The following is a 72,089-nucleotide window of genomic DNA, read 5'->3' as shown; positions in this document are numbered from 1 at the left end:
AAGTTCATTGGGGCAATCCTAAATAATGAAGCAGCAACAACAAATGGAAGTACTGAATGTTTAAAAAAAACAAGAATAGGACCGAATAGAACCAAATACTTTGTGACAGTGGATCCAAGTGAATTGCAATAATTATTTAAGGGCAATATGAGTGGTCTTACCAGCAGTTCTTTGATATGCTTTGATTTAAATGTGGGACTGAAGCATATCTCATAATGGAAGGTGGCTCATTTCAAGGTTTGTGGTCCCTGCATTTTGAGATCTTTATGTGTGCTCTGTTATTTCTGTAAGGCAACCTAATTCCTTTTTCAGAACTATCATTATTTTTTATCTTGAAAAAAATAAATTACTCTTGCTACCCATCCATGCATCAGTCATCCTTTAAGGTAAGATCAATACCAGTGTCATCTCTTCTTCCCACTGTCTTGTCCCTTTCCAATCTGTCTCACATTTTCACAACTTCACCTGCCACACTGCCAATCTCCTCAGGCTATTTCTACATGATGTCCCAGAATCTATCTTTTTAATTCATGTTCTAATGTCATCAAATCTTTCATTATATATACTGAGCCCTCCCCTTCAGTGTACGTCTGTTGCCTTCAATGCTGAAAACATTGTCTCCAGGCTTAAGAAGATTTTTCTGTAATTAATTTTGGAGTCATAATCAACTTATGATTGTTCTTGTTTTCTTATGCTGCTTTTGCTACATTCTTGTTTGCTTTGTGATGACAACCATTGTGAAAGGTAGCGTATAAAATACAGATTGATTCATCAAAATATTACTGCAAATAAATCAAGACTACACATCATAACAATTGCTACATTGTGTTCTGTAATGCCTCCAGGCTGTTCTAAATTTCATAATACAGTGACTGTTAGTGCAATATGAATCACTTATGCAATGTTATTCTACCACTATCAAATACTTTAAAATGTATACACAAACTATAAAAAAAGGAATCCAGCTTTGTTCGTACCAAAAATTTAGGTGGTGTCAATACAGTAAAGACATAACAAGGAGAACAAAATGTGAAAAGTGAACAAGTGCTACTGCAAAACTGACTAAATCAGTGACTAATGCAGACATTTAAGAACATAATAAGTTTGACAGACAAGAACCAACTTTTCAGTTCATGAAGCTCATTTGGTTAGGTGAGTAAAATTGTCTCAATGTCACATATAAATCATATGTAAAAGTTGCCATTGTTTCAACTTCAGCAACACACAACAAATTTCCCCATCACTCTGTAAGAAGTGCTGTGCTTCCAGGTTTCTGTCTTAAATCCACATCCTTGAATATATCATTTATCATTTAACTTTGTGAAATTTAAAAGCTAAAGAGTTGAAAAAGGTTTGCGTCCCAAAACGTCCAGAAGAGTGTGGAAGAGAAGTGAAGGAGAGAGTGCAGGCAGGGTGGAGTGGTTGGAGAAGGGTATCAGGAGTAATTTGTGACCAACAAATACAGTGGAACCTCGGTTCACGAACGTCTCGGTACACGTACAAATCGGTTTACGACCAAAAAGTTCGCCAAACTTTTGCCTCGGTTCACGACCACACACTCGGTATGCGAACAAGCCAGTTTCCCTTTCGGTTTGTACATGTTCAGTCTCTCCCTGTGCATTTCCTGTGCAGCGAGCAAGAGAGAGAGCGAGAGAGCGTGACACACACACACCCACACACACACACAGGCAGTGCGAGAGAGAGACAGACACACACAGGCAGCACGAGAGAGAGAGCCATGCACACACACAGGCAGCACGAGAGAGAGAGCTGGAAGCATAAGGTAGTAAGGCAGTTAAAGAATGCACTGGGCTTGTTTTTATTTACACTTCTGTTTACTGTACAGCGATCGGTTCATAGCGTGCATTGTTGCAATGTTACTTTTCTTGGTGGTTTATTAAATTACGGATTTTTTCAAATGTTTATTGTTTTTCCTATGCTTAAAACTCATTAAAAAAAAGTGTTTTTAGCCAGCAGTTGGTAGCACTATAGTGCGAACTATTGCAGTGTTAGTTTTCTCTGTTGTTCAAGGTTTTCTCAGTGTTATTCAATGTTTTTACATTTAGTTTACTATTACACTGTACATTCTATGGTTTAATTAACTATATCTGTGCTTAAAAACTTAAAAAAATATATATTTACATACAGTTCGTATGGTCTGGAACGGATTAATTGTATTTACATACAATCCTATGGAGGAAATTGCTTCGGTTCACGACCAAATCGGTTTACGAGCAAAGTTTTGGAACGAATTATGGTCATGAACCGAGGTTCCACCGTATCAGCAAGCGTGAAAGGGAACATCTACAGGATGGTATGGTAGTGAGACCAGCTATGTTATATGGGTTGGAGACGGTCGCAATGACTTAAAAACAGGAGACAGAGCTGGAGGTGGCAGAGTTAAAGATGCTAAGATTTGCATTGGGTGTGACGAGGATGGACAGGATTAGAAAGACATTAGAGGGTGGAGTAGAGGATGGATGGTTTGGAGACAAAGTCAGAGAGGTGAGATGCTGAGTAAATTGGGAGAAGGATGCTAAGGATGGAGCTACCACGTAAGAGGAAAAGATGAAGGCCTAAGAGGAGGTTTATGGATGTGGTGAGAGATGACATGAAGGTGGTGGGTGTAAAGGAGCAAGATGCAGAGGACAGGAAGATATGGAAAAAGATGATCTGCTGTGGCAACACTTAATGGTGGAAACTGAAAGAAGAAGAAGAAGATTAAGAATGTAAGTTAAAGAGTTGGTGGATACAGTAGCACCAGGGCCAGCGATTTAAATAATGCTGTCGACTCGGGATGTTGTGGGTCGGTGGGGGGAGTACTTCGAAGACCTCCTCAATCCCATTAACATGCCTTCCAATGAGGAAGCAGAGCCTGGGGACTCGGAGGTGGACTCCCCCATCTCTGGGACTGAGGTCACCGAGGTGGTCAAAAAACTCCTTGGTGGCAGGGCCCCGGGGGTGGATGAGATACGCCCGGAGTTCCTCAAGGCTCTGGATGTTGTAGGACTGTCTTGGTTGACACGCCTCTGCAACATCGCATGGACATCAGGGACAGTGTCTCTGGATTGGCAGACCGGGGTGGTAGTCCCCCTCTTTAAGAAGGGGGATCGGAGGGTGTGTTCCAACTACAGAGGGATCACACTCCTCAGCCTCCCTGGAAAAGTCTATTCAGGGGTCCTGGAGAGGAGGGTCCGTCAGATAGTCGAGCCTCGGATTCAGGAGGAACAGTGTGGCTTTCGTCCTGGTCGCGGAACAGTGGACCAGCTCTATACCCTTAGCAGGGTCCTGGAGGGTGCATGGGAGTTTGCCCAACCAGTCTACATGTGTTTTGTGGACTTGGAAAAGGCATTCAACCGTGTCCCTCGGGGAATCCTGTGGGGGGTACTCCGAGAGTATGGGGTACCGGCCCCCCTGATAAGGGCTGTTCGGTCCCTGTACGATCGGTGCCAGAGCTTGGTCCGCATTGCCGGCAGTAAGTCGAACCCGTTTCCAGTGAGAGTTGGACTCCGCCAGGGCTGCCCTTTGTCACCGATTCTGTTCATAACTTTTATGGACAGAATTTCTAGGCGCAGCCAGGGCGTTGAGGGGGTCCGGTTTGGTGGGCTCAGGATTGGGTCACTGCTTTTTGCAGATGATGTTGTCCTGTTTGCTTCATCAGGCCGTGATCTTCAGCTCTCTCTGGATCAGTTCGCAGCCGAGTGTGAAGCGGCTGGGATGAGAATCAGCACCTCCAAATCCGAGACCATGGTCCTCAGCCAGAAAAGGATGGAGTGCCCTCTCAGGGTTGGTAGCGAGATCCTGCCCCAAGTGGAGGAGTTCAAGTATCTCGGGTTCTTGTTCACGAGTGAGGGAAGAATGGAGTGTGAGATCGACAGGCGGATCGGTGCGGCATCCGCAGTAATGCGGGCGCTGCATCGGTCTGTCGTGGTGAAAAAGGAGCTGAGCCACAAGGCGAAGCTCTCAATTTACCAGTCGATCTATGTTCCTACCCTCGCCTATGGTCATGAGCTATGGGTAGTGACCGAAAGAACGAGATTGCGAATACAAGCGGCTGAAATGAGTTTCCTCCGCAGGGTGTCTGGGCTTTCCCTTAAAGATAGGGTGAGAAGCTCAGTCATCCGGGCGGGGCTCAGAGTAGAGCCACTGCTCCTCCGCATCGAGAGGAGTCAGATGAGGTGGCTCGGGCACCTGATCAGGATGCCTCCTGGACGCCTCCCTGGTGAGGTGTTCCGGGCACGTCTAACCGGGAGGAGGCCCCGGGGAAGACCCAGGACACGTTGGAGGGACTATGTCTCTCGACTGGCCTGGGAACGCCTTGGGAATCTCCCGGAAGAGCTAGAAGAAGTGGCCGGGGAGAGGGAAGTCTGGGCATCTCTGCTCAAGCTGCTGCCCCTGCGACCCGACCTCGGATAAGCGGGAGACAATGGATGGATTGATGGATGCCTGAGGCAAGGAGCATTTTCCTGCTCACCCCTGAAACATATATCATTATCAGGCATGAGTCGATACACTTAATCCACACATTATGTATTGCAGTACAGGGCTCATAATAAAATTATTATACAGTACATCCTAAATAGTATTATTTTTGGAAAAAATATGAAGGATTAGTTTAATATCAACATGCATTACAACAGTACAAATGCATAATTTCTTCATTGCTGTTGTTTGATGCAAATATAAACTCCTCAAAAAAATTAAAGGAACATTTTGAAACACATCAGATCTCAATGGGAAAAAATCCTGTTGGATATCTATACTGATATGGACTGGGTAATGTGTTAGGAAAGAAAGGATGCCACATTGCTTGATGGAAATGAAAATGATCAACCTACAGAGGGCAGAATTCAAAGACGATGAAAAAAAATGATGCGTCAGGCTAGTCCATTTTGCCGAAATTTCATTGGAGCAGTTCAAAATGAACGATGGTTTCAGGCAGCATAGCTAAATGCAAAACTAGTGAAAAAAACAGTCAGAAAAGGTGAGAAGGGAAAAATGTCAGTTACCTCCACCTGTTAAACCATTCATTCCTGTTTTGGGGGTCATCTCATTGTTGCCCCTCTAGTGCACCTGTTGTTAATTTAATTAGCACCAAAGCAGCTGAAACTGATTAACAACCCCCTCTGCTACTTAACTGACCAGATCAATATACCAGAAGTTTCACTGACTTGATGCTATATACTCTGATAAAAAAAAGTGTTCCTTTAATTTTTTTGAGTAGTATATATTTTAATTGAGAGTTTGCAATGGCGAAATTGAATGTAAAAAGTAATGTTCTGCTCATCCTGCACTCTTCCCTAAATACCCTGACAATTTCAAAACTCTGTCCTGCAAGCTAAAAGGCATGTAGCTTTGAAATGTGCAAGTGTAGGTTTAATGTTTGGACAGTCAGAGTACAGCAAAGCGGTGTAAACAGCACTTATAAGATATCAGAAACCTTTAAAATTAAAATATTCCTTACAGTTTTTAATGGCAGTATAGTGAGAAGTCACAGAACAAAAATCAAGAGGACAGAAAAAAACTGATATCAAAATCAAGAGTGAAAAAAATACAGGAAAATCAGTGAAAAATCTTAAGTACATACACAGGAATGCTATCGAAGGACTGCTGCTTAGTGTGGTCAGCCAGCTTCTACTCTCTAATGCCAGATGGCCAAAAGATGACCCTACCAGTTTTATATGCCAGGCTAATTTACTTGGCCAATCTTTAACACCGGCCTGATATAACTCAATCAGAGACACCGCTTGTGACCTTCCGTCCCTGCACTCTCGATCTAGGAAGAGGACTTCTGTTAGTTGGGTGTCATTACTCACTGGCCTGTGTGTGGCTGCTGGCACACACACACATGCTCACACCCACACAAACACACACATACTGTACGTGCTTGCACCTCCAACTTCAGGCAGCTTCCTGAAGTTGCTTGCACTTTCTCCCCAGGACTTTAAACTCTCTTACAGTACGGCTCCTTTGAACAGCCGGCTTACGTGCCTCTCTTCATGCCAGAACCCTGGTACAACACATGTGGACTTCTTCAGGCATCCTTCCTGGGCATGGCACAAATAACATTGAAACGTTGGCATGCCAGTATGTGAACATTCAATACAGGTCCATGTTACTGCCAGAATTGTTCTTCCAGAGCCTCTTATAACTAATTATAAAGAAAAGGAAAAGCTATAGTTAGTTATATTTTCCTTATATGGCCTATCACATGCCATCCAGACCAAAGCACTGCCTGAGACAATCACCTCATCACATCACCTCAAACGCCTGCCTTCAATAAAACAATGCCAGCGATGACTTACATGCTTACTTATATACTTACTGTACATGACTTACAGCACTACACTTAGTACTATGGTAAATCATCAAAATGGTCTTCAGATAGCTAGAAGGTATATACAGTATATATCAGTGTTCCAACAGATGTGGGTGAGAATAGAGATAAGGGCAGGTCAGAGTAGGTTTAATTGTCATCTTTGAAGTCAGTGACATGTGGAGGAAGTAGACAGGCTTGTGACATCTTCTCCAGTGTACCCTTTACCATAGCCCCTGTAGGCATAGCCAAATTAACTTACAGTATCACTGACTACTGAAAGAAGACTGGTGGGCCAATTTTATCTATGGCGTTGACAATTTGAACATCTAGATAAGGTCCCCATGAAGATTCTTAAGTTCATACAAGCTGTTTCTGCATTGTTCTTGAATTACTATGGGTAATATAAAAGGGACCCTTTGTGCTTTGCGCTATACAACTTCAGGTCTCAAGACATGAAGTGTAAGCCGGCATCAAGGCTGAAAGCTGCAAAGGTAATTTACTCTGTGGGACTACACTTAACGTTTATGTGCTAAAGACGAAAATCAAAAGTACCTGAGGGTTAAATTGCAAGTACTACATACTTTCCTCAAGGACAGAATGATAAATGAGGCCAACAAATGAACTTTAATATTAGAGCAAGCAGCCAAGAAAGCAAAGGATCAAGTCTGTAGTGGGTGGATTAAAACATCTTTTTTGCAGACTGGGTTATGTCAGTGATTTTAGCACACAGAGTACCACCTAACTGAAATGAGTATACATCGCACGCAGCACTTAGAAAAGAGTCTTTATTTTTCCTGGCTTTTCCAGCAAGCTGTATCCTATTGTATATTAGCTTCATGTAAGAGTCCCTAGCAGCTGCAATTGAATCTGAACAGCCCTGTTACTAATGTTGGGACAGGCCCAAAATTCTGACATCAAAAGTTCAACGAGATTGAGAAACACAACGTGTTACAAAACTCTTGGAGCTTCCCAGCCGCTGGAAATAGTTGCTGATTTACTTATAATGGTTTAGGCAAGACATTTTAGCTTTAAGACTGCTCACTTCATATTTTTTTATTATTATCAGTCTATGTTTCAATGGGAAACATATTGAGTGTGCAATAGTGCCTAGAATGCTTTAGTGCTCTGTCTTTCTGCAAATTTATGAAAATGGAGGAAACTGTAATTTATGATCAACTGAAAAGATTAGTCTCTGGATTCTCAAATAAGACAGTTGGAGGCAGTTAAAGTGCGGGGGAATCTCCGGTCTCCCCCTTTATTATGCAGCTGCATGAATGAAGAATAAAGCAAGAAGAGAAACTTCACTGATTGGATTAACTAAAACACTCCCAAAACCCAGGATCATAAAATCCCATCTGACCACAAGCTCAACAAAAGCAACAGAAATAAAAATAATGAAATGCCCTAAAATCCACCTTCTCATTGGTCACAATATTGTTTGATGTATCTCTCTTTTAGAACTAATTTATCTTTCAAAATTAAAAAGCTGCCAACTCCTCTGAAATGTTTATTTTGTTCTCCTGTTTGATTTATTTGCATTAACTATACTTGTCTGTTTTTTAATGTATTAACAGGCATACAAAATGTTGCAGTATGTGGTTTCCCCTAATAGACTCAAATGTTCAGATAATGCAATTGAAAGCAAGCAGGCAGATACCAATTAATTAAATATGAGCAATTTTGGTGGTAATGTGCAAGATTACTGTTTGAAATGGCTCTGCAGGTGAAACATTAGTGGGCACTGCTCTGCCACATTTAGCAAAAAGGGCAAATAGATAGCTTACTAGGAGCAGGAGATGACAGTAGACTAGTCTGGAAGATGCATGGGTCAAAAGAGAAAGAGAAAATGTCCCATGAATCAAATTAATGACTCCTACTGCACCAACCAAAAGTCAAGGTCAAAACGATACAGAAAAATCCAAACTCCCTAAATCAGTCTTTATAGAGCTAAACACACGACAAGAATTCACAAAGTATCCAGAAACCTGAACAAAACTAGTGTGCTACCACCTTTTTATAGGTGAAGGATGTCTCAGACTGTGTTGTGCATAGCAATAGTTATGAATATGGCTATGACCATGCAGAGACCGCCTATAGGATTAGCCTCAGCTTAAGTGTGTTTTTGTCTGTTTTAAGGTTTGGCATGTTTGAAATCAGTTTCTGCAGTGTTTTTTGAGGTTTGGGTTAAAGTTAAAAACATCATTTTTTTTTTGCCTTGAAAGTTGGTCCCATGACCGCAATCATCACTCTCATGACATTATGGAGGGTGACGGTATAAATACAGCTGTGAGTTCAGATGACCTTTATCTCATTAGAATCAAATATTGTTATTCTTCATATCAGTAGTTTGGTTTATTCCAAGTAATGGAATTATTTTTATTCTGGTAACGACCTCTTTGTGCATTTGACTTTTGATTTCATTTTGGCAATTTTGGTTTCATGGTTTTGTATGACTCTCCCAGTATTTAAATCATGCTAGTCTTGACCTTGGCATTTTGCCTCCTAATCATCTCCTGGTTTCCTTATTCTCATAATAATCATCCACAAAATGGCAGCATACCTAGACAATTTAGAAGATTGAGTCATATCGTAACTTTATCAAAATCATGTTATGCATAAAAACTAGGGGCAGAATTAACTTCTCCAAATCATGATAGATGCCAAGGTGCAATAACAAGGAAAAACAGCCAGTAATGTCAGTAATGTATAGCAAATGGGCTACCATTTCAAAACTCATCCAACCAGAAGTGGTCCTATAACTAACTAGACTAACATAACATAACTAGACTCTTGATGGAAAGAGCTGAAGGCCAACATGACTTGGGAAGGGCAATACATGTGACAATATTATTACTACCACCATTTCTACCTTAATAATGGTATGGAAACAAATATATGCATAGGTTATTGTATCTTATCATGACTGAAGTATGGCTGAAGATCACCTAGTTGAGGTATTCTGGGGCGTGGTTACAGTCTGCTAAGGAGAGCAAACAATGGAATTTGGAGGGCTGGAAAAACATGGTGAATCTACGTTACATTCATTTACTCAGATTAATAGATTAGGATATGTATTCTCATGAATTTGTCCTGTTGAGTAACATGAAGTGCAGGTGAAGCTAATGAAATGTCATTGGGTTTGTTTTTGTGACTCACAATGGCTCACCTATTATGAGTAAAGCAAAATCTGTAGATCACAGAATATCATACACTCACCGGCCACTTTTTAGGTACACCTTTTGCCTTCAGAACTGCCATATTTCTTCATGGCATAGATTCAACAAGGCACTAGAAACATTCCTCAGGGATTTTAGTCTATATTGACATAATGCCATCATGCAGTTGCTGCAGATTTGTTGGCTGTGCACCCATAATGTGAATCCCCTGTTCCACCAAACCCCAAAGGCGCTTTATTGGACTGAGATCTGGTGACTTTGGAGGCCATTTGAGTACAGTGAACTCATTGTCAGGTTAAAGAAACCACTTTAAGATGATCTGATGTTGTGCGTTATCTTGCTGGAAGTAGCCATCAGAAGATGGTTACACTGTGGTCAAAAAGGGATGGACATAGTCAGCAACAATACTCTATTAGGCTGTGGCATTAAATTTATGCTTAATTGGTAGTAAGAGGCCCAAAGTATGCCAAGAAAATATCCCTACACCATTACACCACCACCACCACCACCATCCTGAACCATTGATGTAACTCAGGGTGGATCCATGCTTTCATGTTGTAGACACTAAATTCTGACCCTACCAACCGAATGTTGCAGCAAAACTTGAGACTCATCAGAGTGGGTGATGTTTTTCCAATCTATCCAATTTTAGTGAGCCCAAGCTTGCTACTCAGTGGATATTTTCCCTTTTTTGGACCATTCCCTGTAAACCCCAGAGAAGTTTAGAAGTTTCTAAAATATTCAGACCACCCTGTCTGGCACCAAAAAACTATGCTACATTCAAAATCACTTAAATCATCTTTCTTCCCTATTCTGATGTTCAGTTTGAACTTCAGCAGTTTGTCTTGACAATGAATCCATGTCTAAATACACTGAGTTGCTGCCATGTGATTGGTTGAGTAAATATTTACCTGTTAGCAGGTGTACCTAACAAAGTGGCCGGTGAGTGTATATATATCCTTGTAATGCTAACAAAACAAATGTGAATTGGAATTTTTAGGAAGAACATGCTCCTTACCATTAGAGGCTGAAGCCCTGGAATGGTTCCAGGTACATGGCAGTGAATTTAGTTTAATGCAGCAGGTTCTCCAATCATCAGATTGTAATCCATTTGAGCACATATGATGGAAAAAGGATCAAGCTAATTTTATTCCCATTTCAAAATTATTTGTAACAAGTATGGGACACATTTGGAGTGAGAATAAGCCAGCATCTGTGTGCCACTCCACTGATATAAGACTGCACTGTGGAAAATGGGGGAAAAACGTGCAATTAGGCATTACAAAAGTTATTTAGTGTGTAAGTTCATTGTAATAAGCAAAATATCACTTTACATACGCTTAAGTTTGTTGAGCTTTATTGTTACAATACAGAATTTAATTAGAAAGAATAAAGAAAATCAAGAAGCTAAAACAGTTCCAAAGGATCTGAAGAAAAGATCAAGTGTAGAATTACAATGACCAAAAAGAAGGTAGGCATCATGTGAACAGAAATCCTAAGGAGATCACTAAAACCACAGAGTTCAGCGCTCACAGTTAAAGACACTGGGAAATGAAGTAAAAAAGCAAGTTAAAGGTACCTACAATCAAGAAACAGAATACAAACCAAGGCTATAAGTAGTCTAGCTGAAGCCAGACACATAATATACACACCTGGAGACAACCATGAGTAAAATGTGCTTAAATCTGGGTGGGAATTAGACGGCTCACCAAGTGTCACATTTCTAAACCTGCAAAGATTTTGAACTGCAAAGAGGAGTGGTGCTCTCGTTAACTTGGTCCGACAGACAGCAAGGTTCTGATTACGATGAACCATCTACAGTCAAAAAGACTCCTAAAAAAACCCTATTACACATATAAATGTGTGTCACGTGTGCAGAGAGAACATTGCACGTTTTAAAAATTAAACATAACCTTTTGCAAGAGAGAAACCTTAATGTAGCATCGATTATATATTAGAATTCCAAGACATTAATAGACGAGTGGTAAGAGTGAACAATATGTTGATGTAGGTTCTGTGTGTGCTCTCTATTGTTCAGTATTATGCTGATAGTGTAGGAGTCGATGTAAACTTAAAAGAATTGGCATCTATATTCATGAAAATATGAAAAGCAAAATATGAATTTGAAGTAAATGATGTGTCACACTCTGTCAGAAGAACTGCCAATAAGAGTGGTGATAACAAAGAGCCACAAAAGATGCAGAATTCAGCACTCAAAACACCCGAATCAACAAATCAGGCTAACGACACCAGTAAAGTACAGACAAGGCTACACAACACCCATCTTCTGACTGCATGTCTAAATGAGTACCTAAAGTAAGGGAACATTACTGTCTAAATAGAAATGCAACCATGCCATACCATAATATAGCAGCAGCATTTTAACACGTAGTATAGACATCAACTGTAATGCCTGTCTAAAGTGTATTTGTTGTTGATATGCCATATAGTGATGCAACAGTCAAAATGACAAAAAGATATTTCAGCAGATGAAGGTACTTCTCAAGTGTGGCAAGTCCCATAGCTGCGGTGGTCTGTGTGTGTGTGTGTGTGTGTGCAGCACTTATAAAAATTTACAAATTAATTATTAAGCTTCGGTTGCCTTGTGCTATGGAGCTCCTGCATTGATAAAAGTAATCTTTTTTTTTTTCAGGGTTTGCCTGACTCTGCGTCCTATTTTATTTTGTATATTTTGGACAGAATTACTCTTATGGTAATAATACAAGTAAAATTACAGAAATAAAGTTAAAATTATACTTTATTCAAACAGAGCTTTACATACGCTAATCATTTCATTACAATATATATATGGTAGATGCATAAGGCATGTATAGCATTGATTGAAGGAACTTAGCAGGTTTTCCCAGCATTACCATTACAGGATGTTTGTTACTCAGTCTGACAATTTTATTTTGCCGTATGTAAGAAGCCTCAGAGGCAGGTGTATTGAAGGACTAAGGGAAATAAGCAGGTTTGGGAAAGTGTCTCAATTCCCTGTGATTCACCCTGTCATTAATAATACACCAACCCCATTTCCCTAGACACCAGCCAAGTAAAGGGTTAGTCAGAGACATTGACTGGACGAGGGAAAAGAAAAAAGCAGCAGATCAAACACCAGGCAGACAATGGCGTGGGAGGCAGTGCTTGAATTGTAACAGGCAGTTCTGACTCGAATTCCACTAGGGAAGCATACAGGAAGCATAGCAGAGCCAGGAAGGACACTGCCTTGACTCTTCCTGTGCCACTTCAAAAATATCAGCTCTGTAAACTGGGCTCTTTCAAATTACACACCACAGATCCTGTTTTTAAGTTTTTTTTACCATTGTGAAAAAAGAAAGAAAGCAAGTGAGAATGAGAAAGAGGAAAACAGTAAGGAAGAACCTGCTCCAAAGATTTATGCTGGCATACCAAGTGGTCCACGCACAGCAAACTTTAAAGCAGGTACATTTTAATAATTTAACGGGTACTGCTAATGAAAAATATTAATATGTTCATCCTCCCATCCTGGATCCAAGGCCACCTGCAGTAAATCTGAACTTAATAATGATAGAGTCTCACTTTTCAGGAAATAGATTATGCAATTGAAAGACTCCAGTTAGTGTTATTGATTTTAAACAGCAATTCTAAGTTAATATCTTTAATAGTATACAGTACACAGGTTGACAATGCTGTCGTCTGTCATTACAGTGCTAATTTCCTATTCCTGTCTATATATCACATTTTTTTCACTAGAACATAAAACCCATAACTAGGTTACACTTTTTATTATCACCTTTCAACAACATGTTAATTAAATTAATAAATAAAACAAACTATTAATATTTATTGTAATTCTACCTTACTCTTGCACACATTTCCTTTTGCTGTTATTAAATTAGCAAGATTAAAAGGCATTCTAAAATTTAGGTTCTTTACCAGGATTCTGAAAACGCAAGCGGAATACAATATAAAAAAAAATAAAATAAGATTAAAAACGGATTCATGGTGTTATGCTCAGGGAGTTGATTTTGTTCTGTTGACTTCCCAGCTAGAAGGACATGCTGGCTTTTGCCCCCTCTACTGTAAAATTATAAAACTGCAGTGGCATCACGTAAAAGACAAAGCACCTTGTTCAATCCAGTTAAACTATATTTTTTCAAGATGTATTTGTTAATACATTTTTGTTAATTTTTATGCTTAGGGACTTAACATGCTTTTATTGGAATTAATTGTGCTGAAGGTAAACTCTTACAATATTTGATTCAAAGTACTATTAGAACAAATGCAGGTTTTTGTTCTGAAGAAAATACATTGCTTGCCATGATTATACAGAATTATTCAGAAATGTTATATAACCTTGAATGGGCATGCTTTTGTTTAAATTAATTTTAGGATCATTCCTTTCAAGTGGTATAATCACCTAAGTAAATTATTTGTCTACTGTAGAGTATTATATACAGTTTTTTGCTCTTCAGCAATTAGATGAAACATGACTTAAAAGACTAAAATGATGCATGAATACTGAATACTTAAAGGGTAAAAAATTACAGAAAGAACCTAACCTATTTAATGTAGAAGTCACAACCATACCACATTTTGTTAGAATATGCAAAATAACAATTTACATGTTGGTTTTTAAACACAATCCCTCTTAGTTTAGCTTGCACAATATATAGTTTGATAAGAATTAAAGATGAACCAAATTCTTAAAAAAAGACAGGATTCACAAGATAGAAATGACATAAATAAAATAATTAGTTATTATAACAGAATATGGTTCCCTGATCACTTGAATAGGTGTCACGTGTACACATTTTGGAGATCCTCTTGAGGATTCGACTCTTTTCAAAATATTTTGGGCAACCTGATCTTCTGCCCTTATGAAACTCATCCAGCGGCTTTTAATAGTCTGCTAGTGTTCAATGAGCATTGTGGCTATATATTATGATTTTGTTTAATAATAATAATAATAATAATACATTTTAATTAGCATATCCATTTTAATTATGTTTTGTGATATGAGGATTTGCTGGTTTACATGTACATTTTGGCAAAATGGGAAGACCACAACAAACAATACCCAATGATAAATAATATTTACCCATTATCTTTATTAATCCTATGAAATAGTTTTACTGTGAAAAGTAAAAAAATGTAAAAATACGATTTTCGAAACTTGACAAACCTACCAACGTTTAAAAAAAGCATTCTAAAAGAAGCAGACCTGTCATTTTAGGTATTTGATTAAATATGAGTTTATCATTATTGGGGCACATTCTAGGGGGCAGGCAGGTACGGTGATTTACTCCTGGTCATACAGTGAGTCGCTACATCACACTATGATATGATAGGATGTGACATACAGTGTAAAGAAATGGTGTTTTAGTTTCTAAATATTTCAGATTTGGTCAGTGTATATGTCACAAAGCCATCACAATTTAGAAATCTTCAGGACAACCAGGTCTTTATGTAACTGCTGTTATACAAAAATTAAATTAATTAGAAATTTACAGCATAAATTCAGCTGTCAAAAAAAAGCTGAACCCATTGGAATTTTCTGGATTCCTACATGAATGGAAAATGTCCTGTGAATTAATCTAATTCTTAATAACAATAATTGAATTAAACAGTTGGCACATGCAAACAACAACAACAACAACATTTATTTATATAGCACATTTTCATACAAAAAGTAGCTCAAAGTGCTTTACATAATGAAGAGAAGAAAAATAAAAGACAAAATAAGAAATTAAAATAAGACAACATTAGTTAACATAGAAAGGAGTAAGGTCCGATGGCCAGGGTGGACAGAAAAAACAAAAAAAACTCCAGAAGGCTGGAGAAAAAAATAAAATCTGCAGGGGTTCCAGGCCACGAGACCGCCCAGTCCCCTCTGGGCATTCTACCTAACATAAATGAAATAGTCCTCTTTGTAGTTAGGGTTCTCACGGAGTCACTTGATGCTGATGGTCATACAGACTTCTGGCTTTTAATCCATCCATCATTGTTGGAACATCATGGTGCTTTGGGTAGATGGTGGTGGCGCACGCCACCACCAACAGGACACCGGAAAAGGAAACAGAAGAGAGAGTAGGGGTTAGTACAGATTTTGAATGAATAGTTATTATAATGAATTGGATATACAGAGTATCAGGATTAAATTACAGTGAAGTTATGAGAAGGCCATGTTAAAATAATGTGTTTTCAGTAGTTTTTTAAAGTGCTCCACTGTATTAGCCTGGCGAATTCCTACTGGCAGGCTATTCAAGATTTTAGGTGCATAAAAGCAGAAGGCCGCCTCACCACTTCTTTTAAGTTTTGCTCTTGGAATTCTAAGGAGACACTCATTTGAGGATCTGAGGTTACGATTTTGACTATAAGGTGTCAGACATTCCGATATATAAGCCGGGGCGAGATTATTTAAAGCTTTATAAACCATTACATCTTGCCTGAAGAAGGGGCCTGAGTTGCCTCGAAAGCTTGCATATTGTAATCTTTCTAGTTAGCCAATAAAAGGTGTCATTTTGCTTGGCTTTTCTCTACATTCATAATGGCTAACACGGTACAACACCCTAGTACTATAAACCATAAGCAGAATTTTAAAGTCAATTCTGAATGACACAGGTAACCAGTGTAGTGACATCAAAACTGGAGAAATGTGTTCAGATTTTCTTTTCCTGGTAAGGATTCTAGCAGCTGCATTCTGCACTAATTGCAAACGATTGATGTCTTTTTTGGGTAGTCCTGAGAGGAGTGCGTTACAGTAATCTAGCCGACTGAAAACAAACGCATGAACTAATTTCTCTGCATGTTTCGATGATATAAGAGGTCTAACTTTTGCTATGTTTCTTAGGTGAAAAAATGCTGTCCTAGTGATCTGATTAATATGCGATTTAAAATTCAGATTACAATCAACGGTTACCCCTAAGCTTTTTACCTCCGATTTGACTTTTAATCCTAATGCATCCAGTTTATTTCTAATAGCCTCATTGTATCCATTATTGCCAATCACTAAGATTTCGTTTTTTTCTTTATTTAATTTGAGAAAGTTACTATTCATCCATTCTGAGATACAGGTTAGACATTGTGTTAGTGAATCAAGAGATTTGGGGTCATCAGGTGCTATTGATAAATACAGCTGTGTGTCATCAGCATAGCTGTGGTAGCTCACGTTGTGCCCTGAGATAATCTGACCTAATGGAAGCATGTAGATTGAGAAGAGCAGCGGACCCAGGATAGAGCCTTGTGGAACACCATATAGGATATCATGTGTCTTTGAGTATAATTACCACAACTAACAAAGAATTTTCTCCCTGCCAGGTAGGATTCAAACCAATTTAAGACACTGCCAGAGAGGCCCACCCATTGACTAAGGCGATTTTTAAGAATATTATGATCAATGGTGTCAAATGCGGCACTCAGATCTAAGAGGATGAGAACAGATAAATGGCCTCTGTCTGCATTTACCCGCAAATCATTTACTACTTTAACGAGTGCAGTTTCTGTGCTGTGATTTGTTCTAAAACCTGACTGAAATTTATCAAGAATAGCATGTTTATTGAGGTGCTCATTTAACTGTATAATGACTGCCTTCTCTAGAATTTTACTTAAGAAAGGCAGGTTAGAGATGGGTCTATAATTTTCAAGAGCAGAGGGATCGAGATTATTTTTCTTAAGTAGGGGTTTAACTACCGCAGTCTTAAGATAGTCTGGGAAGACCCCCATATCTAATGACGAATTTACTATGTCAAGAACATTATCAATAAGCACGCCCGATACTTCTTTGAAAAAATTAGTTGGTATTGGGTCAAGGGCACAGGTGGAGGGTTTCATTTGAGAAATTATTTTATGTAAATCAGGTAAATCTATCCTAGTGAAAGACTTTAATTTGTTTATTATGGAGTACTGGGGTTTAGGAGGATCCTTAGTGTTGGGGAGATATACTATGTTATTTCTAATATCATTAATTTTTTGATTGAAAAATACAGCGATAGCCTCACAGGTTTTACTGGAAGTACTTAGGAGGCATTCCTTTGAGTTACCTGGGTTTAACAGATGATCAATTGTTGAAAATAAGACTCTGGGATTACTAGCATTGTTATTTATAATCTTAGAGAAATAGCAGCGCCTCTCAAGACGGACTGTGTTGTTGTATTCTGTTATTTTAACTTTTAATATTTCATAGTCAATAGTTAGTTTAGTTTTCCTCCATTTCCTCCAAAGATCTACAATGTCATTATTTACTAAAATACTGTTGCCCACATTCATGGTCAAGGATGTATACAGTATGTGAACCACAAGGAAAATGGACAAATGGTGTCAGATGTCAATGACATTACAGTATATTTGGGTTGGAAGAGAGCTGCTGCAGCCTATTAAAAATGGTTTCCTGATCAAAAGAGATATTAAATGAAGAAAAATGTTTTTAAGTTCTCAAATATGAAAATCACTACAAAAGTGCATCTAAATTAGCAAAGCTTGCATCACTGCAGCATCAAGAAGATAGCATAACACTGGAAGAAATTTGGTACCATTCTTGCCTTAGAAATGGGGGCCCTGAAAATATCACTGCAAGAAAATACCATATACTGTAATGCTGAAGTGTAGCATCTAAATTTCAATAGACATGTCTTACACTTGATAACAGCTGCATACACAAGCCTATGACATGAAAGACACTGAACAAGAGTGGTGTCCCAAGGAGGTGACCATGTAGGAAAACCACCACCTTTGATCTCAAGGCCAAAAGAAGCAGCGTCTTGTAGCATTGTAGAAATTCTGCATTTTAAAACAGCCCAGTAAGAGTTATGACCATAGTTCTTCTGAAATGCTGTGTCAAGCTGTTGAAGTAAGTTATTGAAAGTCTCATCACTGCAGCTCTGGTCTGGGCTACTCAATACAAGGTACCACCAGCATAGCACCTTGAAAAGCAGGTTGACAGCAAGAGCAGAATGTGCAGCAAGGCTGAGGAGGCAATCAGCCATATCATTGCTGCATGTAAAATGTTGTCTTTTATTAAATACATAAATTGGCACAACAAGATTGTCAGCTATCTGCACTGGTCAATCTATGGTGAACTTGTGGGACAAATTGCCTGTGAAATGGTACGAACATACATCACAGGCTATTGTTAACATCGGACACACAACTGTTATATGGGACATGGCAGAGCAAACCATGGACTGTCGAAAGTTACTGTAACACACTCCTCTCAGGACTACCCAAAAAAGACATCAATCGATTGCAATGAGTGCAGAATGCAGCTGCTAGAATCTTAACTCAGAAAAGAAAATCCGAGCACATCACCCCAGTTTTGATGTCACTACATTGGTTACCTGTGCCATTTAGAATTGACTTTAAAATAGTGCTTATGGTTTAAATAATCTCGCTCCATCTTATATTTCGGAATGTCTTACACCTTACACTCCAAATCGTAACCTTAGATCTTCAAATGAGTATCTACTTAGAATTCCAAGAGCTAATCTTAAAAGAAGTGGTGAGGTGGCCTTCTGCTGTTATGCACCTAAAATCTGGACTACTGTAGCTTGCCAGTAGGAATTCGCCAGGCAAATACAGTGTAGCACTTTAAAACACTGCTGAAAACACATTACTTTAACATGGCTTTCTCATATCTTCATCTTAGTTTAATCCTGATGCTCTGTATATTCAATTAATTATCATTATTATTCATGGTGGCTCCAAAATCTGTACGAACCCCTACTTTCTCTTCTGTTCCACCACCACCTAATCAAAGCACCGTGATGTCTCTACATTGATGGATTAAAGGCCAGAAGTCCACATGACCATCATGATCAAATTCTTCCATGTGAACCCTGAATACAATGAGGACTAATTGAGGTCATTGATCTTAGGTAGAATGCCTAGAGGGGGTTGGGTGGTCTCGTGGCCTCGGAACCCCTGCAGATTTTTTTTTTCTCCAGCCGTTTGGAGTTACCCTAAGTTCTTGTCTATAAGCCACGGCTTATCTAAGGAAAAAAGTTGTGAAAATGAAAAAATAGAATATCGGCTTATACATAAGTCCGGTTTATACAGTAATCCCTCCTCCATCGCGGGGGTTGCGTTCCAGAGCCACCCGCGAAATAAGAAAATCTGCGAAGTAGAAACCATATGTTTATATGGTTATTTTTATATTGTCATGCTTGGGTCACAGATTTGCGCAGAAACACAGGAGGTTGTAGAGAGACAGGAACGTTATTCAAACACTGCAAACAAACATTTGTCTCTTTTTCAAAAGTTTAAACTGTGCTCCATGACAAGACAGAGATAACAGTTCTGTCTCACAATTAAAAGAGTGCAAACATATCTTCCTCTTCAAAGGTGTGTGTGTCAGGAGCACAGAATGTCACATAGATAGAGAAAACAATCTCTAGCAAACAAATCAGTGGTGCTGTTTGGCTTTTAGGTATGCGAAGCACCGCGGCACAAAGCTGTTGAAGGCGGCAGCTCACACCCCCTCCGTCAGGAGCAGGAAGAGAGAGAGAGAGAGAGAGAGAGACAGAGACAGAGTTTGTTTTTCAGTCAAAAATCAATACGTGCCCTTGGAGCTTTTAAGTATGCGAAGCACTGTGCAGCATGTCTTTTCAGGAATCAGCTTTACAAAAGATAGCAACATGAAGATAATCTTTCAGCATTTTTAGACGAGCGTCCGTATCGTCTAGGTGTGCGAACAGCCCCCCTGCTCAATCCCCATACGTCAGGATCACAGATAGTCAGCGCAAGAGAGAGAGAAAAGTAAGCAATCTAGCTTCTCAGCCATCTGCCAATAGCGTCCCTTGTATGAAATCAACTGGGCAAACCAACTGAGGAAGCATGTACCAGAAATTAAAAGACCCATTGTCCGCAGAAATCCGCGAACCAGCAAAAAATCCGCGATATATATTTAAATATGCTTACATATAAAATCACAATTTAAATGACGCCCAGAGCAGAAAGAACGCGCTCCGGCCGCTCCAACCGCGCCATGCGGGGAGTGAGAGAGACGCCAAAATCTCACACTCTCTCCCCCCTTAAAGAAATTAAATGGGTGCGAGTGAGACCACTGACCTCCCTCCCTTCTATTAGTTATAGGTTATAGTACGTTCGGCTTATCCATGAGTCCGGCTTATCTATGATACGATTTTATTTTAAAAATTCGTATGATTTTTGGTCTCCGGCTTATACATGAGTCCGGCTTATACACAAGAACCTAGGGTATTTTTTTTGTTTTTTCTGTCCTCCCTGGCCATCGGACCTTACTTTTATTCTATGTTAATTAGTGTTCCCTAATTTTAATTATTTATTTTGTCTTTTTTCTCTTTCTTCATCATGTAAAGCACTTTGAGCTACATTGTTTGTATGAAAATGTGCTATAGAAATAAATGTTGTTGTTACTTTAGGGGGGAGGATGGGGTCGGGTGTCTTACTCAAACATTGCGTCTTCAGGTGTTCTCTTTCTACCATCTTCTGAACAAAACTGACTTAGCATCCATTACTGAAAAAAATGTACTTCATTCTGTTTTATTGAGGTTTGGCTAAAAACTGCATAATGTTGAGCATTGATAGGTCGTGCTAACTTTCAATGCAGATATGCAATGGCCCTGACTTTTAAAAATGCAAGATATTATTTTGATAAAAGCTATAGCATTATCAGTTTATTTCAAATGTATTATTTTATGTACACTTTATAATGACATTCCTATTTGCAGACAAGACCAACAAGCACTATGCTACCACTGTCCTCATCCTAGAGCCCAATCTCACTCAGTTATGCAAAATATTTCATTTTATTTTCTGAAACCAATTTTTCTGGTGAATACTATGGTATAAAATATAACAACACAATATATAATAGAGAGTGATGAGCAATAAAGCCACCTTTCCCTTTTTATATCCATCCATCCTCTTCCACTTATCCGAGGTCGGGTCGCGGTTGGCAGCAGCTTGAGCAGAGATGCCCAGACTTCCCTCTCTCCAGCCACTTCTTCTAGCTCTTGCGTTGAGAATCCCAAGGTGTTCCCAGGCCAGCCGGGAGACATAGTCCCTCCAGCATGTCCTAGGTCTTCCCCGGGGCCTCCTCCCGGTTGGACGTGCCCGGAACACAACACCAGGGAGGCGTCCAGGAGGCATCCTGATCAGATGCCCGAACCACCTCATCTGACTCCTCTCCATGCGGAGGAGCAGCGGCTCTACTCTGAGCCCCTCCCGGATGACTGAGCTTCTCACCCTATCTTTAAGGGAGAGCCCAGACACCCTGCGGAGGAAACTCATTTCAGCCGCTTGTATTCGCGATCTTGTTCTTTCGGTCACTACCCACAGCTCATGACCATAGGTGAGGGTAGGAACATAGATCAACTGGTAAATTGAGAGCTTTGCCTTATGGCTCAGCTCCTTTTTCACCACAATAGACCGATGTAGAGCCCACATCACTGCGGACGCTGCACCGATCCGCCTGTCGATCTCACGCTCCATTCTTCCCTCACTCGTGAACAAGACCCTGAGATACTTGAACTTCTCCACTTGAGGCAGGATCTCGCTCCCAACCCTGAGAAGGCACTCCACCTTTTTCCGGCTGAGGACCATGGTCTCGGATTTGGAGGTGCTGATTCCCATCCCAGCCGCTTCACAGTCAGCTGCGAACCGATCCAGATATAGATATTATATAGATATTATATAGATCCAGATATTGTTTCACAAAATTGATGTTCATTTTGCAATAATCAAAGTTCAATCAAAGAGGTGTTTTCTTTTTTGTAGTTTGTAAAGCCTTTTTCGGGGAGTGTCAAGATGGAAACCTTTCTTAAGGGTTTAGCAATCCAGATGAAAATAAATTGAGGAACAGTGTATTTTAGAAATGCAGTGTGGCTAAAGACAACCCACTGTGAGACAAAAAGGCATACTGCTGACAAAACTGTAATCAAACTAGACAACTAAATTGTTATACAAAGTAGCTGAGTAAAAAAACTACCTATGGTCATCCAATTCAGACTTTGTGTGCAGCACTCTTATCTAAGGTAGTGTAAATCCAGCCTGGATAAAAAGTCATAGCATATTTCTGCTACTTGAAGGGAAGTGTAATCCCCTCTTTCGGCACTGCTACATAGTTGCAGATGAGACAAAGAAATAAGGAGGGAAATGTATTTATGTATATTAAACACCAATCTTTCTGGCTCAAGAGCATGGATTTAACTGGTCACTTAATGGCATAATTTCACAATTCTTTTTACAAAGCAAAAACAATTACATTTTGCTGAAATTGCTGGCTCATCACTAAAATTAGGCTAAAAGGCCTCAGTCTGTGGTGTAAACCAGTCTTATCATTTCAGATATCCATTCTGATATGGTGTTCCATTGCAAGAAGGAGAAGTAATGCTTTCTGACTGATTCAGTAGACACAGAAAACAATAACATCTTCCTCAAAAAAGACCAAAAAAGATTTGGAGATCAAGATCAGCAGGACGAAGACTATAGTTGTGTGTGGAGTTATCGGGGCTCTAGGTTCAATCAAGAAATGATTTGAAAAGAATCTGCAGGAGTTGCCAGGTCACCACACAGCCCAAGTAGTGCAGAAGATCACATTAATGGGAACGGCTCACATTTTTTGTAAAGTGCTGGAGTTAACCTTAGGTCCCTGGTCAGGACACGGGCAACAGAGCAGGATATTGCCATCATAAACAAATTAATTATCAATACTGTATTAATATCAATAATAAAATCATCATCATTAAGTTATAAACATAAGAAACTAAAGAAAGTATTGTAGCATCCTGGCGGCTGAGGAATTGAGGCCAGCAGAGAGGGTGGAGAGCAGCACAAGAGGGCTGCTGTCTGGGAAATGTTTGACATTAGAAGGAATAAAAAGTGTGGCATCCTGAACAGAGGAGCAGACAAGAGATGGGAAGAGGTTTCAAGACAGTTCAGGGGGTGACTAGAAGGTGTGGTATATAAGAGTGATATGCGAGTGTGGAAAGAGAAACGGAGGAGAGAATTCAGTGTAGGGAACTGGAATATCGAGAGAGTCTCTCATGGCCACAACACTGAGAGGTTTATAGGCAATTGTAAATAGTTTCTGTTGTTTTATATGTGTGTATTTTTTACACTGTTAAGAGTAAACTATTCTTGCAACCACTTCTTTGTCCTGCTGTGACTTCCTTACGAACCTATTATGGGATGGTCACTACAAAATATTCTTAAGGACGTTAACATTATGGACAGTATATACAGATACTGCCACAAGGAACAAGAAACAATTCAGCATATCATATTAGGTTGTAAACTACTGACATAGACAAACAACATTCACAGATACAATCAGATTGCAAACATTATACATCACAAACTAGCAAAATTACAAACCAAATTAGAAGTACTAAAAATGTCACACTTAAATTATTCTAGGACAGAACTATACTGACAGACAAAACTATCCAATATGGCAGTCTAGAGAACACTGGTAGACAAAGCAAAAAATGTTCATATATTATTGACATTGCTATACCAAACATACACAACTAACAAAATTCACATAAAAGTGAAAAGAAAAAGTACACAGAGCTGACAGAAGAAATACACCACTTATGGAGAATCGAACAAGGTGATCATTGCACCCATTGTTGTATCCACCACTGGTGTCATCCCACAAACACTACACAAAAGCCTGCAGGCATTATATATAAACCAATAAGCATGCATAACACACCAGAAAGCAGCCATTTTAAATACATGTCACATAGTAAGGAAATTACTTAACACAAATAAAAAACAGTGTTTCCCAAACTCAGTCTCGGGGACTCACTGCAGATGTTTGTTCAAACCAAATTAACAACCATCTAATCATGACAATTAAAAACAAGCAGGATGGTCACATAGGCAGACAACACTGAATGATGAAAGGCTGCAACTACTTCAGCATAAGACCCATTAATTAGTAAATAGTGGATTAAATAACCATAAAACCTGGAAAAGCTGAATTAAAAACAGGATAAGACGATTCTTTAGAAATAAAAAAAAAAAAACCTACATCATCCCCATATTACTGCTTGATACATTTTAATAAAAATGTACCCAACTTAGTTTTGTAATTTCATCATACACCCCGAAATGTAGAAACTGGATTTATCCCTTTATTAGCCTAGAAATCCAATAAAAAACAGAAGTTGGTTGGAACAAAAACCTGCAGCCACAGTAGGTTTCCAGGACCAAGTTTGGGAACCAGTGCCCTAAAACATATATACATATAGAAACACATAACACACACATAACTTGGCCTAGGCCCGATCTAGGTGGTAGAATATACTTTTAATAATAATAACAATAATATAATAATAGTAGAAATTATAATAGCAGTAATAATCATGCTTTAATCTTTATTCTTATTGCTTCTTATTAATGGGACAGTAAAATAAGAAAGACTGGAATTTTGTGGTAGCATATTTGCACATTTGCAAACTCAAAACCTATAAAGCTATATAAAATAAAACATTTGCTGCTGATATAAGACACAATCAGGACCATTTAGGTCTCAAAAAGAATAGCCTCATGTAATGTTGCACTTTTGGCACATTCCCTGGACCTGTAATAATTCAGTTAAAAAGTGCTTTCTGCAATGTTAATCTCAGAATATTATGTGTACGCTTAGGGAATATTGTGGTATTTGGCATTGAGATGAAGATCTAATTTCTGATGATTCTGAAACAAAGTATCGCCTGTACTGTATATGTTTAAAAAGGTGTGGGGGGCAGGAGAAGGATAAGAGCTTTTAAAGTCTGAAAGGAAGGAGACGAATAAGGCTGGATTGTGTGGGCAAAGCAGGCCATAGATCATAGGCAAGTAGTATAAACTAAATCAAAGATAAAGCTCTATATTTAAATTAAACACTTTCCGAAGGACAGGAACAGATTCATTTATCAGCTTTACCTAGGATAAACACAATAAAACAGACTTCAGTCAGACTCAGGGTTTCAAAGGAAACTTCCCTGAGCAAGTCAAGTTCACCTTCCCCTGCTATGAACTATAGGCACCTGCTTGGTTAAAATCACTATGTATGGTAGTAAGCTAGTAAAAAAACTCGCTGTCTTTATTTGGTTCTCACAGAGTCGTGCACTTTTGTATGTCAAAAGGTTTGACCTCACAAATTATAATATTTTTAACTTGTTTAATGCAATTCAGTGTGTTACGGATGTTAGATCCTGTACTGTTGGCAATGAGTGTAAGGTAGCCACCAAGCATGGATGGGGCACTAGTCCATTGCAACTTCATAAAATAATGGATTCTTATGAATAAACAGTTAGTTGAAACTATGTTTTGTGATGCTGTTATTCATCAGTTTTAAATTACATTTTTTTTATATTCAACAATATCAAAAAAAAATTCTGGCAACAAATTATGTAGTCAGTACATTCTAAATGTCGAACAATGTATGGCTTTCTTTAGTGCACACTACCAAATGACAGGAAAGTTATTATTTTAATTAAGACTAAAATTTCTGTCTCACAGATTTTGTACCTCCTGGATGGAAGCAAAATGATTTTCATGTTTATCATGACTACTAATGCAGGACTGGCTGTGTTAGTGAATGCCCATTGGAATCTTGAATAGGGCTGCTTCCTTTACTTAAGTAAAGTAAGATACCATAAATGACAGATAAGTGTTAAATAAAGATGTTTTAAATATTTCTAAATGATTATAAACGTAACATTTCAAACCCAATTAGCTCTAGAACCACCATTAAGTTTTACATTAGCAAAACCACCAGGGCTATGCCAAATAGTGTCTGAATAGTTTCTATTCTCACTAATTGCCCATCAGCTCATTGGATTTCACACTCTGGATTTTGTTATTTTTGAGTGGCCTACTCTTGGTGGAATAGTTTGCATTTGCCTTTTGCATTTTTTAATTCCTACTTGTTTGATTTTTTGAATACAATTTATTATTATTACAAGAAGCCCGCTTTGTTGTTTGGCACAAGGGTTTTCACAGATCCCCTCTCCCTTTCTAACTTTGTGAGCTTGCAATAGTACAACCCTACTGCCCAACCCCCAAAAACAGTAATAATGAGAATGATATTTTGGTTGTACATAAAAATACATCACTTCACACAGAGCTTTTTGTTTGGATGCAATTTCTATTAAAATTTTAACATACCTTTTCAGTCAAAAAACAAAATGTTTAGCCGGTCATATGTCTGCTTGGCACAATACTTCTACTAACATTTACTCGTCTAAAGCAACATAACATATTAAATTGGCTCCATACATAAAATAAATGAAGTATGAATGTTCTTATTTTTCTGTGGAAAGATTTAAAAATATATAACAATACATTTTTCCACATTATATTTTATATGGCAATCGGCAGGCTGGGTGATTACATAACACATCGGTAGTCAACACAAATTCTTTTTTGACAAAACAGTAGCACTTTACACAACTTTCCTTCATTTTTAACAGCTGCATTTTCCATCCTGGCATTGCATTGTTCGGTTGGGCACAAAGTAATAGAAACACCTGCAGTTTGTCATATAAGTCTACAATTTTCTTTACTTACATGTACTAAAATAACTGATTATATGTGATATTTTTGTAGTTATTGTGTACTGGAGTGAAACAGCAATTACATTTGAGTAGCAAAATGAAATAATCTCGATTATGACAACTAGATTTTATTTTTCCATGTGAAAAAAATATGCAAATGTGGTCAAATTCGTGCCAGAGTAGAGGGACAGCAATTCATGCCTGGGTTCTAAAATTCAATGTCCAAGCATTTCTTGCACAGGAAACAGTGGGTCGCTTGTGTAAAAAAACAAAGAAAAATTGAATCAGTCATGTTTTCTGAAGAGAATTTTGCAGTTACAACTGTATGAGCATCTGCAGTACAGGTATTTAGGAAAAGTCACGGAAGAACAGGAGCATGGCTCAGATACTGATAAAATAATGATTTTAGAGACACAGTGACAGTTCTAGTGCTTGATAAGTATTTAAAACATTCAAAGACGTTTGGTTGTTTTCTTTCTTTTCTTGGCCAAAGGTTTTCATGGTTTTAGCAACTCTCTTCTTGATACAAGTAGCCATTTTGAAATTCTGTGAACTTTTAAGGCCTTAGCCCCATTTTGGGCCTTTGCAGGCTAGGCAACCTGTGGGAAAGGCCTATTCAGCATTGTCAGATCAGATTTAAGGGCAGGTCAGGTGTGGGTTTTTGAAGGTCTCAGCTCACCAGTGACACTGAGGACGTAAGCAAAACATAACTAAAACATAACTATGGCACCCAGGTACTTTGCAATTGATTGAAAAGAGTTTCTCATCATCACAATACTGACTAGTAAATCAAAAAGTTTTAGGTTCAATTTTTATGATGATCTTTACAGTGTATAAATTAAAACGAGGACCCAAGCAAGGGGCTTAGAAAAACCATCTATATATAAAGAACAAGTCAGAAAGGTAATGTCTGACTGCCTTAAGGATACTGGACTGCTGGGTTTGTATACCGGGGCAGTAGTCAAACTATTTATACTTGTGGCCTCTCAAAGTGTACTAAACAACTGAAGGAGGCACAGAATTGTTATATACTGGTCAGGACAGGAAGGACACGTTCAAAACTGGATACCTGACCATTGAAGTGAAGTAAAGCCTAGAAGCAAAACAGAGCTGGGGTTTATGATGGCCACCTCTTAAAAGAGTTTATTGAGTTTAGAGCTAAAAGGAAGTGGACCACAGCTCTCTGAGATTAAGAAGAATGGATGAGAATGACATTGCAATGAATGCCATGTAAGAAATCACATTAAGAAAGAAAGAAAGATCTTGGGGTGAGTTTCAAAGTTCATTCCGGTTTTAAGAGACAGAGCTATGATTGTCCCATACCAATAAATAACTTTATATTGCTTATTTCAATATAAATGACATCCCTGTACAATTGTACAGCAATAACATTTTATTGATTGTTTAGATCTCTTTACATAAATTAATGAATGAGTGAAAATAAAAGATTTTTACATCACTGTTTGTGATCTTAAAAAGAATTAAGAAAATATGTCCCTCATTTTAAATTGCATCACTCTCTGGCAAAGTTACTGGAGAGAATGGGAATAATGTGACTTTATGGAGCTAATACACAGTTCAGGGTACTTTCTATGATTACAACATACAAGTACATGAGTAATGTAATTGGAGATGTACAGTTCATTTGCAAAAGCCTTAGTATATAAATCCTATCATTTATTGACAGGTTAATGAAATAGCCTTATACAGTATTGCAACACCCACAATGTATTATTTTCTTTGTCCATTTGGCAGAGGATCTTTTATTTTCATTACTGAATGGTAACAAATAATTTTACCATACTTCTTCTAGTGGTTTCATGTTCTGTGTAACCTTTACTTTAGGACAGATGTGAAGACTGTTTGTTGTGGTAACATGTCATATGATTTGTGAATTTCTCCTTGGGATTAATAAAGTATCTATCTATGAGTTATTCTAGCACATTTAACATTGGGCACTACCTTGAAATGCCTTTTAAAGTATCCAACATTAAAATTCTGCTTACTAATTTTAAATCAAGCTAGTGGCACCTTAATCCTAGGCCTTAATAATATCTGTCATTGTGTTTTTCAAACATCTGAAAATATGTCCTTTTTAATTTTTTTTTTAATTCACTTAAATATCACAAAATAGCAACTTGATTACTATAAAGAATCTGAAATGAATTTGGAAACAGATTTCCTGTCCATTTCTAAGTGACCTCCAGTGAAAATTCCAATTCTTTGTACGAACAGGTATTTATGTTAACAAGAAGATATTTTAAGACGTTTCAACATACATTTAGATAAATTTGAGATATTGTGAAGCTGAGTTACATTTAAAATATTCTAGAAAGCATCCAATAATTCATCCAATAATTCTGATATCTATGATTTTGACTAATATTACAATAAAAGCATATGGTTCTTGATCTTAAACCATCGGTTATAATCTTGTTTATATCTTTTTGTGTTCAAGTTTATCAAGGTGTTAATCATGCTTAAACCTGCTGCATACACTATCACTAGTAACATCACTAGTAACAGGAATATGAAGCAGTCGCTAAGTGTCAAGTTCGAAAGTCATCTGTATGCATTTTCTTGTACTGCTTATCTTTCATATTCTTAGATAGTTATATTTATATACAGCTGTTCTAGACATTCAATAGACATAAATAGTGAATGACCACTCAACCATCAAACAATGTACAGTATCAACCTGGATGATGTAACAGGAATTATTATTACACTACTTTGCTGAACACACATTAGCTATTACCTGGTAAAGGGGTGAAAGAGTTAGCCAAAAAGGGACACAGAATAATTAGAGGGCCAGAATGGCCAGGGGCCTCATGTATAAATGGTGCATACACACAAAAATGTTGCATACTCCTGTTTCCATGCTCAGATCGCGATGTATAAAACCTAAACTTGGTGTAAAGCCAAGCACATTTTCACGGTAGCTCAAACCCTGGCGTACACAAGTTCTCCGCTCGGTTTTGCAAACTGGCAGCACCCAGCGTCAAAGCAGTGCTTTTGTTCAAGTGTGGTTTCCCTTTCTTTTTTAGATCTACATCCCTGACGCGGCTTTATCATATACATTGAAATGAACTGCATATTGTTTATTAGTTTAAGGCATCTGATTGTAATTAACCTGTAACAATATAATGGTTCACGGAATAGCCAAACTATTCCAAATACCATAGCTGCTTTAATGTTGTTACTCTCACTGCACCTTCTTCTTCTTCTTTCAGCTGCTCCCATTAGGGGTTGCCACGCTGATCATCTTTTTCCATATTACTCTCACTGCACTACTCGGAGTATTTATATCACTGTATCCGAGTGTGGAATCACAGCTCTACAGCAGCTGATCGGAAAGAGAATTATCGGTATACAGCATCAAGCACACGCTGCCTCAGCCATGCTGTCTATTGAACTGCTCTCATATGGCAAATGCTTCAGAGCCTTTGCTGTATGGACCTCACGGTTCAGAAAGAGTTTCATCCCAAGAACTATAAATGCACTCAATTAATCCAGCAAGTGCTCCTTGTAGAACTGTTTGTACTTATAAGTACAATCACCTCACTGTAAACATGCGATACAGTTATAATATTGCACAACCTGCGGCACTTTATAAAGCGTGTATTTACATATGATAACAATATCATTTTTAAGATGAAATGCAGCAACATATGTTTATTATATTATAGAGATAAAACCTTAACTTCATTTAAGTAATCTATATTGTTAATAATTAAACATGTGAGGACACGGTGTCGTAATGCTAGCAAGGAGCTGGCACTCCATTCATGGATTGTTCCTGTCTCGTGCTGGCACAACACTGGAAAGATAGAGGGATAGAATAATTAAACATGTACTATGAAAATATTTCAATGTTCCTTAAACGTTTTGAAGAATCTGTGTTCATCTTATAGACGGTTTAATGTCTATTACAGAGCAGATTGTGTGGCGATTGGGTATTTGGAGAAAGAAAAGGAAGGACAGGAATTGGGAGTTAGTACGTTTAAAAGAGACAGTACTGTTGCAATACATTATTTCATCAAAGGCAGCGCATGGCACAACAAGCATCTTGCGTGAGGCATGAATAATCACTGCTTCACCATGTTCCCATTTTTAATACATATTTTAATTCCTATCATCATGAAAATGATATCAAGTATACATCTCAGTATTTAAATCATTCAGAGAGCTATAATATCACAAGAGCTGTAATATCACGCATGTAATGGATTCTGTGTCCTGTTGGAGGAAGAGAAAGCCCGTTTAAGACGCACCTAGTGATTCACACACATAGAGCACATAGAAGAACACATACAAAACAAAGCATTTAACGTGCTACTTTAGTTACGATGGGATCTGAGAAACTAGTAAATTAAACGATTTTAAGATGGAGTTTATGATGTCCTACTTTAATGACAAAATAAACTATGTGATTAAAGTGGAAATTTCAAGATTAAAGTTGACATTTCAAGTTTTTTTCACACTGTGTGCCTATTTTTTTTTCTTTTCTCTTTACCCTAATAACCTTTCATATGACACTTAGACGGTGGGCTACGACTCGCCTTTTCAGGGCGACTTTGATATCTGACAACTTCTTTTTTATTTTGGGCACTGTGCGGCTTTGTGAACTTGAGCTTTCAAGTTTCTCTGACACTCTATGTCACTCGATCAACTTCCTTTTGTTGTTTATACCACTGCCTAAACCAACAAATACTAACAAATAGTTTTTCCTTGCCGCCACTTGGTATTCGCTGAAACTCTTCTATTCCCCCAAGTGGTTTTGCCATTGCATCTGGATTTTTTTGTGCGAACGAACATTTCCGCTTTTGTCCGTATGCCATGTTTTAGTGTGAATTCTACGCATGGCGTTATGCATGAGACCCCAGGACTTGATGGACAATTTACCCAGGACATCGGGGTACACCCTACACTTTTCAATGGATGCTCAGGAATCTTTTATGACCACAGAGTCAGAAATTTCAGTGTAATGTCTTATACGAAGGATGGCCCCATTTCTTCAGCACAGTCTACCCATCAATTCACTGGGGCATTGGGATCCAAATACAGACTACGGGGTAAGCACCCCCTGCTGGCCTCATCAACACCTCTTCCAACAGCAATCCAGGTATTCCTAGCTGGTCTCCCATCAAAGTACTGGCCAGGCCTAAACATGCTTAGCTTCAGGTGGGTTACCTGTTCTGAAGTGCAGGTAGCATGACTGCTGTCTTGACTCATTAGGTATTAGTTATTATTAATTCATATTAGTTATTATCAGTAACACAGGAGATGGTTCTGTTGCCTCCCAATTTGAGAGACCCAATCTAGCCTGCAGCTATCTCTTTGAATTTTGCACATTCACCCTGTGTCTGCTCACTCTAAGTTCTCTGGTTCTCTGGAAAATATTCAAAGATTTTGTTGTGAATTTTCTTGGTAACTATAGAGCACCAAACTACTGTACATCCAACTTGCTGACAACAACATCAAACATTGAAAACCATCACCAGTGTTGAATATGGTGAAAGGTTTCACCAGAACTGTGCAACGCTGGAAAAGAACTATCAGGGCAAGTGGAATCTATAAATGCTGGCTGACTATTGTTGAAAAGAGAAGCATCAGATTCTCAGTACAATAAAAATTTGCAGCAATGCATTTGTTGCTCAGTTGAACTAATGCAAGGGGAGCATCATTAAGTAATTAAACACACTAAATTCAGTAAAATATAAATGTGATACAGTCAAGCGGAAGTACACTTGTCTTCTCCTTGAAACTGTTTATGATAATCACCAAAACATTTTGAAGAAGCAGAATGTTTGAAAAAAAAAGTCCTGCGTATTGAAGATTGCTATGAGGTTGGGCTGCAGTGTTTTTCCTCTGCCTGTAAACAGAGGCAGTTCCCATTTTCTCTGTAGATTTCTGTGGGATTTTCTGTAGTTTTATTCTACATCCCAAATGTTCTTCTTTGACTAATAGACAACAGTATATTGGACCAGTGTAACTAATTGTGAGTTTTTGTGCATAAAATGAATCCTATCTAGGGTTCATTCTTGTCTTGGACCTAATGCTGTTGGAGTATGCACTCATTCTCCACAATTTTGAAATAATTAAATTTAACAGAAAATACTCAGATAAGTATACAGTATAAATATGTTACCAAGGAGGTTCCCAACTCTCAATCCTGTCCTTTTGTGTATTAATATATTTAAATATAGCAACATAACAAACTGAAATATGCTTCATCCAATTCAGGTTTTCAAGAATGTTTAAATTAATTTTAATTTGAACAGACCCCATGCGACACTTGCATTATTTAAATTGCAAATTGAAAAATTCTAAAATACAAAAGATGATGCATGGTTTTGAACACACCCATATTAATGATACATTAATTCCATGAAGAAATTTTAACCTAAAAAACCTTTCAGAGTACTTGCCTATTCCCAATGTATTACAAACATGTAACTGTAGTCACTGTTCTGCCAAATTATTTCATGACTGAAAACAGCTTGAACTTCTATGGAGATTCTATCCACGTCATTTCTTTCCCTTGTTTTGAAATATTGTTTAATGCCTTGTGAAGCACTCACTATGAATAATCATCAAGAGTCCAGTCTGATTCACATGTCCTCCCACAGTGTTGCCAGATGTTTCCAAGAGAAACGGGGAATTCGTCAGATACTCTCATTCCTCATTTTGCTGGTCCTTTCCATTGGATCTGAGAGGACCTCAGATCCTCTCATGTGTTGCTCTGTATGTTGCCATCTTCCATTTTTTTCTAGTGCATAGGTTAGTATAGTAAGCTTTAATGTTTTTGAATAGAAAAATATTTGGTGAGAACAAGAGCCGTTTATCTCAATATACCTCAGCCTGTTAACCTCCTACTGTATTTCCTAAATAAACTTCAATATTTAAAAGTTCAAACTTCTGAATACAAAATCCCAACTAACATTTTAATTGGTTGAAGAGTGTTTTCTAACTGGTTGTCACTGGGGGCTTTTTACTTCAGCAGCTCACTGGATGGCAGCAGTCCCAGATATCAGTGCCCACTGGGAAGACAGCAGGGCATGCCAGGAAATGTAGTCCGACAGAGCAGCCCTGCTGGAGTCACAGGGTGCCATAAGAGGGCGCTGCAGGGAGACAAGCTCCCTGCTGTAATGAACTTTCATATGACTTGGTAGTATTTCCATTGTGCAGTGGCCTTGGCACTGGAAGTACTCCCAGGTCCTTATTAAAAAGGCCTACACTCCCTTACCCAGGCGAGTCAGAGCTGGGAGGAAGGAAGGCAACACTCAACTGGAGGAGGGCAATGCAGTGGTAAGAGGAGAGGGACTGTGGAAGAAAGAGAACCCGTTTTGTATTTTGCAACTGTGTGGAGGTATTTGGGATAATAAACCATCCTTTATTTGAACTCGGGACTCCTGGTGTGTTTGTGTTGGGGTTTGGGGGTGGCTGACGCCCTGGTTTCTATCACAAGGTACTGTATACAACTTATGTCCATGTTTCTCATTCTTTTTAGTTACTGAAGCTTATATTATGTATTCCTCAACTTAACAAACTATTAGTAAATAGAAATTAATTTCACTTAAGTGTATTCACTAATAATCAGTCTCAAAACACATATATGCAATTATAAAAACAAAACATTAACAGAAAAGTGCATTGCTATGCCAAATGCCAGAAAAAATTAAAAGTAAATACACAGAAGCTTTGGAAAAAATAGAATGCAATCCAAGGTATAAAGAGGTACAGAACTTGAAACCATTACTCCTTTAAATATGCAATATGATAAGGACTCCCTCCAAGATGATCAAATAAAAATATACATGGCATCAAATGTTTAAAACATTGACGTTTAATGCTTTTTGAATAGATAGATAGATAGATAGATAGATAGATAGATAGATAGATAGATAGATAGATAGATAGATAGATAGATAGATAGATAGATATGACAATACAGATATATGAATGGTATGTGGCATCAAATATTTCAAATGATGAATTTAAAAAATGTTTGGATATAACAATATAGATGTAATAAATGGTAAAATAAAATAGATATAAACTGTATTTAGGCAAAGAACCCCACTTCAGAAGAGCAATGGGGCTCTTTGTCCACCTTCAGTTTACAGCTATTATATATCACTACCTATACATCTCTATTGTCAACCACTTTTTCCACTATAGAATCTTGGGTAGTCAGAATAGATCCTGACATTTCTAGGAGCAATACACTGACCTGTCTAGGATAGTACAATTTATCATGCAGTGTATTCATTAACACACCAACACTCACACTGGAGTAATTTATAAATAGAAATTAAAGTAACAGAGAAGTAACTAACTTCTCTGAACCAAGAGTAATGCCAAGAAGGCCAATGCATTCAAAGGGTAAAGTGTATTTACTTGGGAGAACACAAGAGAGGGCAAGAAAGGGGCAAAACAATCAAAATAACACAACAAAACTGCTGTCCATCTCAGTCTAAACTACAATACTTTCATTTAAAACAGCTAGCATTTTCTTATCATTTACAAAATTATCTGCGCCCATACTAAAATGACTGAAAATACATATGACATAGATGTTCACCTGTGTTGGGCATGTATGCTCAGTAAAAAAAAAAATCCTTGAAGTGACAGAAACACTGCCGGCCATGGGATATATAGCGACTGTAGCGACAGGTAAATTATTTGCCTTTTGCACAGTATGCTGCATTCAGACTTCACAAAATGCAGTTTAAATGCCTATAGGTAAGCAACACAGAAAACACTGCTAATTGTCTACCATTTTGGAATATAGGTCTCATCCTTAAAAGGTGACCAGTGAGAAAATGAGACACTGTAATGAGCAGGATCAAATCAGGGAAGATCCTTGTAATAAACACAAACCTATTAAAGCACGATTAGAGTCAGCATTTTCGAAAAACTAAGTTTTTGCCCATCTAAATTACAATGCACAGGCTGTGTTTTCAGAAGTACAGTATATGGCTCTGGAGAGTGTTTTCAAAAGTCCTTGTTTTTAGAAGTCTTGATTTTCAGAAGTTGAAAACACTAAGGTAGAGTGTTTTCACAAGGTCTTTTGGTCCACCTAAAATTTTACAGTATGCCTCCTTTTAAGTTCTAACCAAAGGCTCTATCGGGAGACACTCTGGTAACCATTGCCTGGGTCAGGATTGCCCTTTGAAGGGCCGTGATTCTTTTCCAAGGGTTCCCTCTGTTTGACAAAGTTACTTCTGCGCTCCTGAGATTTAATTCCTAATGAAAGGGATAGGCATTGTTGGCAGCCCAAATTGAAGTGCACTCCATAATATGGTGACAGGGTCCAAATCCATTGTATCAGACCTCTATGATTCTACGTCTGTAGCTGTTGGATATCTTCTAACTTCTCCGGCCTTGTATTACTTACTGAATGATTTCTTCTGAGATGCTCATTCTATATAGCCACCCCCTGTATTTTGCTCTTTCCACACTGGCATGACGTATCCTGCTACTGTCATTGCACATGTCTTAATTCTCTGGAAATCTGACCAGCATTTCTTTTGCCTTGTCTAGTACCCTGCTTTCTCTATTTCACCATTATCATCTGTGTTCAATTCTATCTATCTATCTATCTATCTATCTATCTATCTATCTATCTATCTATCTATCTATCTATCTATCTATCTATCTATCTATCTATCTATCTATCTATCTGTCTAATTTTACTTAAATATTCTGATCAAACTGCAACACTGTTTTGTGCTATAGTGACTCTAAACTATGACACACATATGTCAAATTACAATATTTCCAGATTTTAACCTAAGAAATGTCCTGAAATGACTGCAACTTATTATCTCAATGGTTTTGCACAATTCATCAATATAGCATGCTATGCATACCAAATGCAGTTGCGTCACGAAAAAATATAATTGGCGAATAAAATACCTTAGTCCAGGAAATAAGCAGAGGCTAAGTGCAGTTTAATGGGTCATCGTTACATAGTGTGTTATTCAGACAATTTCTGGAATTCATGTGGCAGGCCTGCCATATAAGGATAGTCTAATATAGTCAGCATTGTGTAAAAAATATATGTATGCTTGAAAAACCAGAATTTCTGCACCATTTTATCTGATCCTGAACTGTTTGTACATGTGTCTGAATATACATGTTAACAATACAGAGAACTAGAAACCCAGACATACATGTGAAAGTGGTTATTTAACATATGGGTTTAAAATGGCGAAGTTGCCGCTTTAAGAAGCAAGTCATTTATTGAAAAGAGGGGGAGGATCCAGCAAAGTTGGCGTAGCTCTAACAAGGCCCTGGCGTCCCCACAGCCGTCAGTGGGATCCACACAGGGCCCTTTTGCAGCAATCAGCCTGCCTGTCTTGCTCTAATTGTTTCCAGACTTGTGTGGGAGGTCAGGGCCCCGGAGTGCTGATCCATGCCAAGTTTATAAACAGAGCAGTGTTTCCAGATGGCCACTGGCTCCAGCCTGGCTAGCAGGTTGATTGGGACCAGAATAACAACAGGTGGAGAACAGACAATGAATTCCTTGACACTTTTTTCCTCCCTCATGAACACCCCTCTCAAACCTCCACCCCCCGCACTCCGTAGCCACCTCAATCACCATAGCTAAAGAAAGTTAAATAAAAAAAGCAGCAGTGAATCTCTGAAATGAAAACATAGCACATAAGTGTAACATATCGCTGACTCTTTCCAGAGGCTGCTTCTCATAAAGAGCCAAGGCTCGTTCAGATACTGAGAACGCAAGCCCATATTCCATGCTTCAAGAGAATAGAATTTGAAGATAGTTATTGTGCTTTATTAGAAAAACAACATCCAAAGTCCCCAATGTGATTTCTTTCCCTTTTTTTACTGTTTGTCCTTAAATATACAGCAAGGAAGTGCTGGGTGTCACTTTCAGTTTGTCTAAAACTGGTGAAAATGATTTCATTCTTACATTATCTTACTTTTCTTAGGGTAAAAGAACACAGTCTGTGGTCTTGAGTGAAAGAATCCTGTGGGGTCTTGTGTTCAGTTTGTTTTTCCTAAAAAATGAACCATTCTGTCTACTAAGATACTAATGCATACTTTACAAGCACAGTTTGAGATTGCTGCTATTAAAGATGCAAACATTTACAACAAAAAAGTAATCAGTTATCTGTATATATAAAATGGTAAGGGTTGTCTGTCTATCATGCATAAAACCATTGGGCCTTGAACCTTGATCTTGGTCTGAATCGAGTCTGTACGGTCGTGATACACGTAACGGGCCCCATAAATTAGATATGCAAGCTATCTTGGTTGTGTCATTAGGACATTTGATGAGCACTACTTAGAAAACTTGGATCGGCAATGTGCTCATTGTGGAACATTATTGTTTCATGGTGAAAAAAACAGAATGTGTTGCCAAAATGGAAATGTGCTGTCTGCTCTGTATAAGCCATCATAGCTACTCAAAGACATTATAACTTCCACAGGAAGTGCAGGTAGACACTATTTAGAACAGATACTTAGAAGGGAAAAAATCGCATTTGCCACCTTTTCTTTTAGAACCGGAGGTCTGTGTGTTTCCTAGATAATAATATTAGCATTATCTATTTTAACTCTTTTTATATGCTGAATGTCTTATATTTATTATATGGTTTTGATATCCCTTTATAAAACTATCTGCGTTGACATTTTACACGAGACTCATCATGTGTTCTGGGCTGAAATAGTACCGTGCAATATCTTTCAGAACACAAAAAAACACAAATAAACTAACAAACTAGAAAAGAGCAAGAAGAGTTTACCATGGTGACATTTGTTTAAATATTGTATGCCTTAATACTCAGAACACTAAATTGTAGAAGAATGACATGTTGTTTCAGCGGGATGGCTGGCTTGGAATCTGCAAAGCTCCCATAACTTCTCATTTTGTTTGTTAGCAAATTGCTGATATACTGTATGTATTGGCACTGGATGGTATGGTGACACATTAGTGAGCCCTGCTGCCTCATGAATCCACCGTCATGAGTTTGAAACAAATGGTCAGTCTTTGTGTTTTTAGCTTGGTTTTTCCTCAGGGCATTTCAGTTGTTTTTCCAACATTGTGAAGACGTGCATGTTAGGTTGTTTGCCCATTCCAAATGTGTAACATATGAGAATGTGCAAGAGAGTAGGCCCTGAAATGTCCGGTTCATGCTTGTGCTTCACCTCTGGGCGGATAGGTCTCTGACCCACTATTTTACTATTTACTATTTTGTATTTTGAAGTACCCTCATGTTATTTTATTCATTATTTTCTAGGTCAAAAGTCCAAGATTTTGTTAAAAATGAAAAAAAAAAAACTGAAACCATAAATTGTTTACCTCCGGGAACCTGACTGCACATTGAAAGCTGTTCTGTTGCAGAGGTGAGAAATACCATTTCTCAATGCCGAAGAATTCAACTGAGCAGCCCAGCAGGATTTGAAATCAAGCTCAAGGTTCAGGAATTGTTTAATGGTTAGAATTGCATGTCTTTATTCACACTAATTGATACAGAAAACAGAGAAAAATAATTAATAACAATGTATTTAACTTCATTGTGCCATTTTCTTATTAGGAAAAAATAATTTTCTTAATTAATATTGTAACTTAATTGAGTTTGGCTATAAATTCAGTAACCAGATGCACAAATTCCCCAATCGGCTGGGCTGGAAAAGAAGAACACAGCTAACATCACTGTTAACGGTGAGGGGATGCTGCTAATTCACTGTAACAGGTTTGCCCTTTCACGATTCTTCCAACATGCTTGCGAAAAGTCAGATTGTGAACAACTATGCAGATAAATTATTAAAAATAGGCTTGCATTTTTTTCTCTATAAAGAACATCAAACCAAAGTCACAAAAAATATTTGACAGCCTCTAATTTCTTTGACATAAACAATAAATAAAACCAAATTTAGGATTTTGATAATAAATTAAAAATAGACCACACGAGGAGGAACACTTGAAAACTGACATTAACTGGTGAATCAAAAATGGAACAATTAACAAAAGGTAATGAAGACGGGAAAAGTTTCCCTGTAGAGTCGTCCACACGCACAGACATAGAATAATATTGACTTCTGTTGCTGAATGCTGACATATGATTATCATGACATGTCTACAGCCACCATGCCAGCTGCCACTCAAATGCCTCATTAGCTGTGAACACTTTCTGCTCTCTTACAGGACTCGAAGCCAGAGCTGCTAACTTCCAGACCATTGAAAGTTCATGACATATCCTTCTGAAATATTTACTTGCATCCAGAAATAACACTCCTAGTAAGCTCCACACAACCAACCCAATGCAATGAGACCGCACTGAATGCTGTCTAACAGTGGAGTGCCACACTGACTCAGCAATGTCTGGTTCAGTCTCCCCCCTCTCCTCAGTGCTTGCAATCCTGATTCATGTGAGCAGCAATTAGATGGAGTCCAGTCTAATCATTTAGTCATTTACTTGACTCACAGCATGGCTCAGCATTATCTGTGATGAGAATGCAATCTAGAGGCACTGCTTTAAAATTACAGAACAACGATTAAAATTAAGGTGGAAAAATGGTTTGTGTAACTGAGCCTGTTAAATTATGTATTTGCTTAAAGACAAAAGTCTTAAAGTGTGGTGTAGCAGCAGATAGCACTGCTGGCTTACAGCTCCAGGAGAATATGTTTAAATCTCTGACTTGGTCAATGATGCTGTGGAGATTAAATGTGCTTCTTGTTTCTCAATGTTTTGTATCTGCAAGGACTCTTGCTGTCCTCCCATATCCCAAACTCATATGTTATGGGCCATTTGGTCATACTAAATCGGCCCAGTGTTAGTGAGTATAGGCTCGTATGTGACTTTGGAGGCCTTCCAGGAGAGGTTCAAGCTGCTTACAACTGAGAACTGAACATAGCAGGTACTGATAATGGATAGAAAGTTGTATTTATAAAGAATTTATAACCATACGCACATCTAAGATGCTTAAAACCTTTAATGGGTAAACAATTTTTTGTTTATTATCATTTAGTATTACTCCTGTTGTAAAGTGTTTTAAAAGCCAGATTTAAACTAACACTTCCATTGCCAAATTTTGCTTTACATCAGGGCTTCTCCCAGCAGGTTTTCGCTTTAACCAATTTCTTAATTAGTTTCCCTTGTCTTGTTGCTAGGATTAGGAAGAAAATTTTTAACATAGATTAAACATATATTAGGAGGGTCAAAAAATAAAAAATGGCAATTAAAAATACCAAATTCTAATCTACAAATAAGAAAATTGGTCTTCTCGGCCCATTTTGTTGCCCGGCGTTATATGTTGGTAACAGCAGTGTAACAGCGATTTTCTTGCATCTGGTTGAGCCATGTGAATGAGGTTTATAGCTGAAATGATAATGGCTGATAACTTTGCATTGTGGGTAATGAATACGTGAAAATAATGATAAACTGACGAGCATGAGAGGAAACCAAAGACCCAACACGTCTAGGCTAGAGTCGCTAAACCAGGCCAGTGCGATAGTGACACCTGACACATTTTCCAAGCAAAACGCTTGTTTATAAAAGTGGTCAAGTGGATGAGTAACGCTAGGAAGAAGCATCGAGAATGGGCGGCTCTTTACAAAAAAGGCCACCACAAGGTAGAGGAATTGTCTTTGTTAATAAAAAGTTGATTGAAAGAGAAGGCATAGACCAAGTGGAACAAAACCTGTTCTGGAGCACAAAAAAAATTAATAATGTTCACAGGAAAATGAAAAATCTACAATGTCATAATCGTTTATCTTGAAAGAATGAAAGCATTACAACCCATATAATTAAATAGCAAGTTTTTTTATCTGCCATCCCTGGCTTCTAATTAGGAAACTGGTTGGAACAAAAACCAGCGGCCACTACAGCCCTCCAAGACTGTAATTGAGGATCCTTGCTTTATATGATCAAAATTCCATTGCAGTATCTGTTCCAGAGATGGTTAGAAATTTGTACTATCACTAATTATAATGTCTACCCATGCAGCTTCAGGATCTGGCTCTTCAATGGATGCTGGGACCTGGAGCCAATCTCAGAAGAAATAGTGCAAAGCAGGAAGCAATGTTAAATTGGATACCACTCCACACTGGGCACACTCACACTAACAACAAACAGAGTAACCTAATGACCTGTTGGGATTCATGGTTTTGGAATTTTTAAATTTACTCTTTCCTACATCCTGGAGTCATGCAGGTTAGGTTGTTTACCCATTCCAAATGCGTCATATACGAGTGTGTGCAAGAACGGGCCCTGCAATAGACTGGAATATCTTTCTCATGGTTGTGTTTCACTTCTAGAAGGATAGGCCCTTGAACTGGATTAAATGGGCTTCAGAATATTATATCATTATTATTTATAGAAAAAATGTTATATTTATAACAAACATCAACAATCCTCCTCATATACACAGCAGAATTATTAAAAATGAAGAAAACTTCAGACTTGGCTAAAGATACAGTCACAATGAGGCATTAAAGAGGCATATTGTCACAGGTGTGAAGGAGTCCCAGTAGTGTTTTTTGACATATGTGTGTCATAGAGAGAGTATACTGTACAGCATTTGTGTGAATGAAGAATTCACACCAATGCTATGTATGGTGAATATATATTTAAGCACTGTGTGATACTCTCCAGAAGCAACCCAATGGATTCTTGCTCTTTATATTGCTCTTTTATGTGGCTCGCTGTCTGGACGTGGTGCACATGTGCGATTGGACACATGGTAAAAATGAGTTTCCGAATTAGAAATTCCACGTGAAGACCCTACAAACTCAAAGCAACAATTTGGACAATCTGGAGAAAACAAAGTTACTCACATTCTCCGAGTTGTAATGTAATGTTGATGTTTCACCTCAATCAGTTATATAAAATACAAAATATAACCTGGTCAGCCAGAAATGCTGTTTTCTCATTGAATTACATTTGGAGCAAAGTGATATACCTTTAACATTTAGCTCTTATAATTGACTATATAATCTCTATATATATAAAATCCAACGTTTGTCTGTCTGTCTATCCACTTTTAACGAGAGAACTACTTAACAGATTTAGATGGGGTTTTTTTCTATAATTTGCTTGAACATTCCAGTTAATTTTGCGACTTCTCTTATTATGCGAACAAGGGAACAATTTAACGGATTTATATCACGTCTTTTTCTGTAATTTTCTTGAACATTCTAGTTGATTTTGTGACTTCTTTCTTCTCTTCTCTTTTTGCACTATGTATCATAGTTTGCTTGGTGGTACCAATTTATTTGCGAGATTCAAAGAGATACGCAGCTGGACGAGGGGATTGGGTTAAGCCTCTGGGCATGCCTTACCTCCTCTTAGCTAGCGAACAAGAGGCAATTAAATGGATTTAGATCAGGTTTTTTTCTATAATTTGCCTGAACATTCCGGTTGATTTTGTGACTTCTCTCATCGCGCTAATATCACAGTTCACTTGCAGGAGCAATATATTTATGCTAATCCGAGACAGAGGCTGCAGGCCAAGGGGAGGGGGAAGCCGGGCAGAGCCCTCCTCAATGTCCTGTTTCACTACTACGCAGGCAGAGCTGTGGGGGACAGCTAGTTGACTATATTTCTACTCCACTGGAAGCCAAAATGTTCAATCATTTAAGTCCTTTGGACTGGCCATTTGTCAGCTTGGCTCAGCAGATTTTTTTTATGTGTGTTTTAAAATTTTGTATTTGCCTCATGTATTTTGGTACCTTTGACTTTTACCTGCTTATTCTTTTTTTGCATTGACCTGATTTGGACTATGTGTACTATACTTACGATAAAATAAGTATCTTATGTTTTTGTTTTTCTACCTCTGGCTTCAGGCTAAATATAATAGAATTGCATGAATATGCTCATCCAGTGTTTAAAACCCAATTTAAAAGGGATCTAATGTTGCTACCTTACTCTTTAAAATCATTGCTTGGTTTGCATATTATAAAATTATTATGGTCTAACTTTATACCTGTTTAAACAGTAATATGCTTCTTCACAAATAAAGAAAAAAAGGATGACACAGATTTCTGACAGATTATATGAAAAAGAGAACCGATTAATGGTTCCTTTAACATTCCTTCTCTCAAATATATTAGCTCTATAAGTTTCAGGTGTCAGTAGAAAGTTCTACATTTATTAGACTATCTTTACAGTTAAACATTCCTAAGATTTCAACAGATTTTTATGTGGCCAAAATAAAAAAGATATACCTAGTCCAATATCCATTGCACATTTTGCAGTAACCACAACTTTAATAATATAAGCTTTTATCAACTGCTTTCAAGAGCAGAATGGCTTTTCTAAATACTTAGTTGAGAATGATGTGCTTATATACAGTGGTGTGAAAAACTATTTGCCCCCTTCCTGATTTCTTATTCTTTTGCATGTTTGTCACACAAAATGTTTCTGATCATCAAACACATTTAACCATTAGTCAAATATAACACAAGTAAACACAAAATGCAGTTTGTAAATGGTGGTTTTTATTATTTAGGGAGAAAAAAAAATCCAAACCTACATGGCCCTGTGTGAAAAAGTAATTGCCCCCTGAACCTAATAACTGGTTGGGCCACCCTTAGCAGCAATAACTGCAATCAAGCGTTTGCGATAACTTGCAATGAGTCTTTTACAGCGCTCTGGAGGAATTTTGGCCCACTCATCTTTGCAAAATTGTTGTAATTCAGCTTTATTTGAGGGTTTTCTAGCATGAACCGCCTTTTTAAGGTCATGCCATAGCATCTCAATTGGATTCAGGTCAGGACTTTGACTAGGCCACTCCAAAGTCTTCATTTTGTTTTTCTTCAGCCATTCAGAGGTGGATTTGCTGGTGTGTTTTGGGTCATTGTCCTGTTGCAGCACCCAAGATCGCTTCAGCTTGAGTTGACGAACAGATGGCCGGACATTCTCCTTCAGGATTTTTTGGTAGACAGTAGAATTCATGGTTCCATCTGTCACAGCAAGCCTTCCAGGTCCTGAAGCAGCAAAACAACCCCAGACCATCACACTACCACCACCATATTTTACTGTTGGTATGATGTTCTTTTTCTGAAATGCTGTGTTCCTTTTACGCCAGATGTAACGGGACATTTGCCTTCCAAAAAGTTCAACTTTTGTCTCATCAGTCCACAAGGTATTTTCCCAAAAGTCTTGGCAATCATTGAGATGTTTCTTAGCAAAATTGAGACGAGCCCTAATGTTCTTTTTGCTTAACAGTGGTTTGCGTCTTGGAAATCTGCCATGCAGGCCGTTTTTGCCCAGTGTCTTTCTTATGGTGGAGTCGTGAACACTGACCTTAATTGAGGCAAGTGAGGCCTGCAGTTCTTTAGACGTTGTCCTGGGGTCTTTTGTGACCTCTCGGATGAGTCGTCTCTGCGCTCTTGGGGTAATTGTGGTCGGCTGGCCACTCCTGGGAAGGTTCACCACTGTTCCATGTTTTTGCCATTTGTGGATAATGGCTCTCATTGTGGTTCGCTGGAGTCCCAAAGCTTTAGAAATGGCTTTATAACCTTTACCAGACTGATAGATCTCAGTTACTTCTGTTCTCATTTGTTCCTGAATTTCTTTGGATCTTGGCATGATGTCTAGCTTTTGAGGTGCTTTTGGTCTACTTCTCTGTGTCAGGCAGCTCCTATTTAAGTGATTTCTTGATTGAAACAGGTGTGGCAGTAATCAGGCCTGGGGGTGGCTACGGAAATTGAACTCCGGTGTGATACACCACAGTTAGGTTATTTTTTAACAAGGGGGCAATTACTTTTTCACACAGGGCCATGTAGGTTTGGATTTTTTTTCTCCCTAAATAATAAAAACCATCATTTAAAAACTGCATTTTGTGTTTACTTGTGTTATATTTGACTAATGGTTAAATGTGTTTGATGATCAGAAACATTTTGTGTGACAAACATGCAAAAGAATAAGAAATCAGGAAGGGGGCAAATAGTTTTTCACACCACTGTATGTAGTAATTATGGTTTCAAAAATTGCCAATTTTACATAAATTTCAGGTCACATGCATTAATGTAATATCACTTCTGAGTTGCAAACGATGCCAACATTGTCCACACTGCACAATTACAATATCATTAAAATCTATCCATTTATTATTTTCTGGACGCACTTGATATGGCGAGCATTCCTTTTTTGAACCTACTTAACATAATTTTAAGGTCATGGGAAGGGGACAGCAACATGGCATGGGAAGCCTCCAGCCCTTCACAAATGGGTTGCCAATTCATGGCAGACAAGTATGATTAACTGAAATATTTTGTGCCTATCCACTGTTTGCCATTATCTCAAATGCACCAGTAATTGATCGATGAGACTTTCAGACAATTCAAGTAAATCAGCTCTAAATAAAAATAATTCTTCATCAACATGTGCTAAACATGATCTAATCCATCTCTAAACTTCACATACCTCTTTTTTGCTTCAGACTGTTAAAAATGTATGCAGGTCAAGATCCTAATTGTGGGCAATGTTGCTAGCACCTGCTTCACTAGGTCACAGGTTTTGAAAATATCAGACCTCAATGAAATAACATCTTTACTTACTTGTTAGGTTGTTTTAGATACATAATAAACCCTAATACTACTTTCAGCATGATTTCAGATGATACCCAATGGGGCATTACTGATTAATGAAGGACTTTTTGTGATACCTCACAGCAGTCTCCTAGTATGTGAGCTTATCTTGCTCAGCTGAACGAACGCTAACTCATTTACCATAACACAATAAGTAAAGGATGTGCTATTTTGCATATTATTAAAAAAAAAAAGATTCTTTGTGAGAAACAACCAAAAACATTTTCCAATCTGGCCAGCATATTTTAATGTTATCCTTAGTTCATTAAGCATATGGAGCAGTTGCTTACCTTTTTGGACAATTGCACATTTTTTGAGTAATTACTTCAAATTTCATTTTTTTATGTTTTTTCTGTCTCTATTCTTTGCATGAGTATAGGAATTGACATCTAAAAAAGATGTAGTATTGTATACCTAGCAGGCATGTTATTTACTTATTGCAATGCAATCTTTAGCATTATTGAAAAAATAATATAATCAAATGTGATGTGGGAATCTCTTAAATGTGTCTCTTGTTCAAAATTATAATGAGGTATTTAAAACAAGAAACAGATGAATGGGTCTGTGTTACTGCTTTGCATTGATCGTCTACTTGTGGTGGAAAATTGTATGCACAAATTTAGGTGTCCCTTATTTGTGGAAATCCTAAATGTTTCCATAACTGATAAAATGTATCTGAGAAGTCCCCCCAATTGTGCATGCAGATGCCCCTGGGACAGCGCAGATGCAGTTCCTTTCACTCGATCCCTAGGTTCCATTCTGAATGTTCTGTGTACAGTCTGCATGTTCTTCTAGAGTTGTGCAGTTCCCTTCAAGGACTGAGGTTTTCTTTCATAGTCCTTGTTAAGTCAAACCTTTAATTACCTCTGTGTGGGCGTGCAAATGAAAGCAAACTCAAGGCTGTGTTGTGACTTCTACCCATGGATGATGAGGCAAACCCACAACCTCAAAATTGTACAAGCATGCATGAAAATGGATAAATAAATGGGTTTCTTGATATTCCTTCTTATAATGCAGTGATGAAAAGAATGTTCCCATATTCCTACTCTGTCCTTAAAGAAAATGAAATATCACCATGACTAAACCAAGCAAGTGAAACATAAGAAATCCAGAAGAGCTAGTTAAAATTTCCTCCCAAATAAGTAAGTGAGTTAGCATTCTGTGCACTAAAGGGAAGAAAATAGACACGATTAAACAGATATCAAGTTAGTCCAAAAGGCTTAAAGGTGGTATAAAAATAGAAACAATGACAATATGACACATTATTGTCTCTTTGTTTTCTGACTCCTGGTGAAGAGGCCAGCAGCAGCTCCGCACTCCAAAATGTCAGCTATATACAGTACTGAAACAAGCATTTGTCAAACATTTAAATGTTTAAATATTTCAATTCTAAATGCTCAGCAGTTTGAGTAGGAATAGAAAAAGTAAAATAAACCTCTCAGTTCTCTCCGAAGATTTTCAGAACAATAACCATTCGTAAGTTAGTGCTGGCTGGTCTGGCTTGAAAAACAGAATGATTTAGTTCCTAGGTACTTGAATTAATGTAGGATGCCAACTTGTGTTCACCTAGTGAACTTTACACAGTGTGACTTAAGAACCCTTAGGCGGATTGGCACCGTGTACTGCATTTACAATTGTTTGACTGGAAATGCATTTTCCAACATTTACACTTACCTGGCTTCCATCTGTACCTCCGATTCCTTCAAAATTTTAATTTAAAACAGGAATTAAAATGTTTAAAATGGACCAGAAAGGCCTGCAACAGTTTTCAAACTGAATAAATAGCAATCTGCCCTCAAACACAATGCTGTTTGATAAACAACATCATCAGACTTGAGAAGAGACAGAGACATGTGGGCCTTTGCTTAAATGAGCGAGACTCACTGTCAAAATGTAAAACCCTGTCCATGTGGTGTATGTATGTTCTCCTTATGTTATTGTTCAATTTCTCTGTATTAAGAATTCATTAGAGCTGTTTGTATTCATTGGAGTTATTTTTGGTATTTTTTTGTCTAATTAATTCTATTGTTGATTTCATCACATTTACATTTTGTGTATGTTTGTTTGAATAAGCACCATCATTTTTTGTTCCAAATTGCTATGATGCTGAAACAATTAAAAAGAAAATGAAAAAAGAAATGTTCAAAATGTTTAATTTTGGTTACATCTGACTTATGACTTGGCCTTTTGCTTTTGGTTTTATAATAATCCATGTATTATAACTGAAAACAGTATGACCACCCTTATCTAATCTCCTTTTAGATGTAACTCCTAATGCTAAGTCCATATTTCTACTACAATTTTTATTTATAAACACAGCCATTAGTCTCCGCAAAAGCCTTTTTTCCACATTAAACCACATTGTATGGAATGTTACATGCTTTAAATATATTCAATCAAGTCAAACTTAACAAAACTATATTCAATTCAACACCCACTCACGAGAAAGAGAGAAAGGCCAACAGCCAGAGTAAAACTTTTTTAATGATCGAAAACAGAGGCTTTTGAAAATGCTCCTCAGAACTGTATACTTCTGGCTCGGTTGTACAATATGGACAGCAAAAACGTAGACTTTTAAAAATCAGAATCTGATTTCTTAGTGCTTATTGCATTGCCCTTCCCTAACTGGATTCTGCACTTTGCAGCATCTCATTCCCTGATTGGTCACCTCAAATGAGCAAATGATATTCCATATAGCAGACTTAGAAGAGTTGGTTTCAATGGTGCTTGTTGTGTTGCTTACCTGTATGCATCTAAATTGTGTTTTTTGTAGCTTGAATGCTGCATACGTGCTCAAATGGCAAAACTATTTACTACAGTTTTGCCATAAATTCCCTGGTTGGTGTTGGTGTCGGCCAATAAGCATATTTCCAGTGTAGGTGAACGTCTACAGTATGTTATATGTGTTTTTGGTCAATTTAGTGCAGATGGAAATACTTTTGCAGACAATGTGTAAATGCTAGTGTGGTTGTCATTTTTAAATGAAATTGCTGTAGCATGAATGTAGCCTAAATTGTTACAGTGTGAGTGAGTGTAGATGTTACTATTAGTATAACCTCCAGGAACCTGTGACTTCAAAATGTAATAACTTAGTTTCTCTAAATCTTTTAACAGTTTTTTTTCAGCTGAGGAAGGGACTAAAATAGTGAGAGTTGTATCTTAAAAAATATTTTTCCTAACATACATGTTGTGAATTTTACAGTTAAAATCAGTGTAGGGTGCACATTCATGTCTAAAATAAGCACAGGTCTCCTTTAGACTCCACATAATGACACTCTTAAAATACGCAATGGTTTCCATTCTGCACACAGTCCCTTGCGTACCAACTGTCTCATGCAACAACCTGCTTTCACCTCCATACATGTAAAAAGCACAAGCATCTTTGAGCCGCTCATCTCTCATTTCTCATGAACTGCTGCTGAGACAGCCTGAGGTTTCAGGTATTACTTGTTGCCTTTCCTTTTTCTGGCTCTTAGCCCTAAAATTGATGGCTGATTTATTCAGGGGGTTTCTTCTGCCAGAAATAATTTCACTTCCAACTAGCAATGAGACCTGCTAGGGCTCTAAAGAGAAAGAATCAGCAAATCTCTGAAGATTCAGTGTTGTCTTGGCTAGCTTCCAGGTTTAGAATATAATATAAACTGATCAGCAGTAAACTGCAATGAGAAAAAGAAAAAATATGAATTCGACATATTGCTCTTGTTTTTACTGTTTGGGGCTCCTTTTGTTTTTCGAGACTTGAGTGAGTTAGTGAGTGAGTATTTCTGCATAATGATGAAAACTTCACCAAATTTCAAAGGTTTATAAAAAAGGTCCAACTTGGATTCTACTTCTTTTAATATAAATGATTGGTTTTAGATATATTGCTGTTTGTGATGGTGTAGTACTTAGAATTGCTGTCTCATTGGTCATTCTGAGTTTGAATCCAACGTTCAATTATTGTCTGTGTGTGTTTATCCCTGGAGACATTCTTCAGCCATGGTTCAAGTCAATTGTGCATGGGAAACTCTTATGATCCTGAAGAGGATTAATTAGGATTGTGAATGAGAATGTAAAACAGTTAATAGTTACTCTACATTTTGTTACAGACTGCCAAAATCAACAACATTTGAGATAATCCTAGCCTGAAGACTCTACAAATTACCAAAACAATATGCATTACCACTCTGCTGTTGCTTATCTTAACTATTCAAAAAACTGAACAATAATTTCAAACATGGAATAATCCAAAAACTTACACATCATTTATTAAAATGAGCAATAAAATTGCAGGCCTGAATGTTAATACATCAAAACGTAGCTGGCCAATTCAGGCAGAAGAATGACAACGTCCATTCTGGTCATACCTTAACTGCAAACATCTGACATTTTATTCAGTGCTTGGGTGCTTCAGAATATGACTTGTTTGTAATCTCTTAACTGTATTTGACAAGTTGCCAGTGTGATAACAATGAAGCCCTCGTTAACAAAGCAATAGCTCACTAAATTCTGTCTCTAAACTGATCATTTTTTTTTTAGATGAAAATTGTTGGCCCTCATTTACCAATCCTAGACAACAACTATTGTTTTGAATCGTACAAACCATTTCTATTTACTTGACCTAGCATTTTGATTCTCTGTTATGTTGAGATTCCTTGCATTCCTTTGCACATTTTTTAAATGTTCTCCTTGTGCATTTTACTGTCTTTTTGCTTGTCTAGGATTTGTCAGATTCACACTGGCTAATTTGATCTTCAGTGGTCTTAACCTGCTATGCATGACTCTTTGATGTTGGCCTCAAATGATGATATGTGGCAAGTCTCATCTTTTGCTTTTGTTTCTTGCCTTTTTCTTTTTTTTTTAAGTAGTTCCGCATAAGAGCATTTCCTATTGTTTTGTAATGGTGAGTTTATCTTCTTTGAGTTAAATTCATTTCAAATTGTTTTGTGCTATGTTTTGTCAATTGTATTATTACTTGTAAAGGTGGGTGTTATGATTTAGCCTTGTAGGTGATGCCAAAAGGGGAGAGAAACTGACAAAAGCCTGGCTCAGATAAACAAAACTAAAAAAATGCTAAATAAACACAGAAAACAAAAAGAAAACCAATAAAGACAAAACTCCATCCACCAACCAAATAAGGCAACAAAATGGCCAAAAGAGACCAACAAAGCAAAGGTAAGTACAAAAGGGGAGCGAAAGAACACAAGTAGGCTAATGCCACAGTAATGAACTAAAATAGCAGGTTCCTTAAACCGGGCTTTTCAAGTAACACCTAAGGGCCTGAACTGAAGGAACTTCGATAAAGGAATTAGGGCAAAATTGCCAAAAACATAAAAAAAACAGGCAAATAAAGACGTGGGAAGAGGAAAATTACAAAAGGGGCCATAAGCCAAAAACAGTAAAAGACACAAACAGGATATTAATAGTGGGGTGTGAGACTCATAACTAGGAAACAGGCCTCTAGACGCTTTGATCAGACCCCTCTGCCACTTTTATGTTTCCTTTGGTTTTGCTGTGGCACTGGTTAGTGGTAATTGTGTTCTTCTTTTGTTAGATTCTTGTGTTTTGGTTTTTGCCCTGTATTTGGATGGGGTTTTTTTGGATTAAGGATTTTAGCTTGGTTTAATAACAGTATCTTTTTGGATTTTGTTTTTGAATGTTTTGCTTTTGTCTATTGTTTAATATACAGTACACCCTCGAAATTCGTGGGGGTTACATTTCTAGAGCACACGCGAATTGTGAAAAGCCGCAAATTATGGATGTGGTTAAAAAAATGCTTATTTTTATAGTTTAAACCCTAAATATGCCCCCAAAACACTTTACTTTAATTTCAACCACAGCTTAATACATTGCCTAAAAAAGAATGTAAAGGTAAACCCATATACTGTACAGTACTGTACTGATATGTCACCCACAGTGCTAGAATGTAAAATACCAATGTTACCGCTTTATGTACAGTACTATAATTCATGCAAGTGCGTTTTCATTGCCAGAAGCCTTAGAAGGTGCAGGGCGTTTCGATGGAATCTCGGGGCTTTAACCCTTAAACTGCCACATACTTGGGGGTTAATGCATCCCTGGACGCCAAATACTTTTTTGCTGCACTTTTTAAGTAAACGTCACAATTCACAAAGAGAAAGTGAAATTTTAATGGAACAAATTTTTTTTCATGCAAAGAGCATCATAATTACTGCAAAACTGATACTTTTACACACTGCTAATGAACTGTAAAAACTATTTAAAAACTACTGGAACAATATGTACAAGGTGCAACAGATGTTATTGATGAAATTCAGTAAATCACAGAGCCAACTGCACTTGAACCGGCTGCACACAAGCACACAGAGGTAAACGTGGACGCTGGCAGGCTAGTCTAGTGCAGTGATCCCAGAGACAGTGAGGCTGCAGTGCTGCAGGGGCCAGCAGTGGTCATGAGCTGGCTGCTCAACGAATTTACGGCACTGAATGATCAGCTCTGGTGTGCTGGTAAATTGCACTGGGAACCGACAATAGCTGGTTGCGGCGTTCAATGAATGTACGTTGCCAAATATACTTGGCTCCTACTTGCTGGCAAATGACACTGGGAAATGACTAGAGCCGGTTGCAGCGGTTTAAAGATTAAGAAGAACAAAGCAGAAAACACTCAGCTGGAGATGCATCACAGGGCAGCAGTCAATCAGCAGCAAGGAGAAATTAATAACGCTGTAGCGGTCCAGTGCCGCTAAGATTCACACCGTCGAGAAAACTGTGATTTATTTATTGTTATGGTGAAGATTCCAGGGACACACCCAGCCTTGACCTGACCTGCACGCACTCACAAACAGAGACAAAAACAAAGCAAACTGGTGATCGAACAGCAAATAAAGAATGTAATGAAAACAACAATACCACCCCTGTTCCCTTTATGGCGATTATACATTAAATACAACAAAGCACCAACAAAACACCCACAGTAAAATCTATGAAAAATGGCAATGGATGAAATGTAATGATGAAGATAGATAGTCCAGAGATCCGCATGTTGAATGGGAATGTACAGATAGTCCTACCAGTAGTTCCTGAAATGGTGAAGACGGGTGGGCAGGTTCAGGAGTGCTCCTTTCTTCACAGGATAGCAATGAATCCACTTACAGTCCTCATGTATACAGGCAGACGGCAGACAACCCAGAATTACAGTTTCAAATTCTAGTAGAGTACGCTCTCGGATTGGCTACTTTCACCATCCCAAGCTGCATTTTCCTCTACGGTTGCTTCCTGTTCTATGTACAGTGCAGTATTGCCACGAAAAAAGCCATAAAAAATTGTGGAGGATATTTGCGGTTTCTGCTAACAATTATCAGTTAGGTTTTAAGGACAAATCCACAAACGACTGAGGCCGCAAACCCTGAACCGCGTCGTCGCAGGGGTCTACTGTGTGTATATATATATATATATATATATATATATATATATATATAACTGCTCAAAAAATTAAAGGAACACTTTGAAAACACATCAGATCTCAATGGGAAAAAAACTCATGCTGGATACGTATACTGATATTGACTGGATAATGTGTTCGGAATGAAAGGATGCCACATCGTTTGATGGAAATGAAAATTATCAACCTACAGAGGGCTGAATTCAAAGTCACCCCGAAAATCAAAGTGAAAAATATATATATAAAAAAATACTTTTTAAAAACTGCGCTTATATTAAATTAGAAAGTGTACTAAAAAGTAAAAAATAAGTCTCTCATACATCACTCGTAAAATAAAAGGTGGGCACTTTTGCTAAGATTTTCTTAAGTGTTTTTTGAATGTTGATTGATGAAAAGCGCCCACACTTTTATTTTACTTTTTGGTATACTTTTTAACTTAATATAAGCGTGGATTTTATATATTTTTATTTTATTAATTTTCATTGTAATCATTCCATACAAACAGATCAATTTATAACCCAACAAAATTGAAGACAAATCAAACCCCACCCCTGAGAAGGAGAGCTTAGCTAAAGAAAAATTGCTTAAGGCTTTTTAATAAGGCAACATTAACATATATATGTAAATAAGAGATGGAGAAGGGAGTTAAATGCGGTAATAGTTATTTCTCTTATTCTAAAATAATATTGATTAAATCCTGCCAGGTTTTGAAAAAATTTTGTACAGATCCTCTAACTGAGAATTTGATTTTTTCCAATTTCAAATAATATAAAACATCGGTTTCCCACTGACTTATAAGAGGAGAATTAGGATTCTTCCAATTTAACAAAATAAGTCTGCGTGCCAAAAGTGTAGTGAATGCAATCACCATTTGCTTGTCCTTCTCCAATTCAAGTCCATCTGGAAGAACACCGAACACAGCTGTTAATGGGTTAGGAGGGATTGTGATACCAAGGCTGTCTGAAAGGCACTTAAAAATTTTTGTCCAAAATGATGTTAGTTTGGTGCAGGCCCAGAACATGTGACCCAGTGAGGCAGGAGCTTGGTTGCAGCGTTCGCAGGTTGGATCCTGCCCTAGAAACATTTTGGACAGTTTTAAGCGAGACAGATGAGCTCGATATATAATTTTTAGTTGAATAATTCTATGCTTTGCGCATATAGAACTCGAGTGAATTCTCTGCTTTGCTACCTTCCACTCCTTTTCTGATATATTGATTAAGAGATCTTCTTCCCAATGTCCTCTTGGATCTTTGAAAGGTAGGGGCTCTAATAAGATTTTATATATTGCGGAAATAGTGTTTATTTCCTCGAAATTGAGCAGTATTTTTTCCAGCAATGTGGAGGGTGCAGGGTGGGGGAAATCGGGCAATTTCTGTTTAACAAAATTTCTAATTTGAAGATAGTAAAAGAAATGTGTAGCTGGGAGGTTGAATTTTGAACGTAATTGTTCAAAAGATGTAAATATGTTGTCTATATAAAGATCTCTGAGCATTTTAATTCCAAAACTTTTCCAGGTATTAAAAACTGGATATACTTGCGAAGGTTGAAAGAGGTGGTTCTCTTGCAGAGGTGCCACTGATAAAAGATTTTCCATCTTAAAATGCTTTCTAATTTGGTTCCATATTCTGAGTGAGTAAAGCACAATTGGGTTATTATTATATTTGCGATAACTTTCATTTATTGGAGAGCAGAGCAGGGAATATAAAGAAGTACTACAGGATTTTACGTCTATTGCGGACCAAGCCTGTGTATGTTCATTTATTTGTGTCTAGGTTTTTATGGCTTGTATGTTTGCTGCCCAGTAATAAAACTGAAAATTAGGTAAAGCCATGCCACCTTCTGCCTGAGGTCTTTGTAGGGTCGCTCTTCGGATACGTGGGTGTTTTGAGTTCCAAATGAATGAGGTTATTGTTGAATCTAACTGTTTAAAAAACGATTTATTGATATATATTGGAATGTTTTGAAATAAAAAGAGAAGTTTAGGAAGAATATTCATCTTAACAATGTTAATTCTTCCGGCTAAAGTGAGATGAAGGGTTGACCATCTATGCAAGTCTTGCTTGATTTTTTCCATACAGACGCCGAAATTTTGTTGATAAAGAGCTTTATGTTTACTTGTGATATTTACCCCTAGGTATTTAAACTGATCTACTATGGTAAAAGGTAGGGTGTCTAATCTAATATTATATGCTTGTGAATTCACTGGAAAGAGTATACTTTTATTCAGATTAATTCTAAGACCAGATATCTTTTGAAATTCTGTTAGTGCTGTTAAAACAGCAGGGACAGTGTTTTCTGGGTCTGATATATACAGTACCATATCATCTGCATATAGAGAAATTTTCTGTTCCAGTCCTTCTCTGACAATCCCCTTTATCTGATAAGAATTTCGGCAGTGAACCGCCAGTGGTTCAATAGCGATTGCAAACAACAGTGGCGACAAGGGACATCCTTGTCTGGTACCACGTTCTAGTTTAAAGTAGTCTGAGCAAATGTTATTAATACAAACTGAAGCTTCTGGATTGGTATACAGTAGTTTGATCCATGCACAAATATTCGGGCCAAACCCAAATTTCTCCAATGCAGTGAAAAGGTAATTCCATTCAATCATATCAAATGCGTTTTCTGCGTCTAATGATAGTAATATCTCTGGGGTGTTTGATTTTGCTGGTGAATATATAACATTAAGCAAGCGTCAGAGATTTGAAGATAGGTGTTGGCCTTTAATAAATCCAGTTTGATCTTGTAATATTACCGAGGGCAGCACTTTCTCCATCCTTCTAGCTAGGATTTTTGAGAGTATCTTAACATCATTATTCAGGAGTGAAATTGGTCTGTATGATGTACATTGTAACAAGTCCTTATTTTGTTTAGGAAAGACGGTGATTAATGCTTGTCGAAATGTTTGAGATAGTATTTGGTTGTCTCTAGCTTCTGTAAATGTTGCCAATAAGAGGGGAGCTAGCTGAGTGGAGAATTTCTTATAAAATTCTACGGGGTAACCATCAGGACCTGATGATTTCCCGCTTTGTAGTGACTTTATAGCGTCTAGTAATTCTGTTAGCGTTAGAGGTTTATCCAGTTCCTCAGCACTTAAAGCATCTTCAGAAATGCATTAGATTGTGTGTTGTCTTCTTTGGGCTCAGTAGAATATAAAGACTTATAATAATCTCTAAATGTGTGCATTATTTTATTATGGTCAATGATTTCTTCTCTATTCTTGTTGGTGATTACTGGTATTGCATTGTGAACTTCTTGTTTGTGAATTTGTTGAGCTAAAAGCTTATTAGCTTTTTCTCCGTGTTCATAGTAATGCTGTCTAGACTTATAAATAAGTTGTTCAGTTTCTTTAGTTGTTAAGATGTTAAGTTCTGTATGCAGGGCCTGCCTTTTCCTGTGGAGAACTTCATTTGGACGCCTGGCTTGCTCTTCATCTATTCTAGTAATTTCACTTCTTAGCTCTGACACTTTCTTGGTTTCTAATTTATTTCTGTGTGAAAGATATGAAATAATCTGTGCTCTTAAGAAGGCCTTTAGAGTTTCCCAGAGTGTTCCTGCGTGGATTTTAAAAAGTATTTTTTATATATATATTATTTTCAAATTTTAGTTTTGGGTTTGTTTTAGTATACTTTTGTAATCAATATTCATGTATTGTCATCGGAAGTGAGTAAGTGTGCAAAATTTCAAGTCATTCGGACAATAGGAAGTGGATTAAATATCGATTACAAGATTTGTACCAGACAACAAACAGGTGAAGTTAAAATAAGCGTGATAAAAGTGACGCGGAAGGCTAGTCCATTTTGCCAAAATTTCATTGCAGCTACTCGAAATCGTACTCAGTAGTTTGTATGGCCCCCATGTGTTTGTATGCATGCCTGACAACGTCGCGGGGGGTGGCAGAAGGGGCATGCTCCTAATGGGACGATGGATGGTGTGCTGGGGGATCTCCTCCCAGATCTGGACCAGGGCATCATTGAGCTCCTGGACAGTCTGAGGTGCAACCTGGTGGCGTCAGATGGACTGAAACATAATGTCCCAGAGATGTTCTATTGGATTAGGTCAGGCGAGCATGGGGGCCAGTCAATGGTATCAATTCCTTCTTCCTCCAGGAACTGCCTGTGCACTCTTCGAATAGTTCAAAGAGAGAAACATGGCAGCTTTAAAGTTGGGCAGGGGAAATGATATAATTCAGGCAGGAACCGGAAGTGATGTCTCCTTGGCCAGAACTAGAAGTGATATCTTCGGGGGAACCAGAATTAACATCATCAGGTCCAGGTGGAATTTCCCGTGATTGGTCTGGAGATGAAATGAGGAAGGATCAGTGTACTCCGCCACCCCCTGGTCCAGCATGGAATTATTATTAAATATATATTTGGCATGTGGTATTTGATATTCAAATATCAAATGTAAATTTGATATTTAATTTTTTTTTTGTTTATTTTGACTTTCTGAATAAATGACATATTTAAACGTTTTGTTTATGGCCAAATGTTTGACATTTAGATAATGGTTTTAACACTGTGGTATAAACTTTGAACCATTCAGATCTGAACAGGATACAGTACTGTATGTATTGTTGATCTGCAAAGAATGAATTCTAATGAAACTTTTTAATCAATTAAGTAGTTGTTTAAAGAAATAAATAAATCCAGCCATAGGTGCAGAGAGCAGAATACATTTCCACCCAATTTGGCTGGAGGTGTGGAAGTGTGAGCCAAACTGGTAATGTACTCCAACTAACTGGAGTGTACAAATGGACCATGACAGAAGGAGTATTTTATATATGTGTATAAGCTTAAACACTAAACTGAGGCAAAATCTAGAAAGAAAACAGGAAGTTAAAAAACATTAAACAATCTTTTTAAAATACTTAAAGTAATGAAATAGATTTTATTCCTCTGTGGATATTGAAAAAGCTAGCAACATATTTTCATTTATCCTGCCACCTTATGTCATGTGACTACTACATGATTGTTGTTGCTAGGCAAAAAAGGCAGATGGGTGGGACCAAAAGTAAAGGATCCCAGATGCCATTCAGGCTGCCATGTCTTTCTACTAGTATTTTACCAATTTCCATTACTTTTTGGCTATGTTTCTGCCTTTCCCTTATCATTACAATTTGCCCTTACTGATTTAACATTATTTTAACCACGTTGCTGCAAACTATAGGTGTGAGGTCTGCAACACAGAATCTGCTTTTGAACAAATGACACTGGATTCAAATTCTGGTCTACCCACTTATTTCATTACAGGGTTGCAAGAAGTTGGAGCCTATGTTCACTCCGCACATTAGACTTTGAAACTGTTTTGAGCCTTTGTGTTTAGTCATTTTGAGATTATCCTTTATGTTAATTTTCAGACATTTTTTTTCATGTGTTGAAGGAAGCTGTAAATATGTGGTTTGCCACTTGACCAAAAATATCTTTTTCTCAAGTATTTCACACAGTATCAAGTGTGTTGAAAAGCAGGAAAAAAAGAAATACACCAGAGATCCTTCTGGCATCTTAATTAATTTAAACAAATTAAAATGAATTTCAATTGGTGATTCAGTTTTCCATTATTATACTTTATTTTCCCATGCTAATGCCTACTATGTTAGAACATAAAAAGATATTTCCATGAGAGAAGATCACATGGACTAGATTGTAGGTTTCCATTAGATAAATAACTTCTTTTAAAGATTCAGAGGTATATGTAATTCAGTTTTAAAATCTGTGACATGACCCTGAATACAAAGCTTTAAAGGCTTAGGCAGAAGTGTACACACTAGTTTATGCATCTTCAACTGTAAAAGTATTTTGTTTAAAAGGCATATTGCTGTTTTACTTTTCTCTTATTTCATTGCCTTTGGTAAAGGCAGTAATTAAAGTGAAGCCAAAAAGGGCACAGAGATAGCAAACACAGTTTGCTGCTAAATTAATTCTCTGTCCTTGGGTTTAAACTTCTTTAATTATGTTTTCACCACTGCAACTGAGAGTATACATGGGAAAGTTGACTTGAAGGCATCAACTATTGTGATTACAGGTTGCGAAAAGAAAATATAAGATTAGGAAATTCAATGGGAATTTGACTACAAGAAACAATTAACCAAACAATTATTAAAAACAAATGGGAAAGCCAAAACATGGACTATTATTACAATAAAAATAAAGGAAAAATGGAAATAAGGAAACACGACCCACAACATAAAAGACAACTTCAATTTAGTTTTTCTTGTAATTTAGGAATTAAATGTCATGATTTCCATAAGAGGTGGTAGAAGGAAATGAACCTGACAAACGCATAGTCTACGTACAAGCAAACGAAGTCATCAAAACTGATCATCAAAGCCAAGGCTGTACTATAAGCCAATAATTTATACTGCCAAGTCCACACACTGCCGTGTCTTAATTGCCCCTTACTAACTCTAGTCTTCATAGTTTATTTGAAGAAAAATCAAATTAAAAAAAACATTTGAAGAAAAATCATCTGGGGCGTGGATGCCAGAAGCTGTGCACCACTATCTTATTTATATGGCTGACATGACGTAATACATCACATGGCATTCTCATCATGAGACTGGCAACTGGCGTAACAACTGCAGACAAATATTACCACAAGTGCTGAGCGACATACTAAGAAAAGAACCAAAAGGGCATCTGCAGAATGATGACAAAATTAATAATTAGCTTCTACAGATGCTAATGAAATACAGAAATTTTATTACAAACAATGACAACCTCAAAAAAGAAGAAAACAATTCTGACTTGACTAATGATAAGAGAGCAGTTACAGTGTGGCATTATAAACACATAGATATGAAAGCACGCTAGTAGCTTTTCTTGATGCACATCTGTTGTATAATTCGTTGGCTAAAAGTCCTCAGTATTAGTGTGTCAGAGAGAGGATGTCTAGCATTGTCCATAATGGCCATTAATTGTTACCACTTTTGCCTCCAGCAGGTTGGGAACATGTCCCTTAACTGAGCCTACCTTTCAACTCAGATTGTTGATTTGAATGGTCTCTTTTGAAGTGATGTTACTGACCCAGCAAACCACAGCACAGAAAGTGGCTTTGGACGTCACAGAGTTATAGAACATCTTAAGGATGTCACTACCTACATTAAAGGAGCACAGTCTCCTCTGTCTGCTCTGCTTCAGTAAAACCCAACAGCCAAATGATCAATGTAAAACCATTTCATCCTTCCTGGTCACAGAATTTTACAATATATAATCATTTCACCCTATAATGTGACTAGACAAGGGGTGAGCAATGTTGGTCCTGGAGAGCCGCAGTGGCTACAGGTTTTCATTCCAACCCAATTGCTTAATTATAAACCAATCCTTTCCAATCTTAGACCTTATTTAATTTTATGGTGCAATGTAAGGTTCTTATATCGTAGATTTTGTTCCTTTACAAGGATATCATCAAAATGATTTGAAGCCTGTCACATTTTCCTATTAAGTGTTTTAATAAATCAATGCATGATGAACACATAGAGATGTAAATCAAAATAAGCTAGATGGTGAGCTGCTGACTGCTTTGTCATTTACATCTTATTGCTAATAAGGAGCCATTAAAACAGTGAATGCAGCTGTTTAAGACTGAAATAAGCATTTAAGGATGGGGAACCTTAGCAAATGAGACCACTAAAATGAAGCATCAAAATGTCACTTAAGCAATAAGTGCTTCATCAGCAGTAATTGACTTTTCATTAACAAAAACCTGCAGCCAATGCGGCTCTCCAGGACCGACATTTCAACACCTCTGGACTAGACTATTGCAACATGGAGGTGCCAATAACAATGTGTTTATTTCACAATATTGGTGATTCTATATAGAAAAAATATGAAATGGTTAATCTTCTAGATTATGTTTCTCCAATGCTGTCTTAGTCTATCCCTATAATCTTTCATATTTATACTTCTGCTAATGAAACTTTTACATCATCCTGATGCACCACTCCATTCACATACTGATGTGCATCAACAACAGCCAGGGTGCCAATCATAAAGATTTTATGTGACAAATGTTGTAACTCTTTGAAATGTTTGTCAACATAGACAAAGGAAACAGTAATTGTCAGCAATATATTATAAATATTGATTTTTTTTTCCATTTAGTTATAGCAGACATATTGTTTGTTAATTAAAACATAAGAAATTTGACAAATGAGAGGTGACCATTCAGTTCGTCTGGCTTGTTTGTGTAGTGAAGTGCTAAGCTGTCATAATACCTCATCCAGATATTTTTTAAAGGTTGTCAAGGTTTCCGTTGTAACTATATGGCTGGGTAATTTGTGATTCCCACAACTCTTTGAGTCCTAAATGCAATTCTCCTTAATATACACTGGTGTCCTTCGGTATGTGATTCACCATTAAACTGAAAGAATTCTGTTGCACCCTAGTTTATCCATGTCTGATGTGGTCTCCATGCAGTCTCCTATGCTCAAGATTTAAAATGTTGTAAAAAAAACAGCAATGGGGACATTTTAACAGGAGAAGAATTTACATTACATGCTTCTCCTATAACAAATCATAATACCTGCTTCTTTCCATAATGTGCAATGTCACTTTCAAAAAATAAAATAACCATCATTTCCTTTTCTCTTGGGGATTCATAAAATGAGACTAGTAATTTTATTTAAAGTTAGGCTGGTGTGCACATAGCCTGTTTAGGTTTTAATAACAGAGAGGTGTCTAGAAAATGTCCTACAAAGCTGTAAAACTCAAATATCTCAGATTACACAGTTGTCTTCAATAAGCACCTGAGGAATTATTGATGTTCAACAGTTAAATTGGGAGAAGAACAAGTTATATACAGTCCATCTAGCTCACCATACTCCTCTGGCATAAAACACACAGTTAATAATGTTTTTGCTTTCACAATATTTGATTACTTGATGTTCCTGCTCATTATTGTCCATTGTCCATTGAATAGCTTTGCACACCACATACAGCTTTGCACACCACATACAGTTAGGTCCATAAATATTTGGACAGAGACAACTTTTTTCTGATTTTGGTTCTGTACATTACCACAATGAATTTTAAATGAAATAACTCCAATGCAGTTGAAGTGCAGACTTTCAGCTTTAATTCAGTGGGGTGAACAAAACGATTGCATAAAAATCTGAGGCAACTAAAGCATTTTTTTAACACAATCCCTTCATTTCAGAGGCACAAAAGTAATTGGACAATTGACTCAAAGGCTATTTCATGGGCAGGTGTGGGCAAGTCCATCGTTATGTCATTATCAATTAAGCAGATAAAAGGCCTGGAGTTGATTTGAGGTGTGGTGCTTCAATTCAATTTTTAATCATGACCTCCTAAAATGATGTAGTCAGTCTTTCCTTAAAGTAGTTCTCAACTACAACCTTTAAGAATGTTTCTGATATGTGCTCTTTCCCATACATTTGGCTTATGAAACATTTAAATGTTAGTTTCTTGTAAGTGTGTCATGTGAGCAACTCCTTCATTGTATTGCTGTTGTCTTTGGATGTCACTCACCTTGATGGTTAGCTGAGACATTAATCGTTATTATAAACTGGCCAATATGAATCAGTCGATTGTATATTCTGTCTGTTTAGTTTTTGTCACCATAATTAGTTGGAAATGGAAAAACAAGGAAGCAAAACATACATAATTTAGAGATATTGAATATCAAATTCAAGATGAATGCATGTTGATCAACATTTTTTTTCCCGATAAAGCATAAAATGATGTCTTAGCGTGCATTTTTTTATCTCTAAAAGTCGTTTTGATGGGAATAAGCTGCCAAGTGCAAAATCTGCAAAGTTATTTCACACATTTTCACTTTATCATTTGATAGCAGTTGTTTTAGACTGATTAAAAGGACATAATGCACTTTCAACTTATTAGAACATCAGGCCATTCGTCTCAACAAAGTTTACCAATTCATTCCACCTAATTTCTCCAAAATAACACCAAGACGGGGTACCAGCTATGATTTTTCTAGTTGTTCTTTAGGGCAGGGGGGTTTCATTTAGGGAGTTACATGTTCTGTAAATGTAATATGGTTTTTATGAAGATATGCTGCATATTAGCAATTGGGTAATTGTAAATTAAGTTGTGTATTTAGGTGAAGCATTAATGTAGAAAAATATGTTTAATTAAAAATTGGTTCATCAAGGTTGGTTATGTTTATTATTTTTTATTTATGGATTGTTATCTCATGTGGTGCAAAATTGGTGCATTTTTACTAGTCCAGGGCAAACACTGGCAAAAACAATAGTTACATTCTTAATAATACTTACATGAACAGCAGGCTCCTAGAAGCCTAATGATGTGCTTTAGAACGCTCCTTTTTGCCATTCAATTTATTTTAAAGGACATTCTGTGCAATTACATTATTTGCATTACAGGAGAGTTACTGGAGACTAAGCAGACACCACATTCCCAAGTAGTTAATGAAGGACTGAATCAGCGTTTCTGTATCTGAAGAAAGAAAACAATAGGTAAAGGTTATTTCCACACTGAAAAATAAAAAAGGATTAGAGGAAAAGTGTTTTAGCCGATGTTATTTAAATAGCTGAAATGTTATGTCTCCACCATGAAATAAAGTCAATTGGGCTTAAATGTTGAATCTTTAACTTTTTTTTTCACTTTTCCAGAGCAGAAATATTGTTAATGAATGATATTTCTGAATATACTAAAGAGAATCTTAGATCATCTTAAACATACTCATTTTAGAAATTGTATTTTTTTCACATATTCAAAAAGTTGTGATGTGATAATGTACTATTGCTGTTATAAATGTGGTAGGAAACAGAAGAAACTTTTGCACAAGGCTAAGACAAAAAAATGTACCTTCTTTAATCCTTTGTTGTTTTCTTACCTCCAAATCAGTCAAATGGTGATGTGTGAGATCAGTGTGCAGTCCTGGCTTGACAAGAAAGGCACCTGACAAAACCATTGTGAATTCCGAACTCATAGAATACTATTGGTATGGATGTACCAGCATTAAATAACAAAAATGTCTTTACATTGCTGGAAATAATGGATGGCAGTGACACCACACTCACTTAATTTACACACACACTTTCTGAATTTGCATTCAGCACTCTTAAACTACTTAAACATTTGATTGATTTAATCATAAGAAAAGAGTGAATGAAGAGACAATATTTGAAGAAAATAATATACGGTACTTCTTTGGTTAAGACGGTAACCGCTGTAGCTAAAACCAAACATGCCACATCCACCCTCTTTTTTAGAACAGTCCAGGAAAAACAAATCTATTTCAGTTCTTAGGTGGATCTCATGCACACATTTTATAGCAAAATATTACACCAGCAAGTCATAATTTGTACTTATTGCATTCAAGTAAATTTTATGAGCTGACCACCCACAAAATGTAATTATGTCATAGCAAATCAGTCTTTTCCTAAAATAAGAGGAATTCACTGAACGGGCAGATTCTTGCAAACAATTCTGTTCTCTGTCCCTCCCAGTTGCATCACCAGAAGCCTACTTCACTTCCCTTTTATAAATTCATATATACAATCACAAAGTAGAAAGTTTTCACTGTGGATAGTTTGCATTATGTTTAAAGCAATATCAAACACTTTCATGTGTTCACTATAATGTATATTTAATCAATAGTTAAAGAAATGTTAACTCTAGAGGCACAGTGGTTCTCCAGCAACCTCATAGATCTAGAGTTCTGGGTTCCTCTGGGTTGCCACTTTCTGTGTAGAGTTTACATATTCTGTCCTTGTCTTCATTTTTCTCTGGATACTCTGATTTTCCTCACACTTCTGAAAGACATGAGTGTTTAGTTAATCATCATAATCAGTACAAACTAGATGTGTGTGTGTGCATACACCTGGGGCCTGTAAAGGAGTAATTCCATGTGCAGGGATGGATCCTGCCCTGTGCCTATTTACACTCAGAGAAGTTTAGGCCCAGTGTGATCTAGAATTAGATTAAACAAGGTTTCAGAATACTAAGTTATGTTATTATTATTAATCATTCTGTAAAGTTCTTCACCTTTCACTACATTTTTAGTAGGCTCCAATCATAAAATTACAAACAGAAGGCCCTAATTTCGATGATTCTAGAGTTGTACTTATTGCCATCTTTGTGTTAAGATTTTTTTTTTTTTGTTTCACATTATTCCTTAAAAGGTTTTCTATGTCACAGACTCAATTTCTTGAATTCATTTTTAGTTTAGATTTTATCTATGGCAGTTAAAGTTAATTCACATTTTTTCTAAATGCCACTTTGAGGCACGATTGCTCTAATGTTGCTGTGCTTCGACAATCAGACATGCACGGTGCATGATATCACTGTTGCAATGACATAAATATCAGTGCCATGCACTTCCTGGCTGTTTGTAATTGTGAATTCGAACTTACAAAACTTATGGTGCGTTCTATAAATCTAATGTTCCTGCTTTCTGATTCTTTTCTTTGAACTTCAACAACAGTTTAGTTTAGTGTTTTTGGCTTTGATGATTTATACTGTTGACCTCACGAAACCAAATTTTGGCCCAGGTTTTTGACCACATTTTATGTTCTGGTCCCTTATTCTTTAATCTACCACTTCTAGCTCCATCTGCACAAAGAATTCAATCATTTAACTTAAAATCTTTTATCGATCAAATGTATCACATTTAAAATTGTTCAAAATGTATCCAGGCCAAGATTCAACCTGTGAATGTTGCAGTTTGCACTGGGCTTGCACCATATTGACATCATTCTGGACATTAATGCCTGGCAGACAACCTCGGTGTCACAATCCCTCCTAACCCATTAACAGATGGGCTAATAGTGGTGAATGACAAATTGATTGTAATTGCTTATACCACTCTACTAGCACGTAGACTTATCTTCCTCATCTGGAGTAATCCCACCTCACCACTTTCAAGTCAGTGGGTAACTGATGTTCTATATTTTGAAATTGGAAAAAAATATATTCTCACTTAGATGATCTGTTCAATACTTTTTTAAAATAGGGTGTCACACATGTGCGCATTGGAGGCAGTTAAAGGGCCTGAATGAAGGTAATTCCATGCCAGACCAGGGGATGGTAGAGTGTACTGACACTTTCTCTCTTTCCACTGCAGGCCCTGATGATGGCACTTCTGGTTCTGGTCCTAATGACATCACTTCCTGTCCTCTCTTTTAAAACCGCCATCTTTGCCTCATCAAGACAATTCTGTTCTGGACTCAAATCTGTACTCAGTTGTACACAAAACTTAACACTTTTGTAGCCAGAAGACAATATATGGGATGCTGCCCCAACTCTTTTTGTGGCTCACTTGTCTCATCTTTTATCAAGGGCAAGATCTAATTACTAAAATATTAGATGCATTTATATCGAGGAAAAGGACATTGTCCCTTTTTTTGTTGTTTTTAAAAATTTGCTCTGATTGTTGGCTCTCCTCTCTTTCTCTCAAGTGGGGGTTGAATTCTGGTTTGTTACGTTTGATTGGATTGTATGGAATGTTATTTTCTTAGGTGTATAAGTTAGACCTAATTATATGGAATGCTATTTTCTTCAAATAAAATCAATTTAAAAAATAAATAAATAATCTGCCACTTCTTTCTAATTTGGCAGAGCAGTTTATTCCAGTTACCAGTGTGTTCACCTTAAATACTTTTGTCTGTTCTCGGTTCTCTCATACCCTTCCACATCCTAGACACAATCTGTCAAATTGACTGGTAAATTAAATTGTGCTATTCCATCCAAGATAATACAAAAAAATCTCTTCTACAAAAAAAAAAGCTCAAAATATATGTGGGCGAATGATTTCTGGCTAGAAAATGCTAGTAGGTGACTGTCAAATACCATTATGTTGACACTGAAAGTGTCAAATGCCATCATTACAGAAAATTCTCTATGCTATTTTATGCATCCATGTTTTCAGATTTTTATCTATCAGCGACGCTTCTTTTGGCTGAAAAAATTAAACTCCCACTAAATGTAACACTTCTTTTCTAATGCATTAAGAAATTGACTTTATTCCATTTAATCTGTGTCACTTCATTTTCTACATGTTATCTCGTGCATATCCGTTGTTATGAACAGTCAATGAATTGTGACATCTGGTTCTGCAATGGTAACTATTTTGTAAAGGGTTTTGTAATAATGCTTACTAGGAAATCTTTTATAAAAAAAAATTTAAGTGAATGGCTGATTAATTATGTGAAAGGAGATAAAAAAGATAGAAATTCATGTTGGGAAAGAGAAAAAAAACATGTTAAACTGGGCTTCTAAAAACAGACTAACAGTTTATACATAGCATATGTACTGTACTTAAAAAAAGAGAGGGAGATGAGTTGGAAGCGTTTCTCCTTTAAATGTTTTTTACATCTAAAGAACAAATCATTAAATTGCACTGTTGAAATTCAAGATGGTCGTTTTTTATTTGTAGCTAAAAAAGTATTCTGGATAAGAAGAAAAAAAAAACTGCCCGTAAATGCACTCATTGACCCATTTCTGGAAATATTATTTTAAACAAGTGGGATTTTTGGTACTTTTGTTAATGTTTCATTTCTCAGCAACATCTTAATTCCTAAGTGATGTTAAAAAGAAAGATATTTATAAACTTTCATTACATCTGAAGCATGGATTTGGGAAACTAACATCCCCTGAGATGAAAGATGTCAAATATTGGAAACAGTATCAACACATATGATTTTAATTACACATATCTGAAAAAAGCTATCCACCCAAAAAGCAGAACATGCGCAATGACACTGTTGGAATCTGAGCAGAACGTCCAGGTAGTGTATCTTCACCAAGATGGCAGTGTTAATCAGAACCTACTATACTACATTGCCATATACTGTAGTATACTTGCTGTCATTGTACTAGCAACTTTACTAGTAACTTGCTGTTAGTTTTGAAAAGAATTGGATGGCGTGCTAGTTCCTAGGCAAAAAGTCAAATTAATTAAATGGTGTCCCGTACCTTGTGTAACTTTGAATATTTTTACTCTGAATATTTTCCACGTACAAACCTGTAATGTTGCAATAACAACACTTCCTTCCATAAGGCAATGATGCTTGTTCCAAGGGCAATAAAAGATCTTGAAAGAACTCAGCTAAACAGGTGAATGACGTGTCTACTCTGAGGTAGGGGTAAGACAGCAAGGCTCTGTCTCTAGTGATGGACAAACTGTGTTGGGTTTAATTGTTGTTTTCCTACTTGCATCCAATAATTTCAGGATAGATTCTGGCCCCTTAGACCCTAAATTGAATTAAGAGGGTTTGAGAATGTATTATGTACAATTAGGTAAACTAGGGGGCAGCTTTGGAGGAGATACCATTTCTTCTTCCAACATTGAAATTCAACAGGTTTCACTCCCTCTACCCAAAGAAATCTCACTGCAGCACATTGTTCAACAATCCCACAGCGAAGCGTCCATGTTCATTTGAGTTTGGCTTCAAATAGCTCTGCACTATGCATTGTAGATGCCACACAGGCTGGATGGACATCCCGACCAGGAAAGAAGGCAGACCCGGAAGGAAGAAATGGATGGACAGGCCCTATAAAAGTAGAGATATCACTAGGGAACTGTTATTCCCCCAGCATGCTAGATGGCAGCAGTCCCAGATATCCACACCCAGTGGGAAGCCAGCAGGGCATGCCGAGAAATGTAGTCTGGCAGGGCAGCCCTGCTTGGGTCACGAGGTGCTACAAGAGGGTGTTCCAGGGAAACAAGCTCCCTACTCTAATAATGAATTTCCGTGTGACCCCGAAGTACTTCTATTGGGTAATCGCCCTGGCACTGGAAGTATTCCTAGGTCTGTAATAAAAGGGACCACACTCCCTTATTCAGGCGAGTCGGAGCTGGGTGGTAGAGAGGCAACACTCGACTGGAGGAGGGCAGTGCGGTGGTGAGAGAGACAGTATATGGTGGAGAGAGAGAGACGTGTTTTGTGCTTTGTGTAAATAGTTTGTTGGAGGTATTTAAAATAAAACCTTCATTTATTTTGATAAAGGACTTTGCTTTTGTGATCGTGTCGGGGTTTGGGCAGGCTGATGCCCGGGTGTCCATCACAGCATGCATAAGCCACCATGAAGATGTTGTATTGCGTTAGTTTCTATTTGTTGCGTTTACCCCATAATTTTCAAATTGCCTTTACTTTTTAAGTTATCCTTGTACTTTTGTCACAAATTTCTATTTTTTTGCTTGCAACAAATGACTAGTGAGCAGCAAAACAGTTTGCACAAAGCTGAATTCACAGTAAAACTTGCTGTTTTACGTCACAAAATAATTTTGCTTCCAGTGACATTTGTATCATTCAAACAAGAAAGGCATTTATTTCTGTCTGGAAGCATTGCCATGTAATGATTCTTCATGCATTTTCCTGTCAATTAGTATTTAAGCATATATATATATCTAAGAAAAAAAAAACACTTGAAGGGGGCAAATCCTCATCTAGAAGAAGGTGCTTGCTAAGTAACAGCGGGGTGAGGACAGGCATCAGTGACTGTCCATGTAGTGAGATTTTATTATGTCATGCATGATGATGTGTTTAGATGAGTCTTCATATGGAAAACAAGCAGCATGTCACAACTTTAAAAAACAAACTGCACTCCTGCATGGTGATGTGAACAACAGGCATAAATGGAATTGACTTTATTGATCTGGTGCAGATTACATGCCTGAAGTGGCTGCAGAAAAGTACACACCTAAACATGGAAGTATGAACAAGGCTTTAAGTAGCAATATTATTTGTTTTCCACCCAAAAAAAAAGAAAAACTAAACTTTAAACATGTTTCACATACTGTATATAAAATTGCCTTCAAAATTAATTCTAATGTCAATTTCGCTAAACAAATGCTCATCGCTACAAGTCACCAAATAGAAGCAATAGAAATATCTTGAAAGGAGGTGACTAAGATTCTTTTTGTATTGAACACACTAAGAGATACAAGGATCTGAAGAGTTTTAAGAAGGGAGATTTTTTAAAACTTACAAGTTTTTCAGACTTTTCTCAAGTTTTTGGCAGAAAGAGCTCTTTGGCTTCTGTGACTCCTATCATATCCACAGAAACTGATAGTGGAAATACATGCTGTCTGCTCAAGAAATATGTTGTTTCATCACCAGCAATATCTTCTCTGTATCCCATCTTGATTTTGTTATGGGGTATGATTGTTGCCAAGAGGTTCCACTACTAAGAAGAAGATTGATATTTTTTTTTTTACCTTAGCAAAATATAAGCTCTTGGTTGTTTCTATTTTACTTAAGGTTTAATTTTTTGGTTTTTGCAAGTTTTGTAGTCCGTAGTCTTTTCATCTGGAGTTTCTCAGTAGTGTTGTACATTTTCAATCTTGTGCATAAGCAGGACTTATTATTGCTCAGATATGTTTGAAATATGTTCATTACTTTAATTTTTTATTGATATCTTTTACCTAAGCAATATGTAGTTTTTTATTGTTTGTCGTGTGTTTATGTGCAATATATAACAGTTACATACATTCAAAATAAATATTGAATAACTGAACAAGGTTTTTATGACAGCTGTTTATGTGCTGAATGGTAAATTAAATCTAACCCATGCTTTTAAAATTATTATACTTATTCACCCACACACATAGCCAAATATTTTCTTTAGCGCACTTTATTCCCATTTGGGGTTTTAATTTTAGCAATTACCTGGCTCTTTGTCTGCAAATCAATCAATTTAATAATTTCCCTGGTCTCTTCAAAGTAATAAAAGTGGGTGCAATTAGGGAACAATTAGGGTTCCTCATTAAGTCAGGACAATAACATGGATTTACAACCTTTAACATCACCAGATTCTTAGTTCTGAGTATAGCTGGAAGCCAGAGCCCATCCTGATACCAATGGCTCCAATATGCAACAATAGATAGGTGCAAGTTCATTAAAGGGGTCAAACACACATGCTCATTAAATTTGAAATTATTAATTCACCAGTCAAGTCTTTGAGATGTGGAAGGAACCAGTGGAAAAAATGCATGGGGAATATGTACAAACTCAATGCACACCAGGAATAGACAACTATAGAAAGGTTTTGATTAGAACAGGCCATTCAGCCTAATTAAGCTCACAATCCTATCCACTTTCTTTCTCTAAAATAACAAGTTTTGAAGGTCCCTAAAGTCCTACTGTCCACCATGCTACTTGATCATTTGTTCCATG

The sequence above is a fragment of the Erpetoichthys calabaricus genome, chromosome 6 (genome assembly GCF_900747795.2).
Source record: "Erpetoichthys calabaricus chromosome 6, fErpCal1.3, whole genome shotgun sequence".
NCBI classification, from domain to species: Eukaryota; Metazoa; Chordata; class Cladistia; order Polypteriformes; family Polypteridae; genus Erpetoichthys; species Erpetoichthys calabaricus.
Note: the sequence above shows the minus strand (reverse complement) of the source record.